Raw genomic sequence first — 55,587 nt, forward strand, 5'->3', positions numbered from 1 at the left:
ACATTTTTATTCAGAAAAGGTTGTGAAGCTCAGTTAATATCAAGCCTTTTACTGTGTTTGTCTGCCAGTCAGGCTTGTGCAACTAATTTGATATTGTGCCATTTTGTAACCTTGGAAACAGGGGGTCGTGCCAGGAATTAGGAACCATAGTAATGGAGGTAATCTCAACATCATAATCTCTGAAAGAAGAATAACTGAAAAACATGGTTCTCACAAAAGTATTTTCCTGTTGCTGCACTTCAGTCATAATGAGGTTTCTTGTCAGGTCGAAATTTCAGTGAAGCAATAACTAAGCTAGTAGTAGCTGTGGCAACATAAATGCCACTATTTTACAAAGGTCATATCTTATGTAGTGGATATTCCCTAAATCAGAGATTAAAAGAAACCTTGTTACACACTACAATATGTTGGAAACAATGAATACCTTAAACACGCTTCCACACAAACACAAGGTGACCCATACGCCAGACACTCCGTGATTGATTACCAGCCTCGGGCTATCCCTCTGTCTGAACTTCCTGGTTTTTAAGTCTTGCTTCCTGCGAGGATCACTGCTTTTTGTGATGTGATTAACTCACCAGAATGAGGTCATGATTCATGCCGGGGTCTGCAAACAGGTAGAGGCTAAAGCAGAGACTAGAGACAGTTTCCCAGGTGGTCTGGCTTAGAGGGTGAGGGGTCTGGAGGAGAGTCACTAGTTTTTTGTTGGGGTGTAAGGTTAAGATCTGGTCTGAGGCTAGAGAAATGGTAGGTTTGGCATGAAGGGGCTATCCTTTTCCTTGAGGGGGCAAAGGTTTAGTAAACATAGAGGGCTCTTCAATTTATTAAGTTTCTTAATTAAGATGACAGGATGAAACTTTGACAAACCAGTTTGATACAGTGATACCAACACAGACAAAACCACACTAGCTTTGGTTATGGAAAATTTTCTGCTACTTACATGCATAGTGGGATTTCAAAATACATTTCCGTAATCACAGGAAATGGTTTCTTTCGGCTTTTCGGTTGACTAAGGTTAGGATAGAAGAACAGGCTTGGTTTAAAAACAGCTACTATTTTTAAACCAACTGATTATAGTAGTACTGGATGCAGTTACCGAGATTAACTTCAAATACCAACATTGACTTTTGGTTTGACACAAACACCAGTCTCCTGGGTCAAAGTCCGGGGTGACAAAGGGTCAGCATCTGACGAGTTAGGGTGAGAAGCATTTCCTTGAGAAGATGATAAAATTCGCCACGTTCTGTGTGCCTCTGGATGATGTTATAAACCTAGACACAACAGTTTTTTTTTTTAACATATTCTTGGACTTCTGTACAAAGCAGCAATGGTGGTTATTTTGGTGATGGTTGACAATGGAAAGAAATGGCGGGAAGAAACACTGTTGTTATCTACACTGACAAGTCTCTAAAGTAACGTGAATAAACACAACCGCAATGCAAAAACTTGCTTCATGTTTGGTGTGAACACAGCATTACTCATGGTCCTTTTATTTCTCATTTCTAAATATCAGAGCTTCCTTCTCTCAAACAAACACATAGAGACCTTGGTCCACCACCATATGTAGCTTCATCTCCTGTCCATCGCTCTCTTGAAACCCAATGCCCTTATTTGACCCTGTTAGCTCGCTAATTGAGTTTCTTCCGTTTACAACCATATGGTATTGGTTTCAGTTGCACTGCTCCAATCTAATGAGCAATCCCATGCGGAAAAAAAATAAAACCCTTTAGATTTATAACCGGCTCCTTGTAGTGATTCTAAGGAATGACCTTGTGATTTGAAAGGTTAAAAATTCACTGCAAGCTAGCACAAGTTCAGCTCATGGCCGTTACCACAAATGAAAAGCAGATAAAGGGTTTCATTTTCCAAACTTTATCACTGCTTTTAGCCTTTCTCTCCTCTCCTCTTTCTCTCCTCTCTATTTATTGCCAATTTCTCTTGTTATGGGTGTCAAAGTCAGACAGCTTTAGTGCCCCAGACTCCTAAGTACTACCCACACACACCCAGTCTTCAGCAACATATTTATACATTAGGATTACAATAATATGATTACAAAACAAGTAGCAAGTAAATTCTAAAGATTTTCTGTAAATAACCATATGGATTAAAGTGGCTGACTTTCAGTTTGATTCCATATTTACATGTTGGCAGATCTGAAGCTTTAGCTCCTCAGGTTTATTCACGCCACATATTTTCAATGTGCACACAGTACTCCATCTGTATTCACGCAATCAGCCGTTAGAGATTATTGTTGCATGACACAATTAGGTGTTACCAGCCTGTGACAGTGTTGAATAGGGAGGTGTGCAAACATGGAGCAATGGAGAGAACGGTGCCGGGGAGTGAAATTCCACATCCAAAACATCGAGCTGCTACTTTTATCGGCCCCATACGCAACCACACACACACACACACACACACACACACGGGCGCGCTACAAGTTGCTTCCTGTTTCAGCACCAACACCCTGCAGGTTAATAAGCATCACGGTGGATGGAAACCCTGCCACTGCTTCTACCATATATCCCTGGCTTGTCCCAGTGCCACTTTCACTTCACAGTGAGTCATTGTACCAATCACTTCTCATTTCCTCTCCAGTGAAGGCTTGAGCTGTGTGGTAGTAGCCAGAGTGCAGTATCCAGCAGCCTGACACAGCACTCATTATAGCCTAATGGAGGTGAAGGTGTTTTTATGGCTCAGTCTGGCCCATTCAGCCAGTCAGGTGCCACACAAGACTCTCTCTGAGGGCCTTATTACAAATGCCCTTAAACAAACAGATACACTCATACACATATACCTGGAATTACTCATGTCTACCACCTTGCTGAGACCCTGGGGTTTTTGCGCTCTTCCACCCCGAACTTTGTTATGTGCCTCCACAATGGGCCCCTACCACACCACTCTATAAGTCTATACTCTATAAGTGGCCTTACTTTTTTATTGAAACTCCTAACTGCTGCAAATTGTTTCCAATTACTTGAAATTGGTCAGTTAAATCTCAGGTTTATAGTGGAACTAAGTGACTCGGTGAGCCACCTCAGAATGGTTTGTGACCATATTAGCATTGAACTTCTCTGTAACGACGCTGAGGTTCCACAGTAATCAGAATGTGTTGGTAATTGGGTGCTTAACTGCTCTTAATTGTTCTCAATTGTTTGAAATACTGTAATAGAGTGATTTATTGCCTCCAACAGGCAAGCCAGCACCACACATCAACAGTGAGTGTTCCCCAATGTGAAGCAGTAGATTAAAAACACACCTGAGGTAGACTTTTGGGATATGGAGGTCACGCTTGACTGGCACGCACATTACTGTCAATACATTCCTCTGAGACCTAATGAAAGACGTGTAAATGCATTCCATTGTTATAATGAATAGGTGCAGAAATACAAGCCCAATAATAACAGACTGAATGGGGAGTCAGTGGTGTGGTAAAGAAGATTAGAAATAACAGCAGAGTTGAGGCTGTATCAGTAATTTGATCATGTATTCAAACTTTGGCTTCATTGGTATGTCTCTTCCAACTTCCTAGGAAGGAATGGAAGGCTGGACCAGAGCTACTTTAGTTACACTGTTTCCAGTATTTGTTGGCAGGATTCAATACCAGGGAAAGATGGGCGTCAAACATGAAACTTTACAGTAAGAACAATGAGCATAGGTGTTGGGGCGTAGCTTCGCTCACCTGGAGAAAGAGTCCTTGCTGCAGCTGCTTAGGCTTAATTCCAAACTGTTGCCCTTTGCTGCATGTTATCCCCCCTCTTTCTCTCTCTCCCCTCCCCTGTCCATCTACAGCTGTCAGATGAATTTAAGGCAGATAGCCAAAAAAAAAAGAGCATAGGTGTCATTTATGTTGTCATAAATGTCATATATGCTTTTTAAAAGCATATTTTGTTGAAAAATGTTCTGATGCATGTTGTACCAAGAAATGTTAACTAAAAAATGAGAACACTTCAAGAAAGGCTTGTTAAAACATTAAGAAAATACACAATGTAATATAAATGTAGAAGAAACAAAGTCCAAAAAAGTTATAATAGCCTTTTGATTCTGCAGCTGTGGACATTTTTTAACAAGTCTATGCTATGTCCTTTAATGCACTGTTGTGCAATTTTCTCCCAAACAAACTAAAACAATTATTATCTACTTTCACCAATTCCCACATGACATTGCCTAAAGTCGCATCTGTTGAAGGCCGCATAAAATGTTTTATCACCTGAGCCCTTATGTCCCTCCCACTTTTTAATACTGCCCTTTGCAGTGTGGTTATCGTAGAATTCATCTCCCTTTCTATTTTGTGCTTTTTCTCCTCTGTCTGCCCCTCTCTCTTGCTCTCCTCTTGCTCTTTATGCTTGAGTGACCACAATTACAAGCTGAAGCCAGCACAGGATGCGGCAGTGATTTAAAATGATTCATTTAGGGAATGCAGTGAGCTGACACACCGAAACACATACTCCCACTGCAGCCCCGTATCCCACCCACATACACCAAAAAAGACCAAATGTAGAGCTACATGTATCCTGTAAATATCCAGAGCAGGTATTGATTGAGCACATGTCGTTTCCAAAAAGAGCCCATTAAAAATGCTGCCCTTATAGGTCTCAGTATAGGTTTTAATTTTTTTCTCTAAAGCATTGCCACACACAAGCACATAGCATTTGCCGTCAGACACTGTTTACTCTGGCATGTCAAATCTTAACTCCATCTTTAAAGGCGACCTGTCTCAATGTTTGTGAATGTGGGACCACCTCAGGGGACGAGCCCCCCTTCTCAGCACCCCTGACTGAGTGAACTGTGATGTTTGATAAGCTGTGAGAACGCTGCAGTAAATTCAACCAAGTTTGGGCCACAGGCATCGCTGCGTTTCTATCTGCAGTCCTCTCTCTCCCCTTGAGCTTTCTCTATCTATCCTACCCCCACTATTTGATGGTCTGGAGGCGTAGATATGAATCACATGTCAACAATGTAGCAGTAAAAAAAAAAATCTTGGAGAGAGGGGTGGTGAATAAGAGGGAATGAGCTAAAAAAAAAACTTCACCGTCCCCACTGGCACACAATTAAGCCTTCTGACAGGAAGTGGAGTGCACATGCCTCCTGTCTCCACTTCCTTACCCTGCTGCCAACATCTAACCCTCTCGATGACAACACAAAGTGAAACCCCGACATGACCAGTGAACTCCATGGCACCAAGCCTTTTCATTCGTGTTGCCTCTTTATATCTCGTTCTGATTTGTGTTATTCATGCTGCGATATATTACAAAATACTTGTTATTCTTTTCAATTTCCACCTCACAGTAAAGGTGAAAACAGTTTTTAAGATGTAGATACGGTTTAAATTTACTGGCTATCATCTTGTTAAACACTTAGCAGTGAGAGATAATGAAATCAGCAACTGAAAACCTCCCTTTTTTGAAGCATTACTGTAGATTTTGGATTTATTTTACACAGGGGGCACAGCTGATCGGGGGAGGAGAGGTCTCCCTGATAAAACAGCACATAACACAGCTGTGCCGTATCACACAGACACACGCATACACTTGCAAACTACACAGGGGAGGATGTTGTTAAATGTGTTTTGTTCAAAGACTCACAGACCATCTGAGGCCGCGTGTCAGCCTCCTCCCCTGAAGGTCTAATTTACACTCTGTCCTTCTATCAGTCTCTCCTTCTGTCTTCTTATCCACCCAAGAAGTGCTATTGGCTTATCCAAGAGATCCACATATGTTTATTTCACTAGAGAGGAATGTGAAGGGCCTATCAAGATCTCAGACAAATGTCATCTCAAATATTTAGTCTGGTCACCGTGCCAAAAAAAAAAAGGACAGTTTTACAGAGTTGGTCTGGATTTGATATGAAGGAAAGTACCTTTTTTTTTTGATAGGTTAGAGTGATAGTAAAGGCAGTTTTAGAAATAAAAAGAAATCTGTCAATGAAGCTCAACTAACATCCATGATCCATGAGTCTGAATGTCTGTTACACCCGTGTCTACTCCTGATTTTTAACATTAAAAATAACATTCATTTTTACAAGTCATGACAAGATAACAGCCATCCATTTCCTCAGACAGACACTCCCTCCCTCATAATCGGTACTTTCCTCCTCTCTCCTGCACAGAAAAGAAAAATACTTGAGAAAGTGATGCTGATATTGGCAGCACTTCACTTGGAAACATTTGGGACTACCTGACTGAGACATTTGCGGTTTCCCTTTGGTTATTTCCTGCCCAAAATCATTTCAACTGCAAGATACTTTTCTAACTGTTCACCGACTGCTATCCAGCACAGACCTCTGACTGCAAATAATCAGAAAGAAGAGATGCAACAAAAGAAATAAAGAAAATACTGTATAAATCATAATGTTTTCCTTCTCGTGTGTGTTTCCCTGCAACTTCATCTAGAAAATAACACAGAGACCACAGACTGTAAAAGAAAAGTCAACGCTGCCTCTGGGTCTGAAAGGTGAAGCCAATGCAGAAGTGCCTTAACTAGGCCCGTCTTCCTTCTAATGATCATCATTGGGCGCCTCCACTGGGTGCAAAAAGTAGTCCTCTTGTATAGAAGTCTATGTAAAAATGTAACTTCTTCTTACTCGATTTATTACTTCAATAAATATTTTCCAAATGCAGCTATGGCCTCGTTGGTTTCATGTCGTTTTCCAATACAGTATGATGCTATTTTGTAAATGATGGACTTGCTTAGAGAATAAATAATGATAGAGAAGGGTAGAATACAGCACAGTAACGCAATGCCATCCATGGCACTGTGTGCATCTTAACCCTTTATCGGACGAAGAACTATATTTGGTAACAGTGAATATCAAAATTAGGTCCCCATGTCTCTCTGTGAGGTCGTAGAACCACATGGATTTCTCCCAGCTAATCAGCAAAGATCAGGCTACATCACAGACATTGACACCATGACATCTGACCAATCAGTATGATGATATCCAATGTAAAAATGAAAAAGTTTGAAAAAAAATCAGCAAGAAACAGTCGTACAAACAGAGTTATTAGATTAAAGTGGCAAATCTACAAGAAAAAAAGGTGCAGATTTAATAGATTTAAAGTGGCAAATCTGCGCAAAAAAAGTTGCAGATTTACGAGAAAAAAAGCAACTTTTTTCTCGCAGATTCACCACTTTAAATCTCATAAATCTGCACATTTTTTTCTCGTAGATTTGCCACTTTAATCTTGTAAACTTTTTTCTCAAAATATTACCCCCCTCCCCGGGTCCGTATGTTTTTTTTACACATTCTGGCAGTATGGAATATCCTCCAAGTATTTCAATGAGTGGGTTAATAGCCATAAGCTTGTTTTGGATTTATTTCAGACAGTTAAGTTGCTAGGTGGGGGAGCATAGTGTCCTCTGGTTCTCAGTCACCTTTCATCCAAAAAAAAAAAATCTCTGTGCTTCAGTAATCCACAAACTGCAGCTATGTCCACTTCTTTTATTCAGTCTAGGGTAGAGACGAATGCTTCTCTTTAGATTAAATTCAACTCCTCTTGTATGGGTATGGTATCTTTGTGCTTTAGTGTTAGATTTTACTTTTATTTATTTATTTCACTTCTTTTTCATTTCCTCGTTCATACAGCAACATACCTTTGGCATCTCATACTTTCTCCCTCTCTTCTCCCAGCTGCTGTACATCCCACCTGCTTCAATTTTCAGGTCACTTCACTCCCACTGTAGAACCTGTTGCTCTGTAAGCCACAGAGCTGCAAGTTCCTGTGAAAAATAAATAAATAACACCACGCGCAGACACTTTAAAATCACTAACAAACTCAGAAATAAATAAACAAAATGGCAACAGAGAGGGAAACCAATTTTGTCCTCTACTTTCTACCTCTCTGGCTGTATGTTTTTGTTACAGTTGCAGTGTAATGGGCCTATGTGTTTAGTGTTTACCTTTGGTGGTATGGCTTGGTAAATTTTTGAAATGTGTTTGTTACAGTGTGTGTGTGTGTTTGGAAAATGCATTTAATTGGGCTGTGGGTTTATTGTTTAGACTACATGGCTGTGATGTTTGAAGCCCTGATTGTTTAATTCTGGTTTAGTCTGGGAAACGCAGCCGGTTGGTATTTTGTTTGGGTCGTGTGTGTGTGTGTGTGTGTGTGTGTGTATTACAGGAAGAGAGAGCGCTCAATGGAGTGGCTACGCAGAAACAGATTTTTTACGCCTGAGATGAACCACTGTTTGTTTAAATTTACAAAACTATTGAGGTGTAAGAAAGGTTTGGGAAGTGGCAGTAAGAAAACTGCAGCAGTACAGACATTTCAGTAACTTAAAAAAAAGAGAAGAGAAGATGAGCATTTCACAGCACTAATGTTGTACGCTCTACATATTACCAGTTACACACTGCAGAGAGGCAGTTACAGTTGGCTCTATAAGTTACAACGTGACCCCCCATACTGTGAAAAACAGCCAGTCTTCATGTGATATATACATTACTGTTGATGTCATCCCAAAACAGCCATAAGCTGGATGTACGCTGATACTCTTTGAATGTTGGCTTTTTAGTTTTATTGTACTCACTGTGAGTAATCACTTTCACGATACAGTTAAAAGTTTTATGGTTACCTATCAGGAAATCAGTCAAGGAGAAGCTTAAGGTAGACTATGTGTGAGTGTATAAAAGGTGTTCTTATGCTTTGCTCACACCAACCACTAAGTGAATTTTTGCCTTGCGTCAGGGGAGTTTGACCACAAGATTAATTCTGGTGGATGGTTTATGAATAAGCTTACATGGTGATTCGATTTGTGTCAGAGCCAATGCATGCATCACTGTCGTAAAGAACTTGAGCTGCATTTTTGTATGAAATGTGCTATAGCCTACAAACTAAGTTTATTGGCATTTTTACTCTATTACTTAGTGCTTTAAGTCACACATACCTGTTTTCACCACAGGTCAGTCTGACCAGTTCATCGTCTTGTACACTTTGTACCTCTTGTCCCACTCTTGCTGGATGATTCTGTCCCGTCTATCAGGCTCCAGTGGTTTAATACTTTGCTTTTCTTTCAGAATCAGCCTTTAAACAGGTGATTAAACAGGTTTTCAGAAGCGATTCAACAGTGTTTAGTGGTAAAATGTTGGAGACTCTATTGTAGAGTAACTATTGGAAACAGGAAGCCGATTCGACTCTTACCTGTGTAGCTGCCGAATACTGTTTACGATCAGTAACCTAAAACTATGACCATTATATTTTTTAAATGGTAAAACTTGCACACAAACATACTTCTGTATTCCTCATTTGATATGTGTTTTAAAAAATATATAGGCTATATATACATTTTTAAAAATAAATCAAAGATGAGATGCCGGTCTTTAGTTCCGCCCCTATCAGCCGGTGTTACAGATTAACGAGTAGCCAAATTATCTGGTGACATTCAGCAGGATGTGACTGTGGCTGACATACTGTAGTTACGACAGCTGTCAAAAACAGCGTCTTACCTTTTCGTGTTTGAAAGGGCTGAGTAGCTCATCTACGTGCGTATTCAAACAGGCCCCAGAGACCAAAGATTAATTTTCTACAGTGTAATGAAAAGGTGAACAAAAATGGCAGCTACGTACTTTCTAAAAGTTTCCAACAGCTGGTTTATAGTCGCCAATTAACATGGTCACCAGTTAAACCATAACACCGGCACCGGAAGATTCAGCAGTGGGAACTATTGACAGAATAACAGAAATAGAATAGCTGCTGTTACTGAATGATGCCTGTTTAGGAAGTCCGACATTCAACTAAAAACCAAACTAGCAGCGTCTCTACGTGAGCATTAGGTAGGACTTCTATTTCTCCGCGAGACGCCCCCTTTCAAAATAAAACACAATACGCAGTTCATGCAGCCTAAAACTACTTCACATCAACATTATGTGGATGTGCTTTACGGCTTTACTCTCCTCATGACGGCTCGCCTTGTCAGTGACCTGTCAATCAAAGGTAGCCACGCCCCAAATAATACGATTCTTTATCTTCTATTTTCTTCTAAATGTGGCCATTATTAGAACTATTGACATCAAATTGTCTTGAAGAAGATTTTTAACTCGCGATTGAGACCATAATGTTGTCCCTGAAAATTTTTTTTGAGGTAATAAATCAAGTGAGAAGTTTTCAAATTTAGCACTGAAATGAATGGGCAGATTTCTTTTGCAGCCAAACTTAGCACCCCCTACTGGAATTTTCGGTGAATTTCAGGCTTTATTCACTTCCTGGTTGGCCTCCATGCTCAGACACGGAGATTGCCGCCTGGTTTTGACCGAGGCACCAGATCAGCAATCGATCAGTCAAAGGGTCTCAGAGGATCGGCGACACGGACGACAAGAGACTGATTGTTGAAGTGGAACATCATACAATCATTTATGACATATTGTGTTTATAAGGATAGATGGTCAGATCAACAGACCTTTCATGTCAGAGAAGCAAAGTTAGCTGTTGGTTGTTGTTGTTGTTGTTGTTGTTGTTGTTGTTGTTTACTTTATACACACAGTTTATCCATAGACTGTATAGAGTTTAGAGTTTATCACGGGATCTCGCGGTCTCCCGTATGGTCAGGATTATCGCGTGATCTCGTGATCTCGCGTGTATACGACCGGCTCGCCAAACTGACGTGACTCTGCTGTAACGCTCCCGGTGTGAATTGACGCCGGGCAGAAGACGCAGCAAAACCACGGTGGAGCCGTGCCGCTGCTGTAGCATGCCCGGTGGCTCATAACATCATCCTGAGGCGCACACAGCTCATTTCAACGCCTTCTGCAGGAGCTGCATCTGGATGACACCACTGAGGGCGGTATGAAACCAAAATAAATTGATTTAGCTATGGTTTTATTGTAATAAACTGGCAAGCAAATAATCACAACACCTGTTTTTTATTGATCAGCTATGCTTTGTGTGTGAGGACTGCTACTACCCCATTCTGCTGTAGATCTTGATTTTTTTAGGGAAATTTAAAGTCCCTCCATGGTTGTTGACATGTCTAGTTGAGATCTAATTAATGATCCTTAACCCTAATCATCGATAAGTAACAATCTTTGATAATTAGCTCCAGTTGTAGTTAGAGCACTGTGAGCCTGGTGGCAGCTCATGCAATCAAGATTAGTTAATCAGTTCAAGTCTATTGGCACTAGCTCGGAGGCCTGCGTGTGTTTGTGTGTGTGTCCCACACAGAGCAGAGGCTCCCTGGGTGACCAGCCCTGGCTGACTGCCCTATCGCTGGAGATCTTCACGATTACTGTAAGAAATTACTCACAGATTGCACTGCATTCTGTACCCTAACATCCACTATTTTCATGATTGTGCACAAGGCGTTCTCCCACATGAATACCACGAGCATGTAAGAAAAGCTGTTTCCTTCTCTAAACAACTGAGGACTGGGAACCTACTAATGGAACATTAATGCCCAAGTTTATATGAATTTCTGCACTCTCACCTCGTTTCACAGAGCATTTCACCCTTCTGGAGACAATAACTTAACCTTCAATGTTTTTCCAACTGTCCAGTGCTTTGGCAAGACTTTAAGATGATGAGACAAGGAATACGGACCCAAACACTGCTGTGATATACTGGCCACTTACATATCCCAAACACATACTGCACCAGTGAAAGTGGTTTCAATTTGTTAAGAGTTAATCCCTTAAGGAAGATTTTGCATCATTGTAGATAACTTTCAGATCCTCTATGACTTAAGATAACATATTCTACCTCCTCCATTGTCTACGTTTACATTTTAGCAACACCATCACAATTGTGTGGGAGAATAATCTGCACTATCCTGAAAACCACTAACTCCTGATCTCACATTTCTGCAGCTTCCCACCTCATCCAGAGTGAACGGTTGATCCTCCTTAATGGAGGATCAACTGGATAACAACATTGTAGAAATGACTGAGGATTATGGGACTATTCTTTGGTTTGCTTTATCATGTCTTGCAATTCCAAATCCCCGCAGTTCACTCACACTCCATATATCAAGGGATATGGATAAAAGAAACACAAAACAAGCTACCATTGTGAAACTAGTGGGAAGAAACACAATTATTATTATGTGTGTTGGCATATGCATGTGTGTGTGTGTGTGTGTGTGTGTGTGTGTGTCTGCGAGTGTGTGTATTGTGCAACCAACACATTAATATGCATACCCACACTTTCTATCAATGTATACACTGAAAATTCCTTATAACAAATCACCAGACACTAAAATAAAACCAAGCCACAGTCAGAATTACTTTATAAAATGTTTCACTCGGTTTTGCGAGGCTCAGCAGACATTTGCTTTGGACAAATATCTCGTCAAGGAGGCTGAGCAATAGATGATCAACAATTTCGTCATACTCTCAGATTCTGATTAAAAGCTCCTGCCCCTAATTGGATGAATGGACCTCTTGCTGTGCTGTCATTGGTCTTTGTTCCTCATTGTTAAATAACTTGGCAGCTGTCCTGGGAACATTGCCAAAACCCTCTTAACCTACCCACTAAAAACAGTTTTCAATTAATTTACACAAAAAAGATGCATGCATTTCCGTCAGCATCACTCTTGCTGGAGGTCTGCACTCTCCAAGTACTCTTGTAGTTTAAGTTTATGTGTCGAATGCTTGAGATGTATTCCTGTTTGTAAGGCTAAAATCTTATGCCCTTTGGGCCATTTCCCAGAGTGACAATTGTTGAACTTTTGCCTTTTTTTGTGTGGAAATTTGGCCCTAAAATGATGAATTGCACACACACACACACACACACACACACACACACACATTTACACAATGTTAAGCACAAGTCAGGGCAGGGATGGGATGGGCAGAATGCACTGTTTTAGACAATTTATGTCATCAATGCTGCTCATCACTAATGGTTTTACTCTCTCTTTGTGTGTGTGTGTGTGTGTGACTGGGAGTTGTCCCGAGGAAGTGAACACCCTGACACCGAAACCTCCCAACAGGGAGGGAGGACACTGTTTAACCTGTTAACCTTTAACCTCATCCTCTTCTGTAACTGGGACCTCGCCACATCTGCTGAAGAAACACACCCAGAGGAAAGTATGAGGAGCAGCAATAATTGCCACAAAGTGCAATAACAATCTTTATCCCATCTCACTCCATGACTGGGACACACTTCAAGTCTCTTTTCTGGGTCCAACATTACAGCTCTCATCTTAAATGAATGTGACCTCTGTGTGTACTTGGCTCTGACCCTTCCACAACTTCTGCTGAAGGAAAAAAAAAATGTGTGTGTATTTGGACTGACTCATGTCTGTGTGTACATTCATGAGAGTGCCAAAGAAATCAATGTTTACTTGAAAATCAACTAGAGGATTGGGGCTGCACGCTCCCGTCTAAAACACATGCGGCCAAGGCATCCCACCCAGCAGGATCTGCTGCCTAAACCCAGATACAGCTGTTCTTTCCTTTGTCCAGTGCCTGAGGGAAACTCAGGGGAGCAAACACCAAGTTCAGAAAGATGATCGGCATCAGGCCTTGACAGGACATGCATGCTCATGTATCCCAAATTTAACAATTATCAGAGTATCCTGCTAGCGTGACACACATTTTTATGATCTAATCCATCTGAGTCACTCCCGTTGAGCCTAATAAAATAAGTCATGCAAGACTCTTTAACCCTTCTCCCTCAACTATTCTTATAATTATTTTCTGTATGCTGTACTCAAATTAAACAGCTTATTGGATTTTATGATATCCATCTCATTTCTGTTATATTTCATTACCACAATACGTCTTTTCTAAAGGGTTATAAGTTGTAATTAATGGCTTTACTGATGATTTATGGATCAGCCGAACACTGAACAACTTTTTGGGCTGCCAGGTTGTGGAAACTCCTCCAGTGTGACACTTCCTTTGTCATTTTCATCAGATAGACTCCTTGAAGGGACTGTTCAACCATCTTTTGGAAAAACAAGAACAAGAATCCATTTGTAAGCAAAGATTATTTACAACTGTGAGTTTAATGGATTATAGGAAATACTGTTCTACATTATACAGTAATAGCTTATATGCACATGTTTTATAATATCCCATAAACGTTCACTTTTCTCTTGTTTCTTAAATATGAGAAGTGACCACTGGAAGGTCCCAGCTCACTCCCGGCTGGCAGCGGTACAGATGCTGAGGGCCCCTCCCCTCCTGCAGCAGCAGCATAATTGGGAGTTTACCGTCTGTCTTTCCCGGGGCGAACTGCCACAGAGTAACCAGCCATCCAACACACACAAACACACAGAGTGCACCAAGAGTTCAAGAGCACCCGTGCGCGTTTGACTACAATTAAGGGGAGTGGAAAGACTTTAGGGAAGTATTCAGTTTATCCATCAACTTTTCTTTTGGAAGGGACGAGTTTCCGCGAGTGTCTATAGCTACTTTTGGTTCCTTTTCTCTGTGCGTCAGGCAATTAAGGAGAGTGACGCTGCTGTCCACCGCGAGGGCATGTGTTGCATATGAGAGGAGACGGAGTTGAATGCGCAGGTAAGATGAAACACGCAATAACGACATCAACGATGAGGCATGTCTTTCAGAACCTAGAACTTTGTGGTTTCTTCTAGTCTATGATATTTACTCAGCTATTGTATTTCCCTGCCGTGTTATTATAGTAATTAATCACGTGCGGTTGTTAAAGTGGGTCGATCTATCACGACAAGTTTTATATAACGCTCAGTACAGTTCGTATATTTGTATGCCTTTTCAAAAAACTTTCCCCAAAACTTTTACATCTTTCTGAAGTGCCTATCTATCATATTTCGATACTTTACATTTTGGACCACTTCTCCAACTTTACTCTACAGTAAAACTTACCAATTTTCCTTAATACCACCTTTTGAAACCAGTTCTCTAACTCTATGTATTTCAACACTGTCAACGTTTAAGAAAGTTGTGAACAGCTTTATTTAAAGCATAATGTCAATTATCTTCCCCTCAAATATTATTGATTTTGACATTATTTTATATAGAATCATATTCACCAGTATGGAGCATGTAATCCTTTTAACAGACTGAAACTCTAAAAACCACCTATTTTTGTAAGACATGCTAATCACCGCACTGTAATGTGTGTGCAAACACTAATGGGTTGAAAGTGTTTGTGGGAATAAAAAGCACACTAATGTGATATTAATCTGTTCAAACCATTTAGTCAATACAGCTGGATTTGCAGGATCAAATAAATGCGTCATGATGTGTAATGTTAATATTTATTTTACTCCACTGATAGATTCAGTACATATATAGCAAGAGCGATATGGATATATATAGGAGTGTATTAAATCAGAAGTTGGCTGAGTGGCAGAATGTTTCTGCATGTGTTTGATGGGTGTTTTTGAGGAGGTGGACAAGTGTGGGGACTTTAAACTAAAAGTGACTAGGCACACAAACAAACAAGTCCTCTTTGATAATCCAAAATATTCACATTGCGGATATACTACAGTAGCCTACATTAAACTTGCTGCAGTGAACTTACTTGCTTTACTTATGCAGCTCACTGCAATGGATGAATTTCTGTGGTTTAACATTGCAGCCTAAGGAATAAAAACAAGCAATCCTGTGTGTTTAGTAGTGTAGTTATTTAACCATCCGTCTGCTGCCTGTATATCTAACAGTCTCAAGGACCCACACTCCACTTACTGCGCTTCTAAAGGTTTATCTAACTCCCTACAAGGCGCTTTGAGCTGAGAGGGTGCTGTGAGAGAGGCAAAGAAACCGTCGAAGGGAGGCAGAGAGAGGGAGAGATTGGAGTTGTGTTGATATTGATTTTTCTGGCAGTAGTTTCGGGGCTTTCGATCAGCATGACTGGGGTAAATAAATGATTTCTGCTTCGGGCCACAGAAAGACAACTCAGAAAATCTTGTCTGATTTTTTCCTTTAAACTCTGGCCAATCATACGTCACTGAAGTGGTGTCTGCCAGGCATACTTAATGGAGACTGCTGTAAACGCAGCAAGTGCAGACGAGATGGGCTGAGGACTGCTGCAGAAATCACAACCTGGTAATCTCTGAGCACTTTGAAGAGACTTTTGAAAAGTGACACCATACTTAAAAAATGATTCTCATTTCTGTATGAGCTTTGGTAATGGTCGGGAAAGTGGATGTCATGATAATGTGTGTCTGGTTGAAGGTTTTTTTAAGGGTATGTGAGTTCTTTTGTTCATTGTTTCAATCACTTAAACCCATGCTGTGCTAACCCCAAGCCTCCTGTGTGATTGAATTCACTCCTGTTCTGCATTGCATGTATGGACTGATCCAACATTACCCCCCCAGAAAATCAGAGCAACAATATTCAGCTGTGTTTTGAATGGCCTACAGCACCATTCCTGCACTCTGTGACAATGTCACGCTGTTCGTGCTGAAGCATTTTCCTGGACGGTGATGAAAACTGAAAGAGCTCTTTCTCGAAACTCAACAGGTTTTGTGTGGAAAGTGTTATTAAAACATACTTGTAGCTGTGCTGCACTCTAGCCTTATATGGTCGTGTTTCCAGAATCCTTCAGTGCGCACAGACAAAGCAGCAGCACCTTTACTGCAGCGGGGATGTTAGTATGTTTAGAGAGTCTACAACAGCTATGTGCCAATGACATGCAGACAGACAGCCCGGCTGGGATTGCATGTCTTGCAGCTCTGTGGCCTCCTTGTTTGTTCTATACTGAAACTAGTGTGGGGATAATCGCATAACAAAAGCCTCCTAGGACTGAGAATGAACAATAGAGTTGCTTCCCACATTTGTAGAAGACAGTAATGCTCTTGAGAGGAGTTTTTGCATAGCAAACTTGGGTGTACCCTTGTATCCTCGGGCCATCAGGAGACGAGTGAGAGCACTTAAAACTGTCAGTCACTGTTTTCATGCCCTATTGCTTCCATCTGCCTACTCCAGGATGGTATTAGTTTACCTGCGCACATATGTTCATACTACATGCAGGCATTCAGTTGCACGTCGGGGTCATGCCCTGTTCAGCACGTGTAGAGTTACTTGTTTTGTTGTCCCTTACCAACAAACATATCGGCATGTTTATCTATATGCTGCTGTCTCAGTTACAAGGTTGCTTCTCTGCTGTGAATAGCCTCGCAACTTTGTTACCACTTTATGTTTGCCGTCCTCTCTATTTAAAGGAGTTAAACCGCAGATCCAGTATCACTTCCCGCCCCTGCCTCGCTCTCCCACCTTTCCATACACTGGTGTGACAGCAGACCTGAGCTGGCAACGGCTCTGAGCTGTGGGCTCCGTCTTCCTTCCACAAAGATTTGAGGATTAAACGGCAACATTAAACATAAATGGAGTCTTTAACAAAGGCAGTGCAAGCACAATTATCCGTCTTTGGTGTGTTTGGTTACCATACCAGCAGTTGCCCAGTAGTATTCTCTTACTCATTTTTTCAGATAACAGGGACAAAATGTGGACAGACAGACCTCGGGGTTGTAATTTTATCCATCTCCTTAGGTTTTTCTCCACAGACATACTCCTCACCTTTCAAAACGGAAGGAATTCCACTGGAATGTTGTCTCGTCTGGGCATAATTTCATGCGTAGCGGATTCAAGCAAAGTGTGGTTGTCATGAGATGTCTGTTTTTTATGCAGTGTTGTGAATGTGTTTATGTGATGCAGAACAGGGCCTGAATGATTGGCTCTGAGAAATCCTCACATAAACTCTTTTACTGTGGCAGTGGAGTTAACTGTCAGACTTTTTTAGTGTGAGCTCGGCATTCTGTAATCAGACAGCCTGTGGATTTCTGATTTATAGGATTTATTAGCAGGTAAACGGCTGCAGGGAATACAGACTTTCCTAATGGCACGGGATCAAATGATCCTTGTTCTAGTCCATGGAGAGGTATTAGATATCCTTACCTCATGTTTTGTACTATGCATTAATTTATCATTCAGAGCTAATTTAGTGCAACATTTTCAACTTCAAAGCCAATCTCTGTCTCTATCACCGTGCTCGGGTGATTAAATTTTGTGCGTAAGGGGATATTTTGGCAATTTATTTTGCATATGTTTTTTTGGAGTGATATGTAATTTCCCAAGAGATATGCATGCTGTGCTGATAGATAGGGTGTTTCGCTCAGATAAGGTGGGGTAATGTTTGTGGTTTAATTCTAAAATAAATCACAGCTTGCCGCTTGATGCCTACTTTATGACTTGAGTAAACAAATTACAGAAAAAATGAGTAAGTGATACAATAAAAGCTGCCAAAAGGCTTTGATGTAATGTAGGTTGAGTATAATCTTACAAGTATCACATGTTTCATATTTACTTTTTTTCATGTAACAGTCAATTCTCAGCATACAGTTAAACACTATGAGAGCTGCACCGTGTGTGATACGTTAAAACAGTTTAAACAGGAGTCGGAAGAAATCTCTGTTGGACCTTTGAAATCAACACCTAGTTTTTATTAGCAGTTTTTGGACACAGAACTGACAGTGCTTTTTTTACTTTGTTCCTTATTTTTTTATAGCTTGTTATGGAAATAAAATATACAGTATATTACACTGCCAAGACATAAATGGAAAGAGCGGTGCTTTGTCTGTATTTGAACAACGCTGTGTTACTTCTTTACTGCCATCTATAACTGGAGTTATAGCACAACAGAACAACTTTAATGTTCCCTGTATATGTTTTATAGTTTGTGTTTTGTGAAAACACAAACAGTGTGGCCTGGTGGCTGCCCTGTATTTTCCCTTTGAGACATTAACTCACACAGACTCACAGGAGAGTTACATACTTGCTTAAATGGTTAAAAAAAAAAGATGATTGACTGTTGCCAAGAAAAACAACCAATGTCTTGAGAGCTAGAAACAATTACCGATGTTGTTCTGCCAGGTCAGTGCCTGTGGTCGGGGAATAAAGACAAATAGCTGCGCTAATGCACTCTGTCCTGTGGAGATGGAGGGGTTTGATAATAGTGTACTCTACAGGACACCTGGGTGTTGCTAAATGCCTCATTAGGGGTGGTCTGTGTGTGAGAATGCCCGCGGCCAGAGCACTTCTTCACCATCGGCTTCTTATGCATGTCTGCTGACAACTTCTGCTGGCGTCCTTTGAAAGTTCACCCACTTTACATTTCTCTCATAACATCTTATATAATAGGTTCCCGATTGTTGTGGATGCATAATGAATGGTTGTTTTATGGCACAAATACACTGCATTTCTTTGATGTTTGGCTCAAATTGGAAAAAGCCAGTATATATGAGGAGGTGACATCTATAAGACTCTATATGTTGGACTGAGATCAGAAGCCAGCAGCACCATATTGGCTGCTAGCTTTAAATTTGTCACCACCACCATCAGGATTGTTTCCCATCACCCCCTGCACCGTGTGCCGGCCATGCTGCCAAAGACAACAGGGACTCTGTCCGCCAGGAAACAGAGGTGTTAGCTTAACCCACATGGCACAAGCTGTCTGCTTCTTCTCTTTCACACCTCTGTCTCACAACTCTTTTTTCTTCTATCTCTCATTTCATCTCTATTATTCACCCTTTTCCCAAAGTATTGACTGACTGGCAAAGCATATTACGTCCTTCCCTGCTAAATCGTGTGACGAGCTCCTGTTGTCATCCTTTTCTCAACAGATGGAGAGTTATTACGCTCCTCTTCACACTTGAGCTTTTTTCCTTTGTTTGGGGTGTATTCTTCTAGAAGGGTGCTGCACAGGCCTGTACCGCTGATAGATGTGAGCACTTAAGCGTTAAAGAGAGATACATTACTCGAACACTACTCACCCGGGTGAAATCATGTCACTGCTCCCCTGAAGATACTGTACTGTAGAGAGGATGAGCCCCTTTGCCAGCGCTATCACTGTTGCTCACAAAGTGTGCAAAGACCGCACAGATTTAAACCTGCTCGATTTCTCACTCTCTTTGTTGATTGCCCATCCATCACACACAGCTCCATATCTGTATTTCTAACCCCGAAGGTGTGAAGGTGCCTCAATTTGTCATCTTAAGTAAACAGCAGTCTGTTTATCAGGACCTAATCCTCTCCAGTTTAAAGCTACGGGTTGCTTGGATGGGTGCCACTCTGCCCCGATTCTATGTAATGAACTCAAGTTTCAAACACCAGATGCCAAAACTGGACAAGGAAAATAAATGAAGTGAAATGAGTTGTTCTCTTACAGCTTGCATCTGTCCGCCAACATGCCATGCAAATCTGTCTGCGTAGGCGTGAATGAATGTATGATCTCAGAATGTCAACTTATATCATTTCCTTGGTGCTGCACAGACAATATTTGGACCAAAAGGTGATCTTCTCTTGTCTATAACCTAATTCTACTTCGTTGACATGCTTGGTTTAAGTATTTGATATATGCGAGTGTGTTGGCCACAGATCTATTCATTTTGGTTGACATTGTTTATGTTGTCACAAGACAGGATAATGTGTGTTATCTGAGATGGGGGTGGAAGGAAAGCAATGAGGGAGATGTAGCAATAAGGTCCAAGGGGGGAGGCATTCTTTTGATACATTCATTAATTTCCTCATCGATTGCTTGGTTAATTAGTAACCAGATGGCTGTGGAATGTGCAGGAATGCAGGTTTAGAAACACTATTCATACTCAGTTGGTAGAGTGATGCACTACATACACAGCAAATCGATTTAATGGTATGGTAATGATGCATTCCAACATAGTACAGCACACCACTTCTCTTGCGGGGACACAAACACTACCAATATGTGTGTAACTGTGCTGATTAATACCTGATTCAGAGTGAATTAGGAACAAATAATTAAATAAATAACTTGGTACTGTCTAAATAACTGGATACTGGTTCCTTGCAACAGTTTTTTAGTTTGAAGCGCAACTTGTTATTGTAATTATTTGTTAATTAGAACTTACTTACTTGTCTATTGATGTAAAGTGTTGCCAAAGTAAACAACATCCTCTCTGCAGACTCATATTGTCAGCTTCATGCCCTTCCAAACCTCCTGTGTCTTGTGCTGATACACTGACTGTGTGTGTGAGACATGATAGCTCCTCAAAAGTGAAGCTAAAACATTTAGATCGCCCCCTGGTGGCTGGCTGCACTATTGGCCATAAACCCTCCCCTGTCTATGTTAGCGGATGAGCCATAGCCCAAACTAAAAAAATCCAAGTACACATAGAATACGTTTTCCCAAACATGGTTTTAAAGGTAGTTGTTATCAGTTTGGATTTCATGAATTAGTTAAGACTGTAAAAAGGTGCCCTGGTATCATGATTTGCAGCTGTGATTAAGTCGGGATTGGTCAGGTGGGTGTATGGGCGGGACCTTGCTTCTGTGGCTTGTACCAACTCTGGCTCTAATCCTATATTTTAATTTATTTTTGTACGGTAGAAGGAAGTGGAGGCGTGACGTTCCTTCTTTATGTAGTCCATGTGATGATCAAATTTGCATGTTTGAACTTATACACACATCACATGTACATGCAAGGTTATTGGAGAGAGGAACCATGGCATAAATGTATGTAAGTTGACAACGTTTACAATCCCAGTTGGATCTTTGTCAGTTTAAAACAGCTGGGGATGACAAATTCCATTTGCACATTTCTGGTGTTTAAATTTAAAATGTCCCCTAAAAATAACACAAATAGTCCTGTCCAGTTTCTGCCACATTACTTAATTTTGTCCCGTGTTCAATTAGTACACTTTGCTCAAGTTCTCCTTGCTGATTAGTGCCAGCGAGCTTTCCCATGACTGTTCACGCATACGTCTCACTTTTCATTGAGTGTGAACTAATGTCTGTGCTGCAGGCCCCTTTAACGTGCTGTGAAGTCCCAGACAGGACGTGGCCCATTTTTTTTACAGGACATAAAGGAGGAGCTGACAGGGTCATCAGCCAATGCTAAAACTATTGGCAAGTATCATTTAGCTGAAGAATTAAATAAGTTATCCAAGTCAAAAGAAGACAGAGGAGAGAGAGAAACTGAAAGAGGCACGGCCGAGTGAAAAATAATATAATGCCACTGTTTTGTTAGCCTGACCTTTGTTTTGGGCAAACAGATTTAAAGGCAACACAAAAGGGAAGCCAGTGACAGGCAACAGCTGATGTAGGACGGGTAAAGAGAGGGGACATGCCTGAAGAGCTCCATGGTGAAACGGCTGAATAGTCACAGCAGAAACCTGTGTACATATCCTGCACGAAATTAGATGAGACTGCACACAAACTCATGCACACACACTCTTATGATTGCTCCTCCCTAGCTTGACTCTTTGCTCCACTCTCCCTCCAGGGTTGCAGAAAAGGACAGAGTGAAAACGGAACAAGACCACTCCACACACCATGAAGAAAAGGGACTCTGGTAATCAGAGTCTGAATGATGTAGGGGCTCTGCTCTGCATGTCTGGCAGTAATTATGGCAGCAAAGGGAAGAGGATTAAGGTACTATCCCATCCAGGGGTCCCATTAGTGGGATTGATGTTGTTGGCCATCCTCCCTTTTGGAGCAAGCATCAAACAAACTGTCCCCAGGGTCAAACTCAGCCACAGAGGTAAGAAATATTGTTTATTTGTGTGTGAATTTTTTATTATTGTTGCATATTTAAATTTACTTTAATATTTTTGTATTATTACAGAGTGTAACCAGGTCAGTCTGAGAGCAAAAGTTTGATTTTAAGTTTGAGGATATTTTATCTAATGCCAACAACCTTGGTCAGCAGTGGCACCTAACTGGAGTTACAGTTAAAGCTACATGAAGTTTACTGTATGACTCTGTTGACTTAAACCTATAGTATGATTCTCTTGTAAGTAAGTAAGTGTGCATTTTCAAAGGCCTATTTTTCTCTCTATATATCATTTTGTCTCCGCTTGTCTCTATTTCTCTTGTGACACAGCCAAGAGGAAAAGTGAAAAGAGAGATTATAACACTCAGTTGCACTGTTAAAGTAAATGGTCTTTGAAACAACACTGTAAAGCAGAGACATAAGCCTCACTTACTGATCCCTTAGCCCACTTCATAATTCGCTGTTTGACATGTTTGATGGGCACACAAATGTTCCCTTGTATATTTTTGTGAAACACAAACACAATCTATTAATCCTCTAATTTCATATCCTTATTACACAAACCTGCAGTCAGGTAATATAATACAGTGTTGTTGCAGTCCAGTCCGAAATGTCTAATTCACATGCAGAACATACATTTTATGTTGATGCTTTTGGTCCATAGTGGACTGTCATGCAATCTGTTGTGTGTATATTAGCCGGTCTCGGCAATGTGCACCGCGTCCACGTGTTTAGTTTTGCGTCAACTGTTTGCTTTGTGCCACCAGGGGAAAAGCTGAATTATTGCTCCCCTTTAAACCTATTCTAAACTCCAGTGCAAACTTTACTTCAAAGTCTCCATCCCTCATGCGATGTATAAGCTGCAAGAAACCACGCAAATGAACCTCAGTCCTACTCCATAAAATTGAATCCCCGCTGTGACCTAAAAGTAAACTCACTCTGACGTCGACCTCCAAAACCTCTCTTCTGGTCAAAGGCTTCTAAAACCCATAGCTGGAAATAGATACACATGTATGTCCTGAGTGTCCAACATAAATACATGTAAGTAGATGAAAGAATAATGATTGCAAGGGGCCGTGTTTACTCAGCAGTTAGGCTTGTATTTAGCTCTCATTTAATGTTTGTTCCAAACCAACCAAAATAAAGCTGTCCATCCTTTCATATATGATTGAATTTTAATGGGCCATATATCTCAGAAATCTTATTTGGTACTCTATCAGGGTGTGTCTCTTGGCTTTGATTTTGAGCAAGGCTGACTAAACTTTATTGTTCAGTCAAGAGGGCATGTGACTGTGCAGTGGTTTCCTGTGCACCTCAGATCAGCAACAGTAGAACAATGCCCATTTTTGGCTCTCTTGGTCAGAATGACTGAAGCAAAGAAGAATCTATCGAAAGCGAAATCGGCTCAAATCCAGCGCGCACATCATGCACACATCTTGTCATCATCTCATCGGTGCACACTCACAAAGCAGCACCACCCAGCAGCGATTGCTCCTCAAAAATTGCATTGCATCGCCCCTCCTGTGTGCTTTAATGAGTGAAGGGTGAAACGATCAAAGTGAAATAATCCGTGATTGAGTGAACACCTCCAAAACAACTGCCTTCTACTCCAAACTTAACATCTTCCCTCTGAAAAACACATCTCGAGGCACAAGTTCAAGTTTTGCCCTGAGTCACAACATAGACATTGTGAAATCATCTGGTTTAAATATTTTTAATACGCTGCACATTCAGATTGTTGTTATGCCTTCATTCTTAATGTGTGACCAAAAGGACTTTAAGTTACACCACATGCATTATCCAGTCATATGGCCTGTCTTACTCAAAAGTTACTTTGTTACTCATGGAGATTAGGAAGACAATTTATAGGATGTTTTCGTTCTTGTCAACAGTTGCTCAATACCTAACCTCAATTTAGTGAACTAATTTGCTTGTTACAGCCATTTCAAACACATTTTAGTGATAAATCTGGCTGTTCTGGAGCTTATCTTTATTGGTTTCTTTATTCATTAGTTCTTATCAACATTTACTGGCTCTGACGTAAGTCTGTGTTACCTAAATCATGGACAGAACATCCTACACTGCATATTAATAATGGCAGACCGAGGTTGGGAGCATGCAACATGAAAACAGCGGCCTCATTTCAACTAGCTTAATGCAGAATATTATAAGTAGGGACTTCAAATGAATATTGTTCTAATTCATGCTTCCAGCATATGGCAGATTCATATACAGCATCATAACAGCATATATCTTTCCTACTTCACATTTTTATATTACTTTCAACCCTCAGACAAAGGCAATGATGCACATTACTTTAATCATCCTTTGCAAGGTGGTCTGCAGGTCTACAACAACAGATGTTATGGTATTAGAGAGCTTAAATCTAGTTCCTCAGCAAAGCCTAAACCTGTTGGCAGCAAGCCAATGTAGTGATGTCTTACTCAAATAAATGTGTGGATGAGAGAGCCTCAGAGCTCCAGCAGAGGAGCTAATCAAGAGTTGTTAAGGGGGATGAGGGCTCCCATCTCTGGAGAAAGGTGTACAACATTACGCTAAGCAGCAACAGCTAAGCAGGAGGTTTCAATGGGCTCATAGTACTATGTGTTTACAGAGCAGATTAGCCTTAGCCAAGGGCTAGCAGGCCTAATCTCTCTGTGAGGTTTAGTCTACTGGGGGCCTGATGTGTGTGTGTAGGGGTGAGAGATATGAACATGTGGGGGTGCTGTGTGTGTGAGCTTGTATATAGTAGGAGGTATTAAGCAGGACTGCGTGGTGTGGAGGGTCCTAGAAGTTCAAATATTGAGAGTTGGTAACCTCTCCAATCCTTCACACCAAGAGGGTAATCACAATGTCAATCCTTTCAGAGTGACTCCCACAGGACTCCCCCGCATTGAGCCAGTGTTTATTCAAGGCATGTTGCTATACTGGCGTGCTGAAAAGAGCCTGGTGATAGAAAAGATTTCCTCAGATCAAGGAGATCAAGGACACAGTGCTGGTCTGAGAATGGAGTCAGTGTTCAGCTCCCATAAATGGACCTTCGAAAATGGGTGTCCAATATGGAAACACAACCCATATGCAGTATATATTTACCTCTTTATATAGACCATAGACTGTATATAAATAATGGACGTAGTCACCGTGACGTCACCCGTTGGTTTGTGGACTGGTTTGTGTCGCCATCTTGTTTCCGATATGCGGAGCAGACCATATTTGGACTGTGGAGGAGTGAGAGATCTGATGACACTGACTACAGCCTCTCTACACCGGCAACCTGACTGAGCAAAGCCACTGCTAATTCATGTTAGCATTAACTGGAATGTTAGTTTTGGCTAGCAAAAAACAAAAACAAAATGTATGTTACTTACCTCAGAAAACTGAACAGCGACTCCTTGGAGTGTCTGTTTTTTACTGAACAAAACGTTCAAATAAACTATCATTAAGTGAAAATACAGTGTGAAAGGGTCAAACCGGTAAACGTCTTTTTTTATATCTATATAACGTTATATATAACTTTATTGACACGTTGCTGTGGATACGCATTGCTCTGCTTCTCTCCTGATGACGGCTCGCCTAGTTAGTGACCTGTCAATCAAAGGTAGCCACGCCCCAAATCATAGGATTCTTCATCTTCTATTAAATGGGAATTTTTACTAGTGACCGTAGTGTTGTCCGTAAAATAATTTCTGGGGTAATAAATCAAGTGAAAAGTTTGCAAATTTTGCATTGAAATGAATGGACAGTTTTTTTTCGTAGCCAAGCTTAGCACCACTTGCAGGAATTTTTGGTAGAATGCAGCTTAAGGCACCGTTGCCTCCCTGGTCAGACATGGAGGTTGCTGCCTGATATAGACCCTTTAGGAGTGGATATCATCAAAAGTATGTGTGGCATTTTGCCCCAGTTATCCAAACCAATAAGTGGGCTTTATCAATTTAAGTGAAAGATGTGCCCGATCTCAAGATGGTCCAGTTTGCTCTGGTTGCTGGTGGTGCTTGGGTGTTGGTTTGATTGTTTTCAACATGATGGCTAGGTCACAAGTTTTCTAATTCTCCAGCTAGGTACACTAAAATATATTCGGAAAACATTTAAAACAAGAAAGGCGAAAACAGAATCATGATTCATATTGATAAAGGCTGCCTATTTTGTCCAGTTGTTTTGAGTCTGGTGCGTTGTGATGGATGGACCTCATTGCATAATGAGGTCTAGTTGTGTTTATGCAAAATCAGATTTGACGAGTGGTCAGTCAACTTGCAGTGTCATATCCATCATAAATCACACAGCTGGATCGCCTAGAAAATGAAAAGGATCCACCGACTTCACCTATGTCAGTGGATCCAGTCTATCTCTGCCATGACTATGTTGGCTTTCAGCCAAATACATCCTGGTTGCTCATAGTAACTTACTCAGTGGTTGAGTATGTGTTTAAAATTGATTAAAGTAACACTGAAGGCTTTCACAAGGACACTTAGATGTTCTATTTATGTCTTCAACAGCTGCTGTCACTACAGTTAATCACAACGCATTCAGCTGAAAGTCACCATTTAACACGGTCACTCTTTAAACCAAAAGACTTGCGATGCTGCAAGTGTGTTGACTACCACTGGACTGCGAACAACATCACAAATGATCATTTTTGTAGTGCCTGCACCCTTTAAAACTCACCAAGCTCAAAACTCATGGTCTGTATCAGGGGAGAGCAATTTATTTTCCCAAAGGGCCACATGAGATGCTGCAAAGGTTGAGGTGATTTAATCGATTTGTAAAATGCAGTAAGTTATATAGTTTTGAGCTGCTACTGGTAATACATGTTATGATGAGACTATGTTACTGTCAAATATAGAAGTAAAAATTAGGGGTGCACTGATTGCAATTTTCTGGCCGATCACCGATTTTTAAAAAGCCTGACCTGCCGATTCGTATTTTAGCCGATAACGATTTTTTTTAGAACTCACAGCATACACCTTCAATGTTAGAATCTTATTTTATTGAAAAATAATAACACAGCAGTATTTTTATTTAACAAATAAAGAAAATCACAATGTCTGAGGTAGTTAATAAAATGTTGAACTTAAAATAAATAGCAACAATTTACAGGACAAACTAACAAAAGAACTGACGACATGATTGGTTGAGCGTGCTCTGGGTGACTGTTGTCACGTGATAGATGCTAATCCGACTGTGTGCGTGCGAGTGGGTGACTGTTGTCACCCAGAGCATGCTCAGTCATGCAGAAGTACGCGTACGTATTTTTTTCAGTTCTTTTTTCTTATTTAGTGAGAAAGGTCCACGTCTGTCTTAGGCTTGAATTTCTTGAAGTCTACATTCCTTGTCAACTTTTATTTTTTTACAATGAGATGCCATTTTAGCAACAAGGTAACTCAGTGTTTTTTGTGGATCGCATTTCTGTGCAAGCACATACATAAATCGCCTTCAAAATAAAAGCACTGCGGTTGTATTGATTTCTAATTTCTGGGTAGCCTCTCACGGTCTGGACAGGGACAGTTAATGTGGCCCTTTAGGCGCCTAATGCCGTGGTGTAAGGTGTGGTCTATATCATGGTATTGGATGCTCTGTTTAAGCATCTAGTCTAATTGGTCTAACTTACATGCTAGGTTTCTCCAATTAATGCTACTGTATATATATCTGGCCACTAAATAGAGCCACTTGCTAATGTATTCTACCCACACAGATCTAAAATTTGGTCACCATTTGTCATTTGTCATTTGTCATTTGTCAAAGTCAATTTGTTTACGTAGCATTTGCGTGGTTAGTTATTTGGTGGTTGATGCCCTTGCATAGCTTTACAAGCTATTATATGCTGCTATACTTCTGTTGCCAAACAGTTACCTACATCATCATTGTCAACTGTAAAAGGATCTATGCAGTTATTTTAAGTGTTACCACCATAAATCCTCTAGATATCAACATCAAACTATATCAGCATCCAGTGGTTGAGCAACAGGTATTTCACCTGCTTTTATCATGATCTAATCTCTCATTGCTCCTGACAGGCAGATGGTACAGCCACAGCTCATGTTTATGAAGATGTGCAGTCATCTGCAAATGAGGTCTAGTCAGTAAAATACTGCTGGATACTACCTCCTTTTAAACAGCAGGTTTTAAACTGAGAGATATCTTCATGGCAGCTTTGAAAGTACCCTGATAGAGATATCTGATAATGCATCCAGTAAAGTAGCGTGCGGTTGAATGCTTCTGCTACTGTATCTCTCCTCTATCAGAATGTATAGACAAGGTGTTGAACCACAGAGGATTAGTCAAGTTTCAAGTCAAGCCAAGACACGTTTTTTCTCCAGAAGAGGAAACCCAATGCTTGTCTTTGGGATTTCAGTACGAGTGAACAGAAGAGAATAGATTAAGCTTGACAGAGTAATCCTGCTGAAATAATTTTTCCAAAATTCTGTAATTCAATCCTGGATGGTGCATTTTTAAATGTAAGCTCTATGCATACACTGTACTGTGAGGATTTATTAATCTCTTTGTTTGTCTTTCTGTCTGTCTGTCGCTCTCTCTGGGCCAGAACTGCTGCAAGCTGGCAGTGTATCTCTGTTTCTGGGCCCCTCTGATGGCCTCCACTCCCACTCGCTGCTGCTGGATGAAGAGAGAGGTCGTCTTCTGTTGGGAGCCAGAGATCACATCTACCTGCTGGATCCTGACAATCTGGCAAGAGCCCCCAGAAAGGTACACGTTGCTTCGAAGAGCACATGGGCAAATTATATATAGAAGGATACAGACGATCCAAACTCAGACAGAAAAATGAAGCCAAGTTGTTCAGGCTTTTTGCTATACTTGAGTTATTTAAGTAGACTGACTTTGACTTCGTTTAAGGTAGTTTTAACAATCCCCACGCCATCTGACTGGAGGAAATTCAAGTTTGAACAAGTGATGGAGTATCTTCTCCACACAGAGCAAATGACCCAATCACCCGAAATACAAACTCATGCTTAGAGTCACTTAAGACATCCTAATAACCTCTCTTATTATCTGCCAGCAGCTCAGTATTACAGAGACAGCCCACGCTTCAGCTCATGACACTCATACCTAACTTATGACTTGCCATTAATTTCTATTACTGTGTGACTAAGCTGAAATGCATTATTTTAAAGAAGAGCTCACCTTTTAGTCACCAGCAGTCTGAAAATGTCCATCTGCCGAGGTCATTGTAATCATGTTGGACGGCACACACACACACACACACACACACACACACACACACGCACACATGGGTATATACACATAAATGGAGTATGCACGCTCACACTTACACAAATACACAAACACACAAATGCATTTGGACAGATGCCACATGTTAAAGTTTGTACATTTGAGTGTGTGTTTATGCAGCTGAGGGTGATCCGCAAGTGGGACGACAGTGTGTTTATTTGATCTTTATCTGGTTGTTTTAACTCTTAGTCTTGCTCTCAAAGTGTTGCCTTTTCTATTACCTCTCTGGTTATTGATACTGATGCCAGGGAGATACGCACCAAAAGTCTAATTCTCTCTGCCCTCTGGGACCAGCCCTTGACAGTGAATATGCTCTAGAAAAGCAATCTTGGTGTTTATCAGTTAATGAAGAGGCATACCTCGAAAAGGCAGCCTCAGGCTTTAAAACACAACTAAGTATTCTGCTGGCAAACATTCCTCTTGTTTCTACCTTGATTTCAGGAGATAGCTTCTATGTTGTAAACTTTTTACCTAACTATTTAAATATACCCATATGCTGTGCTAAAACTAGGCCAGTGATCACTCAATATTCTGGCTTTCAAAGCCCTTCACAGGCCCCACTCTTTACTCAGTCAACACATCACGTTGTAATACTGGTTTTCTGTATGAGTTCCTCGGCGGCATGCAATGATTTGGAATCATGAGATGTTTTAATGTTGGTGCTGATGCATTTGCATGCGTATTCAGGCTCTGTAGAACCATGAATAAGTTTGGCGATAGCTCTCCTTGGTAGGATTTAGGGGAGGTAACACGCTAAGCACATAAGCCTGTTATAACACATGTGTGAACATGGTGGGGTACATTGAAAGGACGCTGGATATACGTCCATCGCTCTCTCGTACTGGCACCTGAAGGTGTTAATTCTTGTCCAACTGAATTCAGTTATTTAATAATCCCCAAAATGTCACAGAGGAGAAAAAAGTTTTCTTGGGTCAGTTAAATTACATTTGCATTCAGGTTAAATGCAAAATCAAATATAACTGAATAAAAATCAATTAAAGTTTGATTACAGTAAAAGAAAAACTATTCGTCTTTGAAAGAGACTTGACATGCAATAAAGAACTGGCTTGCTTAAACAGGTAGTTTGTTGCAGAGTTGAGGCACACTGATCTCAAAGACCTGGTCTTTAGCCTTTAAGAGCCACTAAAAAGAACATTTTGGAGAATCCTCTTCAGCTGCACTTAGTCATATGTCAGGTTAGGGGGTCAGGAGCTTACTTAGTAATACCCTTTAAAGTGATCCATAAAATTGTATATTAAATGCTTGCACTGGAGTTTTATGCTCTCTCCTTGCAGATGTTGGCTGCTGTATTCTGAACCTTGTGCAGCTTGAACAAATTATATTGTTATTTTATTGGCTTAAAGGGCTATAATGTGCATGGCTATTAACTGGCAGAGATTTAATAAAAGTGGCATTGTCTACGTTTGTAGACCAACTGACGGCTCACATACTACATTATCAGATGTAAAATGTTTTATTTATTTATCTGTCATCAGATTTACTGGCCTGCTCCCCGGGACCGGGTCGACATGTGCAAGCTGGCAGGCAAAAATGTCAATGTAAGTGCTTCTGAAGAAAGTCACGTCCTGACAAAAATAATAGATTCAAAATATTTGTGTTTTGTATTGCATGGTATACATGTTCAGTCAAACTGTGCTCTTCTTCTTCTGTGCACCTGCATCTCCTAGCTGGAGTGTGCTAACTTTGTCAGGGTCCTCCACAACTACAATCGAACACATGTCTATGCCTGCGGGACAGGATCCTTCCACCCCAACTGTGCCTTCATTGAAATCACTGGCCGCAGAGAGGTAAAGCAGACTTGAGGAAGTGCTCTGCAGCAGGAATGAGTTTGACAAGAGTTCAGGAGTTGGATTTAAATTTGGGAAAGTGTAACATTATCTCCCTTTTCTTCACTCAGGATGGCGTGTTCCAACTGCTGTCTAGTACAGTGGAGTCTGGCAGATTGAAGTGTCCTTTTGATCCCTTGCAGCCATTCACCTCAGTCCTCACAGGTAATACGAGCTATCACCAAACACTTCAGCAGCCCCCTAACTGCACGCCTTATCTGTCGTGCACCAGAATTTTATTGCTGCACAGCACCATTTACCCTGGAATAAATGATGTCCCTCCTCAAGTCTCCACTCAGTTGTTAGACTAAATTTGTATTCATGTGTCTGTTTTCCCAGCACTTTACTGCAAATTATTTTGCTCAAGAAAGAGGCAAGCAGACATTTCTCAGGCAGCAACACATTTACTTGGCAGAACCTTGTAAACAACAAGTTCTTTTTAGTCTTATCTCTCCTTCAAATGTTTGTTTCTTGAAATGTTTCTCAGTCTGTCTTTTTGTATGGGGTTCACTGACGTAAGCCAATGAAAAATGGTAAAAGTTAAACAAAAAATGTAAACTCTGTCAAATCTGTTTGTTTTCTATGGTGTACATATTGAATAGGACTGCAATAAGCTGCAGCTATTTGACTTAATGTACGATAATGTTTTATGTGTGTTGAATTATTTTCTGCAAATTGTAATGTCACGATTGATTGACCCCTTTGTATAATTGGTCCAGATCAGTACCTGTACGCGGGCACATCATCAGACTTCCTGGGCAAAGACACAACGTTCACACGCTCCCTTGGCCCTCCACCTGACCAGCACTATATACGCACAGACATGTCTGAAGAATACTGGATCAATGGTACACACATGCTTGTGCATATCCACATTAACACGCTGAGTGCACTCAAAATGTGTTATTACTTTTTCTCCAAACTTCTAGCCTCTCTACTGATACAAAGAGCCCCTCTGTGCCCTTAGGATGGTTATTGACATTCCAGCATGGAGGAAACAGCCCACTTATTCATTTAGCTGGAACTTTTATATGAATGCCATAGCTGAACAGGGACCACACCTACAGGGGAATTTACAGTGTGCCACAAAATTCACAGCCTTAGTCACACTACCGCATAGCCGCACACACACACACACACACACACACACACACACACAGAGTCACGCACAGTCATCACTGAGGGAGTCTTCCCTCTCTCTATACGTCTCCAGCCTCGAGTGTTTTACAGGCACTGATGGGTTGTCATGTATCAACAGTTGTCACCGGGACCTAAATCCTTACACATGGTCTCCACATTTCACAACAGCGCAGTCAGAGATGTTTGGAGTAATTACGCCTCTCTCCCTCTCTAAGTGTGTGTATACAGCATGTGCTGGTGCAGGGCAGGCAGAGAGAATCATTTCTTGCAGTGTTTCTGTTCCTGTGAGCCTGTGGAACATCTCTGCAGCACTACAGGACTAACAATGACCTTCTGTCGAGTGTGTTAGCAGTCGTACATTATGCCGTTCCAGTTGGGGAATCACCCTCTGGTGGTTGGCTCGGCTTCTAGGGGTTGAGCTAATGTTGATGTAATGTCACTGCAATACTTAAGCCTTTGGACTTGTTCCCGCTTGATTCACTGATGGCAACATGCTGTTGATTATGTCCTCTCCCCACTCATATTTCCTACATCGTTTGTAGTATTTATAGTTGTTGTTCTTCTTGTCATACTGTGTAACATGATAAAGTCGTAATCACTAATCATTCTTAGCATTTGTTTTTCGTGATGTCTAAATGTATGTTAGATCAGCTCAACCCAAACCCTCTAGTAGGATATTAATATTTGCTGCACCACATATGTGTATTTTGTATTTATGTTTGACAGCTGTAGCTACTGATACTTTGCAGATTAAGATTTTAAATAGAAACATATCTTCTTGTAAAATACCAGACCCGTGCTCATGTTCCCTTTAACCCATTAAGGCCTAAAGCGCCTGGAAAAAAATGCCTGGAAAACCTATGGGCGATTTTCAAATGATCCCCTAAAACCTGAAGTTTTTCTGGAAATTCAACACCTACTAAATAATAGATTTTTCAGCCTCTGTAGCAGATAAAAATGAAATTCAAGTTTATTTGTCCAAACCTTCAATACATTTTTTTAAAAAATCAACAAACTCAGCAAATGTTACATTTGACTGAATAAAAAATCCTATGCATAATACTAATACATGCCCATTAGCAAGATGCAAACATGATATGACCACTGGAAGAACAAGACATAGTTCTCATTAGCCTACTGTAATAATAAAAAAAAAAGTATCATAATAATAATAATAATAAATAATAATAATAATACATTTTATATATTGTACTTTTCAGGGTACTCAACGACGCATAAAGTAATATAAGACATAAACAGTCATGATTTCTTATATCATCATCACAATCAATTAGCCTATTATTATTATTAATATTAATATATTATTAATAATATTACTATCTCCAGATGGCCACAAATCTGTCTGTTCTTTGGTGAAAATATGTCGTCTAAAAACATATTCCTCATCCATAAATGCCGGTCGATTGGTTCCGAGGGTTCAAAGTCCGGATCAGCAATTAAATGATCGGCGCTGTTTTCATCAAGATCTCTTCCGTCACTTACTGCGGAGCTCCTCCGCTATAGTCGTCTTCCTCCATGATTTCAAAGTTCTGGAAAATTCCGATGTTGCATTGCGACACTCCCGCATGTATTCTGATCATGTTCTGATGCATTTCATTGGCCAAGAGACCGAAAATAGGTGGAAAAAAATACAAATACTACAAAATGACATATCCGCTGTCCCGGCCTTAATGGTAGAGTGACGCAACAGCGCTCCCGGCTTTAATGGTAGAAATGCGGTAATGCTTTCCCGGCGTCAATGGGTTAAAACCAAAAGTTGCTTTTCTAAGATAATCTGTAAATTTACTTCTGTATGTAGATACATCCTGTTCAACATCACCTTCTACATCTCCTGCATCTCCTGCAAAAACGAACAAACATACATACAAAGAAGCAAAACTTTTTAGCAGCTAAAAAGCTGGATTTTTCTGTTTTTGTTGGTGGAGAAAAAAACAGAGTGTGTGCTGTGTGCTACAATACATCAACTCATTAAACAGGAGCATCTGTATTTCTGACGGCATTAATAAAATCATACTTTCGGGATCTTTTGTATTCCATAATACCATGATACTGTCGTTTCCAAGTGACTGCTTAAAATTAAATGATCTGAAAGCTGTTTCAAACACTCAGCACACATCATTAGGGTAGCTATTTGATTCTGGGTGTTCCAGCTGAAGGTGATCTTTGCCCCAGACTGCTGCCTAACCGATACTGCCAGACAGGCTGAAAATCATAGAAAAGTAAATAAAACTGCTTTTAAACTAACCTAAATATCCCGGCAATGTCTTTATAAGTCCATATATCAAACTGTACAGCAGTTGAAGATTTATGTGCAGCCCAAGCTTAAGCTTAGTAAATAGAAACGGCAATAAATCAAACCTTTCTGTAGAGATAGACCAAGACTGTAAATAAGCATGTGCAAAGTGTAGTGTTAATGCCACCTCGAGGCTGCAACGCATGGCAAATCCATTACCTGACTTATTTTAACACTCTACCTTCTCTCTCTCTTTCCTCTCTGTGTCTTCAGAGGCCAGGTTTATATCCGCTCATCCCATTGCAGACACCTACAACCCAGATGATGATAAGATATACTTTTTCTTCCGCGAAGTGTCGTGGGAAGGCAACGACAAGAGCATCCTGTCCCGGGTGGCTCGTGTGTGCAAGGTGAGATATTAACCAAGGGAGGTGTAGACAGTAGGAGGTATACAGAGGCATGGAGGGGAGGTTCGGTTATGTCCTATGGGGAGAAAGGAAGGGATGGAGGAGTCAAAGCCCGAAAAAGATACCTGTACATGAACACAGTGGGTAATGAGAGAAATGGTGCTTGGAAGATAGAGTAGGTGCGACATAGAGGCACTATTGACAAAGACTGTAGGCGTTCATGGCCTCTTACAGAGTTTGGGGGAGTCATAACTCCTACAAAGATCTGATCGGATAAGGATCTTTGTGTCTGCCACTACAGAAGTGTTTTATGTCCCCCAGGAGGAGGCCTTACTGATACATTCTTCTTTTGTGGTCATTTGAAAGACTCTGTCAGGGGCAGTAAATCACAGTTTTTGGCCCCTTTGTGTCTCGCTGACAGGGCATTCTTAGTGCTGCTGCCTACATTGTCACTGACATCGATGTAGATCTTTGCACCACCTCATTGTCATCATTTTTCCCCAAAGAATTGGCTTGTGTCCGCTATTAAAAGGGTGATAAAGAAAGAGTATTTAATGTGGCACCATTACATTATGTTCATTTGGCTTTTGTCCAGTGTAGCTTACAGTAATAACACCCAGCCTCTGAAAGAGATGCATGTCATCTTTCAAAGGTCTATTGCCAGAAACACAATGCAGATCTTAAAAATTCATACCCAAACGGAGCCATTTTGGTAATACAAATGTTCTCTCTGTTCAGTTGTTAGATGCTGCAAGACATTTGAGAAGCGTATCATGTTTCAGTGCCCATTAAGTTCTATTTGACAGCATGTCAAAACAACTGTAAGCTTGGATGGCACTGCACAGCTCAGTGAGGGCTGAGAAGATTCATGTTGGGGACCTTTTATACACCATACAGTGTGTCATTAGTCTTTCCAAATGGGACGAGCCCACACAGCAGTTTGCTATTAGCATTCAGAGGCCTATTGCTACATTCTTAGAGAAAAGCTCTCTGCGTATTTATGACTTGGGAGTAAGCTGTAAGGCAGACTGGAAGGAGATTCCTCTGGATTACAGCCCTCTCTTTCAGCCGTCTCTCTCTTTTGGTCTTTGTATTTCCTTTCCTTCACTTTCATTATCTTTAAGTGTGTTTTTCCTCTGCATGTGAAAGAAATGAGAGCACTTCACTTCAATCCTCTTTGAAGATTATCACCATTGTGAAACATCCTCATCAAGTGCTTACATGTTTTTGTCTCCTAAACACAAGTGTGTTTTGTGTGCGTTGAACCATAATAGTCTTTTCTATACCACTTAGTAAGTACACTGGCCAACTTTAATAGGGAGGACCTCTTAAGTTTTCAGTGCATTCCAAAGAGAGGAACTTTTACCATGGCTCAATGAAAGGTTGCTACTTAAAACAGCAATTCATATGCTAAGATAAAAACATGCATCATCAGTCTGGAGCTTCACTTGATTTTAGTACTCTCTTCCAACATGCTGTACTTCCATTAGTTTCTTATCTCCTTTGATGATTTTCCATTGCCTCTCTCTGTTTTCCATTCTTTCTCTTTCCTTGCCCTTTTCAATTACTCCTGACTGATTATACTAACAAGAAGGTCTCCTTTGTGCTGGTTAAATAAGCAGATCCCTACTAGAGGCATGCGGTTCACCTGTTTATTTTCCTAATTAGTGCAGGAAATCGGAGTGAGGCGGCGATGCTGTGTGTTGTCTCTGCGTGTAGGACCGTTAGATAGATCACAGTGGGATTGTGGTTAAGCCCTCAGTGTGTGTTATTAACTGTGATCATCTTTTGGTCAGCTGCACTATGCTCACTGTGTTTTTGTAACGCTGTATGTGCTTGTGTTTCAGAATGATGTGGGTGGGCTGAGAAGTCTGACCAATAAATGGACCACCTTCCTCAAAACCAGACTTGTGTGCTCTATCCCCGGACCAGATGGAGTGGACACACACTTTGATGAGCTCCGTAAGTGATAGTGAGAATAAGAAAGAAAATCCAGGCCAATAAAGTATGTTTTATCATCCAGAATCTACCTTCTGAGTGCACTTTAGAATGGAACAGATTTTCTAATTATGCTAGCCGTGGCACAGTGGTAGAAAAATCAGATAAAGGTAATAAAAACAAATGACCTTTATGTTGCTTTCCCTCTTTCTTGCAGAGGACATTTTTCTGCTCCCTACTAGAGATGACAAAAACCCCAAAGTGTATGCAGTGTTCACCACCTCCAGGTAAGTTGAGGATTCATCACACCATCATCAGCACCACCTATGCTCTCCCCTTTTCTCCCCTAGCCTTAAATCCTGTTTAATCTTTCCTCACAGCTCCATTTTCCGTGGCTCAGCAGTGTGTGTGTACAGCATGGCAGACATAAGAGCTGTGTTTAACGGACCTTATGCTCACAAGGAGGGGCCGGACCACCGATGGGTGGAATATGAAGGGAGAATACCGTATCCCCGTCCTGGAACAGTGCGTAGCCCACTGAATGTCACAGAGCTCATACTGGATCCCTCTTAGCTAAATATGATTTTCTTTTCACAAATTAGCTGAATATAATCCTCCGCTTTCTTGCTCTAATTACAGAATAATAAACATGGCCTAATTTAAAAGTGGTGGATTCAAGGGTGAAATGTTCAAGATGCTGTAGGGTATGCATGCTCACATCTTCACATGATGTATGACATAACCTTGGCTTCAATGAGGTCACTCAACATCTCATCAGATTCTAGTTTCATTTTGTTTACAAAATGTAATCAAGGGAGGGAAGGGGATGTATGGAAAATTCAGTGTATGCTTCAGGTGTACAGCTGTTTGAGATATATTGCGCACAAAAAAAGGGGGAGCTGGAGTGATACAGATGTTCCAGATGTGCTTTTCCCTCTGCAGGTCTTCATTTGTCCACCAGAGGGAGACATGCACCAATATATTGTTGGCTGCAAAAACACACAATCAGGCAGTGAAATCATCTTATGATTGTGAGACTTTTGCATAATATTAACCTTTTTTCATTTTGTCTTTTAGTGTCCCAGCAAGACATATGATCCAAAGATCAAGACCACAAAAGACTTCCCAGATGAGGTGGTCAGCTTCATTCGATTCCACCCTCTCATGTATCGCTCTGTCTACCCTCTGACTGGCCGCCCTGTGTTCACACGCGTCCGAGTGGACTATACCCTCACTCAGATTGTGGTGGACAGAGTTTTGGCAGAGGATGGACAATATGAGGTCATGTTTCTGGGAACAGGTGAGACACACACCTCTCATTTCGGTCCTCTCTTGAAATTCCACATGTGACCAGTGGAGGGCACTAGATCACTATGAGTTGGCCTCAAACAGATTTAGTTGACGCTGTTGTAGTCTTGCAGTAGGAAAAATAATTATTGCGACGTTTGTACTTGCATCCAGCATCCTGTCTGAAGTCATTTGTTCACTTTAAAACAGAAATTGTCACAGTAATGTCTGAGAATGGTTCAGTGTTAGACATTTTTTGGTGTCTTAGAGAAGAATGTGAGTGTGTGCAACAAACATTGTTCATTTTCATAATTTTGATAATAATAAAGCACTCATACCTGGCTGTTTTATATTATTCACTTCTGAATGAAAAATTCATGTTGTGTGGTTTGCTTGATTTATCCCAATCACACCCCTCCTACTTCCTGTCTCGCTCTGTGTCCTAGATGCCGGCTCAGTTTTGAAGGTGGTGAGCATCACTCAAGAGAATTGGTCAACAGAAGAAGTGGTGCTTGAAGAACTCCAAGTTTTCCAGGTACTGTGTGCAACGCAGCTACACACAAAAATGCGGAAACAGGAGCACACACACTTTTTTCGCTCGAAGCGTTTTGACTGACAATGCCAACTGTTCTCTAACTGTCCTCAGTGAGACAGTTGACTCATCAGACACTGATGGATTGTTCTAAGTTATAATAAATCAATGAAGTCATCTGTTGTTTTTACTCAAACAGTTCTCAAGAAATGTTTATGTCCTGAGGTGGTGAAGTTAGTGACGTTTGTTTATTTAATTTTTTACAGATTCCCATTCCCATCCTCAGTATGGAGATGTCTTCAAAACAGGTTGGAACTCATTCACATTAATTTTATTCCCACACTCTGCCCACACTATTTCTCTGCCTTCATTCTGTTACACATATATGGATAACCCCCCCCCCCCCCCCCCCCCCCCCTGGCCTTTACTGACAAAATGCCACTCAAAGAGACATAAAGAGAGTCAAAATGGCCAAAAAGAAACACAAAAAAGACTACAACAAGACACAAAAATAGTATAAAGACGCTGAAAAGGGGTAAAACAGCCACAATGAGACCGGAAATGACAACAAAGAGACACAAAAAATTACAAAAAAAGACTGAGCAATTATTAATTTTCTGTGTCTTGCTCCTCTGTAGGAGAGGTGGTGGGGCCTTTCCAGTGTCTGTGACTCGGGGCCCATTATCTCATAATTGGCCCATGATGCCACATGCATTCAGTTGTGTGTTTATGCCTGATGTGACACAAAACATACAGCTTTTTATCCCCAATTCATTCATCTATTCAATTTGGCTCTCTCTCTTTAGTCTTCCCTGTTTTCTTGTAGCTCTCTCTCCCCCTTCTGCCTCATTATCTTAGGGTCAGGGGTGTCAGTAGACACTTCAACCGCAATCACTGCTTCCATTAATCTCCAGCAGTGTTTGACCTGTGCATGTGTCTGTATGTGCATGCTCGCTAGTGTTTTTCAGAGGTTGTTTGGAAGTTCTGTTCAGGAATCTCCTTTACTTCAGGCGAGTCGGAGCAGATCCTTAGAGTCACATTTGTAAAAATTCCTCACATTGAGAAATCCTTAAATCTCTTGTTTCAAGTGTAAGTTTAAGGTTTTGGCATTTTAATTGGGTCTTTTATTATACAGCACTGACCCCGAGTTATACTTGAGCTTAATTCACAGTAGGAACATAAAGGAATTTTTGAAATATGAAGAGTGTGTGTAGGACCAAAAAACAGAAATATATATATATATATATATATATATATATATATATATATATATATATACATATATATATATATATATATATTTAGCATAAACCACAAAACTTACAGTTTTATTGACTGCCTCTGTTGCTGCACATATTTCTATGTATATATTTTTTGCTCCTCCGACTAAAGGGATTTCATGTATGGCTAATAAATCTGAACTTGAAATTGATCTGTATGTTTACCTTCCCTCAAGCAGAGTGTACTTGTGTTTCACTACAGCAACAGCTCTACGTGGCTTCAAGTGAAGGGCTCGCCCAGGTTTCACTCAGTAGATGTCACCTGTATGGCCAAGCCTGTGCTGAATGCTGCCTGGCACGAGACCCCTACTGCGCCTGGGACGGACACACATGCTCACGTTACATCCCTGCATCCAAGAGGTATGCTCAACTCTTGAATATTCCCTTTGCAGAGCTATTATGTTGCATTTCTCAAAACATGATGATTTAGCTCCTTGGTTCATTTTTTTCTGAGCTTGTAGATGAAAATATCCACAGTTAAAACTAGCTCAACTTTGTTAATCTTTGTGAAAATGTTTCATGTCTTTGTTGTAAAATAAAAAGTAACAATAAAAATAATACTAATGATAGGTTGTGCGACTTGTGCTTAACCATTTCATTTCCTGAATTGAAATGATGAAGTCACACAGTAGTGGCAGGAACTAAACTGCAACATACAGATTGATAAAATATCAATAACAATTCAAAATCATGAATCAATAAACAAGTATGTTTTACTTTTAATATTTAAGGTAATATGCAATGTTAGTTCATTTTACAGTTATTTAATTGTACACTGCTTCACATAACCCATTATACACATTTATAAAGGTTACATTTTTAAGAAAATACATTTTTACACACATTTGCATGCAAAGTTACAAAAACAGCTTTTGACCATTTGTAACCTGGACTCAAACTTGCACAAACTTATCCATGCATGTGTAAAACATAGCATAATCAATATCAATAAAACTGAACTTATGATCCAACAGACAGAAAAGAGAAATGGTTCATCAATGAACTGCTTTAACTGACCCTTTGTTACCCTACTTCTACATGGTGTGTGTGCGTGTGTGTGTGTGTGTGTGTGTGTGTGTGTGTGTGTGTGTGTGTGTGTGTGTCAGGCAGAGTTCATAGTTGCTTAATATGTTTTCTATTTTTCTCTTCACCTCTTCAGCATTTTTCCATGCCAGAGGCTATTATTCTATTTGAAGCATTGATTAGAGATGCTGTTCCTCAGCTGATTAATGCTACTGTCATTCCACACCTCTACAGTGCACTCTTTGAGGTGCAAAAGTATGTGTGTGTGTGTCCTCTGTGTGTGTGTGTCTGTGTTTTTTGTTTGTGTGCTTGCTTGCACAAAAACCAGGCTCTACAGAATCCATACCCTACAGTTAGAGGTCACACTGCCATATTATTGGCCAATGGGGATGCTGTTATGGTTTGTGGAACAGTGGAGTCTCCATGGCTCTTTGAAAGCTGATCTCCACAGTGTCAGTGAGTGTAGGCTACAGATGTCCCATCACAGGACTGACAGGAGGTGGAGGAGGTGAAATCAATACAATCTGAAGGAGCCCAAGTGAACAACACCAAGCTTGAGGCCAAAGAAATGCGCTGTGATTTTCTACTGTAACATTTATGTTGGAAAACTAAAATCAATCTGAAGTTTCCCTTGTTTCAAGCAATTTTTGATATAGGGTGAACATCTTTAAACAAGACAGAGTGAGACCGATTTGTGCACTTAAAGAAAATGCCATGTGATCAAACATTTCAAGAAATATACAGATTTTAATTGCAAGATCACAGAACTCGATAAAAATGTGACTTGAGATGTTTTGTAGTGCATTTACTGTAGGGTTTGTATATATCAACCAGAGAAAGACACTAAGGGTTACTAGTAATCAGAGGTCACCTTAAATCACATTCTAAGTGCCTGTGAAAAAAAATTGCTTTTGGAGGTAATTGACAGGCAACCTCTTCACACATCACCACAACATTCCTTTTTTTCTCTCCAATATATGCAAATCTGACATTTGAGAAAAATAGATGGGTGAGAGGTTTTTTCCTTAATTTACTTTTTTGCTCCACTCGTTTTATATGAGAATGCATCAAAATGTTCTGACTCTCGAATTATAATTTGTTTGAGAAACTTTTGAGGCAATTATTATTTGAAGGCACACGTTTTCTGAAATGGTATGTTTAAATTGTCTTATAATGTGCTAATTTGCATAAATGTCCAGAACAGGAATCTGAACATTGGATAAAGGCAGCTTCAAAATTCTTGTTCCATCTTGTCCACAATTGAGAGTCAAAGGTTTTTATGGAGGGGATTTTGGAAAGCCCTTTTTACCACTTCATACCTTCACCTACACCTTGAAACTTCCCAAGTTGATTACTCACATCAAGACAATAGCTTTTTGTGTTTTATGAATTAATATGTTTAAAAATGTGAATTAGGGAATATCTCATGTTAACTTTTGGTGGAATAAGGAGGAATCTACAGATGCAAATAGGCAAAGTGTAGTTAAATTAACACCCGAAGGCGTTTAAGATTACAAAATCTCAAAACTGACCAGTGCATGAATTTTTTTTTATTTTTTTTTTACCTGTAGTGTCTTGCCAGAAGATATTATTTTATTTTTTACTTTTTGATTTTTTCTTATTTGTTCTGTGTAGAACATAGTTTGGCTTTTTCGTGTCTTCTTCTTCTTCTTCTTCTTCTTCTTCTTCTTCTTCTTCTTTCTTCTATTTCCCTCAAAATGTACATGAGTTTATAATCTAAATAACATTGTGTATTTGTTCCTCAGACGAGCCAGAAGACAAGACATCAAGCATGGAGACCCTGCAAGTCAGTGCTGGGACACAGAAGACAGTACGTAGAACTTGTTCAGCCTTTATCTGTCTTTATAAGAACTCCTTTTTCTTCGCAAGCTATAAACACACATCTAGCAAACAGGTGTCATTTAACCCTTTATCGGGCAAAGAACTATATTTGGCAACTTCAGGTAATATTTCGAGGAAAATGTTGCAAATTTACTAGATTAAAGTGGCAAATCTACAACAAAAAAGTCGAAGATTTAAGAGATTTAAAGTGGCAAATCTGTGTGATAAAAGTCGCAGATTTACAAGAAAAAAGTGGGGAAAAAGCAACTTTTTTCTCCCAGATTCACCACTTTAAATCTCATAAATCTACGCATTTTTTTCTCGTAGATTTGCCACTTTAATCTCCTTTTTTCTGAAATTTTTTTTTCCCATTTTTGTTTTTTTTACACATTCTGTCAGTATGTAATATCCATCTAATAATAATATTATTATATTATTATATTATATAATATATTATATATTATTATTATTAATAATAATATCTCCAATATTCTCTAGGGTTGAAATTTGGAATTTGCAAGTATTTCAATGAGTGCCCTATTAAGGGTTAAATAGTCACTAAAGGAAACCTGGATGAGATACCTTTTTAGAACCAGAGAAAAGACTCTTGGATCAATAACAGCAATGTTTTCTTTAGGTCTTGTTGGGAGATGGGCGGAGGAGAGGGTCCTCTATGGGGTGCAGAGCAACTCCACCTTCCTCGAATGTATCCCCAAATCTCAACAAGCCCAGATCCGGTGGTTCATCCAGAGACCTGGATCTGAACGCAGGGAGGAGGTCAGAGAGTGCACTTGTTCACACACACACATGTACACACACACTTTCCTTTCCTTCCTTCTCATTCTTTCTTCAGTCTCTGAAGTCTGAGGTGGACCTTTTGCTTTTCTTAAGGTTAATTGTACCTAGAGGTTACAGTAACTTTCATGCCAGGTCACAAAACAGGGAGGTTATGACTCCAAAGACAGATGTTTGTCACTGTCATTTCTTACATAAGTACCTCAAAGCACCAAAAACATACTTGAACCTCACCTGCTATGACGTCTGAGTCTAAGCCCATCAGCATTAAATCACTTTGCTGCAGGTCCTGCTTTTCTTGGGGAAGACGAAAGCAGTGCTTGGACCTCGTGGATACTGTTCACAGCTTACAGGATATAGAAAGTCGAAAATCCAGAAGGAACATCTGTTGTGGACTTATGGGTAATAAGGGAGCAATCCAGGGTCTCACCAGTTCCTTGAATAAGGTCATTATTGATATTCATGAGTGTCCAGGGCCTTATGAAATTTGAGAAAAAAATCTGAAGTTCTTCTGGTTTTGACGAAGGTGAGGATTGACTTAAAGCAGACCCACCTGAGGGGATGGGACATTATCTATCACATGTTTAGGTTTATATGGGGAGAACTGATACCGTTCTATGATATCATCAAAGCCTCCAGACTCCATTGACAAAAAAAGCTATTTTACCTTGAAGAACAAGTGGATTTCTGCCCCTGGACTGAGATGATTGTTTAGCTTGTTTGTGTCATTGTGTGACTTTGGTGAATCCAAACTAATCCATTAAAACACAGAAGACACACAATAACACAAAGAAACTAAACAATTGAGGTAGCAGTAGACAAACAACTCCCTTGTTTAAGCAGTTACAGTTTTTGACAATTTCTGGTGGCTGTGATGAGAGCATAGATAACGCCTCCAGTTCCCCCCACGTAAACTGTTAAACGGCAAGGTAAAGCGCTGAAACTATTCTAACTATAGTGTATTTTTTAACCTGCTAAAGTACAATTTGCCTCTGCCCCTGTCTACGGCAGTATATTGCTTAGCTTCAGTGCTGTGGGGTAACATACACAGACTATGGATAAGTACCTCAAACAACCCCACTTCACTAAAATCCTAACTATCCCTTTAAAACACATATAAAACATAAAAACACTGTTTTCTTTTTGACGCTGAATGTCCAGCTGTTGGAAAGGGGTGCATGTTTAGTGTTTATTTACAAAAAAATGCTAGTAGTCATTGCATATGACCAAAGTCACTTTGAAACTCAGATCCTTTGAGGCAGGAAGGTGGAAAGAGAGGGACAGAAAGTTTAATGTGTTTGTATTTGAGGTGTGGAAAGGAACTCATTGATGATGACACTTGTCTCCTGAATGAGACAACAGAGACCTGCTTACTCAGCACCTCCCCTCCCCTATCCAAACATACAAACCTTCCTCCACCCACTGTGAATGGCCTTCTTACCACTCAGCCCACTCACTCCTCCTCTCTCACCCCACTTCTCGCTACACTTATTTACTCCCACGACTGGTCCCCTGTCCTCTCTCCCGGGAGAGAATGTAAACACACTGACAGGTGCAGAGGCCACTAAAGACCCATGTGTTCCTTTATAGGCCTGCACAGCAGAACGTTGTGTGTTTCCCTTGGTGTGTGTGTGTGTGTGTGTTTGTTTCTTTATGATCCCCTACAGCAGAAATCATAACAGAGTGCTCCCTAGGGACAGCCATGTGTTTTGGGGTAATGAACACAATGGGGTGTTTTCTGTGTTTGTGTGTCTAGGCATGCAATGATATGTGACCTATTGTACTCTAGACAAAGTGATGAAGGAGTGAATGCAGGAGTTCTTCCTCCCTCAGGATTGTCATGTGATAGACACAGAAGCCAAAGAAATACAGCAGAATCTGCTGGATGAACAGAAAGATTAGGAGTATTTTTAATGGCAAAGTGTCGTTTGGCTGTGTCAGAGCACGTACATAATATTAATTTTTATGTGACTGTTTTTATCTTTCTGACTTCTCTGCCAATGAAAGGAAGAGAGAGAGCCAACACCTGGAATAACTGGCAACCCAAAACTGTTTTGGGGGGATTTACAGTTTGTTTTTTTCTGAAGCATGATCTCAGGCTCAGAAAGACTGGGCTTCATATTAAAAACTTTTACACAAGTGTGTCATCGGCCATTGTTAATATTTATCATGTTATATAACTTTACAATGCTTCTTTGGCGCTTGAAGAATGTCCTAACGATAAGTTAAACCTAAAGAAATCCCATTAAAATAAATAAATAAATACATGAGAAAAAAAAACGCTCTCAATGGGCACACATCTTTTATAGTACAGATAAATAAATAAATGCATTTCTCTCAAATGTCTGTAGACACAGAATACCAAAGACAAAGGGAAACTGCAACACAAATGCTTAGATTTGTAAAGTAATTATACATTACTGAAAGATACATTGTTTCCACTAATTGGCCAGTAAATGAACATTTAATTAACATGTCCAACTACAAACATGGCTTTCAAACTGAATAGGAAATATAGGAAGAAATATTTCTTAATCCTAATGGTGAGTCAAATGCATGAATATGTTTTTTTCACCATTCACCTCACAACACAAAATATAAAAATAAAGTAGTTTTTACTGCTTTTTCTCCTATGGTTTCATATTGATTATGATTAAGCACTTCATGGACTGTTTTCCAGCTGAGACACACCAATGCTGTTGCAGTCAAAGCAAAGTAAAGGAGTTCAAGTGAACCGCACCAAGCTGGAGGTCAAAGAAACACACTGTGTACTTTTTCAGGTGATGGAAGAGATAGCTGTGTGTGTGTGTGTGTGTATGTGTATGTGTGTGTGTGTGTGTGTGTGTGTGTGTGAGGGTGTTTTTAGAGTTTCTCTGTCTGAGTCTTGTTCCTCTAAAGGGACTCAAATAGCTTTCCTGTAATTGATGCTGTTGGACAACTCTGTCATCTTTGTTGACATGACTTCACTACCCCTTGCTTTTGTTGTTTATTGTGTTCTACCAGTCGTAGTCATGGTGTCTTCTCTTTCTCTTTCATTAACACCCATCGGTAATGTTGTATTACTGGCAGCTGTGTAAGGTACAAAACAACCCCGCATCCTGCGTTTTACGAAGTGGAAATTGATCGGCAAGGATATTAAAACCTGAACAAGCACAGTTTATCCCTGTTGACAAAGAAGATTCTGGTTTAAAGATAATTAAAGACTTGTGGCACAGACGATGGTGATGTAGGGGCTATTGCAGGACATAAGATCTGCCTCCTCACAGCTGGGCATATGGTGTTGAAGCAGGTGATTTCGGAAGTATCTGGCTCATTCAACCTCTCACTCCCCGTGCTTTTCTTCTCTCTCCGTTTCCTTCTGTCTGTCATCCCTTGTCCTCTTCTGTCCCTCAACCTCCCTCATCAGTCCCACCTTAATCTGTCCTCACTTAATTCCCACCATCATGCTCCTTACTCCATCTACTTTGTTTCCTCATACTTTTCTCCACAATTTCCCACAGTCTCTCTCCCCTTCTGCTTTTCTCTCCGCACTTTCTGCCTCCTGATGGGTTTTGATAAAGGCATCCTCGTCCAGCTGCTGCAGCACCTGCAGCCCACCCCCAACACATATTCTCATCATGCACACGCTCCCTCCTCTTAGCCCCTCATAAAAGTCGGCTATTAAAGATTTGAGCTGGAAGAGATTCCTTTTGACTTTCTCACAGCATGTTTGTGTGTGTGTGCATGTTTCTGTTGTTGCCTGTGTGTGTGTGTATTCACCTCCTGGAGTGTGGAATGCTGGCCCATTAGAAGATATGCAATAAGAAAAGCATGGGTGATGTTAACTTTCTTCCATGGTCTTCATTAGAACAAAGCACAGCCTTCCTGGAAGCACGGGAAGTTCTTAACCTGATTCTTAAATATTGCTAAAAGCTCAGGCTTTTAAAACACTTACCCCTACTTGAGCATCATTAAAGTATTAAAAGCTGTGTTTCCTTGGGTTACTCCACATGCATACACGCTTGTTCATGCATACAAACACAGAACTCCATACAATATGCTTAAAAGCTACATCGATATTCCTTGCAGGCTTAATCACATGCCGAGACACACAGATTTAAATTCACACAGAGAGGTACAGAAATAAAGACAGACCATCTGGGTGAATTTAAATGTCTGGCATTGCCATTTAGTCACAGATGCCTTCATTTAGATGTCAGAGGGAGGGGACGGCCTCAAAGACACATAAATAAACACATAAATACTGATTAAAAATTTCCCAACATCTCCGTAGGGCACAAGTAGGATTTTTAAGTTTTTAATATATATCCCATGTGTTTTGTCACAGTCCTTGAGGTGTGCCAGGAAATGAGAATGTGATGGGAGACAGACAAGTAAATCTAATGTGGGTAAGGGTCAAGATCCAAAGAGCCTCTGAGGCCTGGGGGTCTGCCAACAACACATCATCAGTGTCAAACCTGGAAACCACCACAGAACACACACACACACACACACACACACACACACACACACACACACACACACACAGGTTCATATGTAGAAGGATAAACAGGCAAATATTCATTCTTTCCTGCTTGCAGTTGATGCCTGGGCCTCCTTCTCTGCATGTAGCTTTCTTATCACTCACACCTCTGGGGGGGTCGAGGCAAGGCTGTGGGAGGTATGCTTTTGAAGCATCCACACATGCATGGACACACACACGCTGGACACAAACACTCTGATGCTCTCTTGCTGTCCTCTGAACACAGCTGTGTTGTTTAAGGCCCTGACAGCAGCCGTGCCACCTGATAAATCATGGAGGATGCTAAATGAAAAGAGCAGACCATAAACATTAGCACACTACTTACCCTTACACCTTAACGGCCGTCACACACACACACACACACACACACACACACACACACACACACACACACACACGCCAACATACCTTCTTTAGCCTTTGCTTACTGCTTACACTCATCATGCAAATAGAAATCTCTCCACACCACATAATGACCCCTGGCCCCCCACATTGTGGATGGCACTCACCACACCCAATTCAATATGTTTCCTGTTTTAGGGGTCATTACCATGTTTAAAGCACCTTGAATACAAATCAGGCATGAAAATGTATGTGTGTGAAAAGTGTGGCAGAGACCACACCAGTTTCTTGTTATGTGCAGTCATTCTGATTGTTGGTTTTGGGGTAGGGAAAAATAATTTCTTGTTGTTTTGTAGTAAAGCTTTAAATCTTGATTTGTGAAGACATGTCTCACATCATTTTATATTGTATTTGCTTTGTGATAAAGCTCTTATATGTTTCTTTTTTTCTCCCAGGTTAGGCTGGATGATCGTGTCGTACACACAGATCGAGGTCTCCTCATTCGCTCCCTCCAAACCTCTGATGCTGGTTTGTATATCTGCATAGCTCAAGAGCGCACGCACTTTACCCACACTCTCCTCCGTCTCACGCTACAACTCGTTACACAAAGACAACTGGATGGAAAGCCCAAGCCCAGTGCAGACCCAGTGGTGGAGCTACGCCACAGTGTGGAGTCCCACCAGCGTTATAAAGACTACCTCAGAGTGATGAGCTCTCCCTTTGGCTCTCTGGAGGAGTACTGTGATTCACTGTGGCTGGAGAAGAGGTCGTCAAGGATGCGAGGACGAGGCTTAGGAGCTGGCAAATGGAAACATATACAGGAAATGAAGAAGAGCAGGAACAGGAGACAACACAAAGAGAGAGGGGAAGAGTGGGAGAAACAGGAGCGAGGGCGGGTGGTAAGGACAGTAAAGCAGTGAGCGATGATAAAAACAGTTTTCTTTTTGTTACCTGAAGGCCACCATAGGTTCTTTACATGATTGTAAAGTGAGGGGTGAGAGGAGGGGGTATTCAGTCAGTTGCAATCTGCAACAAAATCACTCAATGCCACTAAATCCTACACACTGCTCCTTTAAGTGATGTCGGGTTGTAAGTATGTAATTTCTTTCATCTGTCTGCAGATAACATGATTAAAAAAACCCACCAGAGACTAAATAACAATGATAATTGCAATGTGTAAACCTATTCATTCAATCAATCGAGATGAATTTACCATATGAAGGATTGCATAACAGTTTCCATAACAGTTCAGATTGACAGTTAATGGAGGTGATCATATGAATCATATGTCTGAATTGGTAAGATTGGTAAAATATAATTATAATTTTTTGCTTGTTGTGATGACAATGCATTCATGTTGAATGACTGTAAATATTTATATACCATGTACAGGAGATGCAGCATGCTATGTTTAGTCTTTAGTATTACTGATCTGTATAACTATAATGATAATCATGTATTATTATTGTACCTTATTATTATTTTGGTTGACAAAATGACATATTTTTGTACAAATGTTACACTCTTATAAACTGTAGGTTCAATAGATGTTTTCTTTATTGCTGTTTTTGAAAGTTATTTAAATAAATTTGTCTTGGAGACCCTGTGTCCTGAATTGCTTTCTTACATTGTGTAAAGAGATAAAAAATATTTTAGCTTACAATCAATTACAGTAAGAGCGCAGGCTGTTTTCAGCAAGGTCCCTAATGTTAGTGAATTGAGAACATAGACCAGGGGTGGGCAATTAATTTCCCCAAGGGGCCACATGACCAATACCACGAAGGTTGTAGGGGCCGGACCAAAACTGAACTAAATTCTGCTCAATATTAATTTAATCGCTTTATAAAATACAGTAAATTATCTGGTTTTGGGCTGCTACTGATAAGAATACATGTTATGATAAGACTGTTTATAATGTGGAGTAAATGACCTTTAGCAAGGTTCCTATTGGTGTTTTGTGTTATGTAGCTTGTTTGTATATTTTATAGGTGTTTTACGATATTGTGATGCTTTTATTTTGAAAAGGTGCCGTCCAGTGTGAAACGGGTGCTTTTATTTTGAAAGGTAGTGACAGGAAATAACAGGTGGAACGGTTAAATGAAAAACGAACGGTAAATAATAACGAGTGCATCGTAATTCATATAAAGTTGATATAAAGTATCAAAAAGGCTTCTATAGTGGCTGGCTGACAGGGCACAAGGTTTGGTAAAGTTTACTTTCTTCTGTCATATATATTAGTGGCTATATTAGTTGTCTTAACTATAGTAAAAGTGCTTGTTTGCTCAATTGCTAATGCTAATGTTTGTTATTGCTCTTACGGTGGATTCACAAGGTGACCAAGGAATGTCTTATTTTTATTTTCATGGAGCTACGATTTAAAATAAATAAATGAATGCTACTAAACATACATTCAAACCACAAAAACAATATAGAGCATGTATGTTATGCAGTGAACCAGTAATTTATTAACTTTATGCAAAAAGCAATATGTGTTTTTGACAAGGTACCGAGGTAACTCGGGTAACTCAGATATACGTAAATCGCCTTCAAAATAAAAGCACTGCGGTTGTATTGATTTCTAATTTCTGGGTAACCTCATGCGGGCCGGACTTGGACAGCCAAAGGGCCGGATGTGGCCCGCGGGCCGCCCAATGCCCAGGTCTGGCATAGACTGTAGGCTATAAATAAGAGTGAGAGGGGGCCTCTATCAACTGCTACACCTCCAACACGCATGATGAGCAAGTGCGAATTCCGCCCATAAACTTTCAGCCAGACACTGTTAGCAGGTGGAGAAATTAGCATAACAATAGGATTGGCGTGTGATTGAGTCAAACTATGGTGAGCGCAAAGGTGGAGCTGGAAGACCCGTCGGCAGGTCCCAGGCCAGCTGCAACAGCACCAGAGATAGTTGTGTATCAAAGGAGGGCTGTGTGCTAGGGTTGCCCTGCTGTTGTAGTGTCAAGTGCATTAATGCTAAATATGCTAACACCAGAACAAGTAAGCAAACCAGAGCCCAACACCTCAGAATCAGCTGTAATGGCCAAGAAAGTGTGTTTACCATAGACTGGTGTTTATACACATACAACAAATTTGACTCCCCTTTTGGTTGCTGTCAATGTACTAACAGAAATGACACAGTAAAAAACAAGGACAACAAAGTTGAATATTTAAACATTTGCTTACAATAAATATTTGACTACTTTATGCCGATATAAATATAAAGACGTAGGCTATGTGACCTGGGGCCTGTTCAAGAGAGCAGGTTTTCTGAAAGCTCTGAGTATCTTAACCAACTCTGGGTTTCCCGTCCCAGAAAGGGAGGTAAAAGTATACCGTTAACTTCAGCTCTGGCTGAGTTGCCGTGGTAAAAGTCTCTGAGAACCTAACCTGGTCGTGAGTAAGTTTTTCTTCAACAAACTCTGAGTTTCTCCTTGTCTCCTACGTCTTTCAGAGACAGACATGCCGTTTTATTTCCTCATTGATCCAAAGCGCGCTCCAAAACACATTCATCAGCGGAGGTTACTCTATGTCAGAATAACAATCCTGTTTGGATAGTTTGTTAATCAATGACTGTGTAAGTGTGGCGGGAGCGGGTGTGAGTGTGTTTGTGTATGCGTGTATATGTGTAATGTGAGTTGCCAACAACGCCACCTGGGATTCTAACCCAGGAAATTGCCCTACAAAGGCCAACACAGGTCCGGAATCACACACGCGGGCCAGAGGTCGTGGTTTCAAAGTAAATAAATGTTATTTAACAAAATGTATTAAAATAACTAAAATATCAAACCCTAAACAGAAACACAATTAACAGAATAAAAATATAAAAGGCTCTAAACAAATTAACAAAAGAAACACAATCCTAATATAACCCAACTTAGACTAAATAGAAACAAATCAAAAATTAAACAAAAGAATATACTTATCAACGTAATATAATGAGAAAAATAACCCAAACTATTATTGACCAAACGCTAAACAGAAACAAGCTTAATTAAACAAACGAAATATTTACTCTGAAATTAATATTGACTTATGAAAAATAATTAAAAAGACAGGCGACAGGCGAGCCAAACTTGGCTCTAACTTGTCTGAATCTCGTCCACAAAGGACTGAAACTGTGGGCACGTGGAGTGACCCGAGACAGTGGAGCTTCTCCGTCCACACTTAGCAGAGCCAGGACAGCAGCAGACCTCGTTGTGGTGGCCGATGACCGGATACACACCAGGACGCCAAACGGATAAGTGCAGACTAGGAGAGTGGGAGACGCTGGTTACAGCGCTCCGCTCTGAGCTCTACTGCACCCAAGCACGCGCTCAGACCGAACTGCTTGCCCCCTCCGGCTCACCGTCGCTCCATGCCTCTTAATGTTGCGCCGAGGAGACATGGACATGCACGGCGCCCTGACACACCAGACGCGCCGCAGTGTAGAATCAGGAAAGGGAGAGTGGTGACCAACACACCTGTTTTAATCACACACACACACCGCCCCGCCCAAATTAACCTGCACACAGCTGGCACAGCGTCATGCAGTGACCAGGAGGGAAATGGCTCACCCGGTCACATAAGGTTAACACTTTTATGCACACCTGTCATGTCTTTGAACCCTCCACTCTGGCTCAGGCCCTTTCCACACTATGCATTTAATATCATCACCCTGTTAAAATAATCGCCAAACTCATCACCAAAAGTGTAACATATGACATTTATTGATCATTTCACTCAAAACAGATGTAACAAAGGATGGCTACTGGCATAGTAATAACACTGTGTGTAAATTATGTAACTTAAGAGAAATAAATGACTTAGGCAATTTTTGAACATGCCTTTGTGACTTAAGCAAGATATGATAACAATTTATTTTGAAGGTGTCTACATAAGAGTCACTGAAGCCTGTCAGAAACATGACATGACAAGTATCATGAGCATTAATGTTACTTCAAAGTGTCATTAATGTTCATGACACATTCCATGTCATGTTTATGACACGCTCATGTCACTCTTATGTAGACACCTTCAAAATTAAGTGGTGCCATATCTTGCTTAAGTCACAAAGGCATGTTCAATAAATTGCCTAAGTATAAGTCACACACTTAACATAGGCCATTTTCTTAAAGGGGTAAAATCACATGATCTGATCAACTGAGGATGTAGGCGATTTTACCATAGGTGGCCGGCGTCATGAGGAGATGATTTAGGCAATAAACCCAACAATTTTGACAAAAAAAGACTTAGGCGATTAATTTTAACAGTGTGACGATTTGCAGGTTTTCTATAAAAACCCTCATCTTTTCCCGTCTCCTAACTCTTGCTGATTCTAAAGCAGCTCGCTGCTGTCATGGGGTGTCCCTTTCTCTTGACCAGAGCATGTCAGAAAAGCTATAGTTTGCCAAGTGAAAAAGAAAGTGACCCTCGCACTGAAACATCTACTGCACATTGAAATAACCACTGAATTATATTTACTAAAATCAGTCAATTATGAACAAAATGAAGTATTTTGCCATGAGCCTATTACACCTCAGTCCTACGTTCTGATATCATTTTTGGCTGCTTTCACGGCTGTCTTTCCCCGGCAGGATTACAACTACATGAATCAAATTCAGGTTCAATACCATTTTGCCAGTTTTCACCTGTATTATTGTACCTGTGATTAAATCTTCTTCTTCTCTCTCCATTGCAGCTGCAACCATGTTGCTTTTGTTCTTTTAAAAAATGTTTTCTAACTCACCGTACATTTGCGTGAGGATTTCCAATTCAACAATTTGTTGTAGCTGTTGCCATGGTTAAACATAATATCACGACTCCATTAATGCTGCCTTTTTATAGTAGTGGTGCATGCATGTTGTTGATTGATCTAACTCAAATCAGCTTTTATGGAACCAGAAACTCAGAGTTTCTATATCAAGTATAAATCAACTCAGAATTCAGGGATATACTCCGAGTCTGTTGAACCTTCTACCTGGAACGGGGCCCCTGTCTTGACTAGGTCTCAGTTGCGAAATAGGTTTTGAGAGTTTTTTCTCAGCTGCTTTAGTACATTTCTGGAATCCTTAACATTTGAAAGACAGCAAGTACATTTCTTAAAACAGTTTGTATAAACAGCAAAACAATGGATTGCCTGTAAAAGCTTAACTTGCTTAAAATCTGAGTTTATTTCTCAAAAGTAAATATTTTTGTCAGTGGCATCAGAATGACATGTCCTTGTGGTGTTGTTTACAGACAAGATAGTCAAATTGCTTAGTCATGCTGTCAGTATAACAGTATGCTGTAAGTATTTCTGAATATGGCTGCAATTTTTCTCCATGTATCAATTCCAACAGCACAACATTAAACATTAGTGTATGTGGGAGATTAATTGCAAGAGATTGGACATCATTGACATTAACACCTTAGTTGTTTGTACTCTTATTTGTTGATAGACCATGTCCTTGTGATTCAGAAAATAAAAAAAGGCTGTTTTACAGCACTACATAGCACATAGGAAAAACAACAACACAAAATAAAAAATGTAAGGATAGAAATTAGGCCTGAGGCAGAGTTGTACAGAGTTGAACAGAGTCTTTCTGCACCTCCTGACATCAGGCCCTAGATTCTCATCCACATCACGCTCATCACAACAGATATTTTCCCTGCAGCCTTAGTCTTCTTTTTCTAGGATGATTAACCTGTTCTGTTCAAAGAAAAATTGTCCCTGG

The 55,587-nt window shown here is 40.4% G+C and overlaps 1 protein-coding gene and 1 long non-coding RNA gene across 3 annotated transcripts; both read left to right on the forward strand.

The window, feature by feature from the left end:
• The first annotated feature begins 10,474 nt into the window (after positions 1–10,474).
• On the forward strand, positions 10,475–14,125 carry LOC131973795 (uncharacterized). 2 transcript variants are annotated; one of them, XR_009394589.1, is made up of 4 exons: positions 10,475–10,775; positions 11,153–11,218; positions 13,847–13,930; positions 14,049–14,125. It is a non-coding gene; the product is annotated as an uncharacterized LOC131973795 (long non-coding RNA). The 2 variants fall into 2 exon arrangements; XR_009394588.1 differs by lacking the exons at positions 13,847–13,930; positions 14,049–14,125 and adding an exon at positions 12,873–13,515.
• Positions 14,126–14,189: 64 nt separating this feature from the next.
• Positions 14,190–50,490, forward strand: sema3d (sema domain, immunoglobulin domain (Ig), short basic domain, secreted, (semaphorin) 3D). The gene is made up of 18 exons (XM_059334582.1): positions 14,190–14,451; positions 22,175–22,432; positions 28,983–29,143; positions 31,183–31,245; positions 31,375–31,494; positions 31,605–31,698; positions 32,253–32,381; positions 35,201–35,337; positions 37,182–37,296; positions 37,490–37,559; positions 37,653–37,797; positions 38,350–38,572; positions 39,006–39,094; positions 39,358–39,399; positions 40,574–40,731; positions 43,161–43,225; positions 43,874–44,013; positions 49,351–50,490. Exons 2-18 carry the CDS (start codon positions 22,225–22,227, stop codon positions 49,813–49,815), a joined length of 2,424 nt encoding a protein of 807 aa, XP_059190565.1. The 5' UTR covers positions 14,190–14,451; positions 22,175–22,224; the 3' UTR covers positions 49,816–50,490.
• Positions 50,491–55,587: the final 5,097 nt, after the last annotated feature.

This window comes from Centropristis striata, chromosome 6 (assembly GCF_030273125.1).
Source record: "Centropristis striata isolate RG_2023a ecotype Rhode Island chromosome 6, C.striata_1.0, whole genome shotgun sequence".
NCBI classification, from domain to species: domain Eukaryota; kingdom Metazoa; phylum Chordata; class Actinopteri; order Perciformes; family Serranidae; genus Centropristis; species Centropristis striata.

Bases quoted from the DNA above. Each gene is read 5' to 3' on its own strand.
- sema3d (XM_059334582.1), top strand. From the start codon at position 22,225: ATGAAGAAAAGGGACTCTGGTAATCAGAGTCTGAATGATGTAGGGGCT. The intron at 35,338-37,181 runs GTGAGATATTAA...CTTGTGTTTCAG, and splicing joins GGGTGGCTCGTGTGTGCAAG to AATGATGTGGGTGGGCTGAG. The intron at 39,095-39,357 runs GTACTGTGTGCA...AATTTTTTACAG, and splicing joins AAGAACTCCAAGTTTTCCAG to ATTCCCATTCCCATCCTCAG.